The sequence below is a fragment of the Pipistrellus hanaki genome (assembly GCF_964339955.1).
Source record: "Pipistrellus hanaki genome assembly, contig: scaffold_41, whole genome shotgun sequence".
NCBI lineage: Eukaryota > Metazoa > Chordata > Mammalia > Chiroptera > Vespertilionidae > Pipistrellus > Pipistrellus hanaki.
In genome coordinates, this window is record NW_028182292.1 from 280,213 (window position 1) to 337,139 (window position 56,927).

General features: G+C 70.0%; 6 protein-coding genes and 1 long non-coding RNA gene across 11 annotated transcripts in view; 2 read left to right on the plus strand and 5 right to left on the minus strand.

Moving 5' to 3' along the window:
* Positions 1–514: 514 nt before the first annotated feature.
* On the plus strand, positions 515–9,747 carry IQANK1 (IQ motif and ankyrin repeat containing 1). Its single transcript, XM_084907272.1, has 12 exons — positions 515–643; positions 5,691–5,824; positions 5,958–6,122; positions 6,260–6,451; positions 6,571–6,696; positions 7,943–8,082; positions 8,171–8,225; positions 8,333–8,425; positions 8,558–8,666; positions 8,750–8,849; positions 8,923–9,057; positions 9,415–9,747. Exons 1-12 carry the CDS (start codon positions 559–561, stop codon positions 9,716–9,718), a joined length of 1,638 nt encoding a protein of 545 aa, XP_084763398.1. The 5' UTR covers positions 515–558; the 3' UTR covers positions 9,719–9,747.
* On the minus strand, positions 1,009–2,821 carry LOC311616041 (uncharacterized protein). The gene has a single exon (XM_084907258.1). It carries the CDS (start codon positions 2,252–2,254, stop codon positions 1,550–1,552), a length of 705 nt encoding a protein of 234 aa, XP_084763384.1. The 5' UTR covers positions 2,255–2,821; the 3' UTR covers positions 1,009–1,549.
* A 243-nt stretch (positions 9,748–9,990) lies between the features above and the next one.
* Positions 9,991–24,345, minus strand: SCRIB (scribble planar cell polarity protein). Its single transcript, XM_084907216.1, is given in 36 exon segments — positions 9,991–10,357; positions 10,427–10,478; positions 10,646–10,720; positions 10,820–10,857; positions 10,933–11,075; positions 11,162–11,347; positions 11,432–11,721; positions 11,824–11,938; positions 11,940–12,000; positions 12,003–12,138; positions 12,474–12,536; positions 13,616–13,663; positions 13,745–13,852; positions 14,354–14,530; positions 14,609–14,902; positions 14,973–15,083; positions 15,301–15,636; positions 15,720–16,031; positions 16,333–16,410; positions 16,829–16,918; positions 17,244–17,306; positions 17,944–18,333; positions 18,604–18,759; positions 19,172–19,309; positions 19,597–19,727; positions 19,818–19,984; positions 20,595–20,794; positions 21,013–21,131; positions 21,367–21,511; positions 21,839–21,913; positions 21,996–22,059; positions 22,128–22,184; positions 22,353–22,442; positions 22,531–22,609; positions 22,686–22,803; positions 23,844–24,345. Coding segments are annotated over 36 exon segments (5,010 nt in total). The 5' UTR covers positions 24,003–24,345; the 3' UTR covers positions 9,991–10,211.
* A 391-nt stretch (positions 24,346–24,736) lies between these two features.
* On the minus strand, positions 24,737–36,003 carry PUF60 (poly(U) binding splicing factor 60). 5 transcript variants are annotated; one of them, XM_084907241.1, is made up of 12 exons: positions 35,856–36,003; positions 31,938–32,030; positions 29,830–29,925; positions 29,629–29,718; positions 28,797–28,847; positions 26,716–26,877; positions 26,548–26,640; positions 26,197–26,410; positions 25,922–26,112; positions 25,651–25,786; positions 25,231–25,466; positions 24,737–25,141 (listed from the first exon to the last, which is right to left on the minus strand). In XM_084907241.1, the coding sequence occupies exons 1-12, from the start codon at positions 35,877–35,879 to the stop codon at positions 24,842–24,844; spliced, it is 1,686 nt and encodes a 561-aa protein (XP_084763367.1). In that variant the 5' UTR covers positions 35,880–36,003; the 3' UTR covers positions 24,737–24,841. The 5 variants fall into 5 exon arrangements, with proteins under 5 accessions (XP_084763367.1, XP_084763368.1, XP_084763370.1 ...); XM_084907242.1 differs by having other exon boundaries at positions 31,938–32,027; positions 35,856–35,972; XM_084907244.1 differs by lacking the exon at positions 31,938–32,030.
* Positions 36,004–36,041: 38 nt separating this feature from the next.
* LOC311616052 lies at positions 36,042–37,325 on the plus strand. Its single transcript, XR_014793841.1, has 2 exons — positions 36,042–36,353; positions 36,455–37,325. It is a non-coding gene; the product is annotated as an uncharacterized lncRNA (long non-coding RNA).
* Positions 37,326–39,492: 2,167 nt separating this feature from the next.
* On the minus strand, positions 39,493–46,441 carry NRBP2 (nuclear receptor binding protein 2). Its single transcript, XM_084907252.1, has 18 exons — positions 46,020–46,441; positions 45,558–45,680; positions 45,353–45,454; positions 45,142–45,231; positions 44,950–44,990; positions 44,782–44,876; positions 44,667–44,690; positions 44,513–44,596; positions 44,367–44,422; positions 44,159–44,254; positions 42,931–43,063; positions 42,720–42,822; positions 42,590–42,640; positions 42,383–42,518; positions 41,658–41,711; positions 41,505–41,568; positions 41,275–41,330; positions 39,493–41,206 (listed from the first exon to the last, which is right to left on the minus strand). The coding sequence occupies exons 1-18, from the start codon at positions 46,140–46,142 to the stop codon at positions 41,141–41,143; spliced, it is 1,497 nt and encodes a 498-aa protein (XP_084763378.1). The 5' UTR covers positions 46,143–46,441; the 3' UTR covers positions 39,493–41,140.
* A 797-nt stretch (positions 46,442–47,238) lies between these two features.
* Positions 47,239–56,927, minus strand: part of EPPK1 (epiplakin 1) — a 13,762-nt gene continuing 4,073 nt past the window's right edge. Inside the window, 12 exon segments of the mRNA XM_084907130.1 lie at positions 47,239–48,626; positions 48,629–49,027; positions 49,030–49,123; positions 49,125–49,267; positions 49,270–50,710; positions 50,713–50,868; positions 50,874–51,401; positions 51,403–51,608; positions 51,611–51,727; positions 51,730–54,610; positions 54,612–55,244; positions 55,246–56,925. Coding sequence (XP_084763256.1) covers positions 47,773–48,626; positions 48,629–49,027; positions 49,030–49,123; positions 49,125–49,267; positions 49,270–50,710; positions 50,713–50,868; positions 50,874–51,401; positions 51,403–51,608; positions 51,611–51,727; positions 51,730–54,610; positions 54,612–55,244; positions 55,246–56,925 — 9,132 coding nt within the window. The 3' untranslated portion in view covers positions 47,239–47,772.

Sequence of the window (56,927 nt, forward strand, 5' to 3'; positions counted from 1 at the left end):
GTGGGGCACCAGCTGTGGGGGAGGGGAGGAGAGGGGGTGTCCCAGAGAAAGACAGGAACTTTGGGGTCAGCCGAGCAGACTAGGGGAGCACAGGCCCAGGCCAGGGAGAAGCACCGGGGGCGGAGGGGCGGGCTCCGCTGTGTGTGAGACGAAGCTGGGCCTGCTGGCCGCCCAGTGGTTTGGGCAGAGATGGGAACAGGACCCCCACCCTGGGGGTTGTGGTGAGGCCCTGGGACGGACTGGCAGCTCCAGAGGATGGAGCTGGGAGGCAGGGGGCAGGGAGGAGGGGACGAGGGACTGAGCTGTGGCCAGCGACCTTGCTCGGCACCCCCCGAGTGCCGGCACACACACGCCAGTAACCAGGGCAGGCAGGTGGCCGGAGCTGGCCGGTGCGGTGTGGACACCGTGTCCTGTGCTCCCATCAGGCACCTGCCGACTCCCCCAGATGCCCACAGCTACAAGGGCCTGGAGCAGCCGCCTGGAAGGCTCTGCTGTGCTGTGCCGGCTGCCCCCCACGCTGAGCACCCCTCCCTGACCCCCCTGCCCGCCCTCAGGAGGATGAGCAGTGAGAAGCAGGGCCCCAAAGCAGCGTCAGGAAAGAGGCAGCCATCCCCCCGGGGCGCCGAGCCCAGAGCCGCTGCTGGTGAGTGCCTGCACCTCCCAACCTCCAGGGCACCCTCGGACCCTCACTTGTGAGACCCTGTCCTCCGAGTGAGGGGTGGTGGCAGACTGAGGGCTCTGAGCTCCGATGTCACTCCAGGCCCTGGGGTGGGTCAGAGCCCGGGGGCCGTGCTCAGGGGAGGGAGATCGGAAACAGGCTGTAAAACGGAGGTTTGCATCCATGTTGGCAAGTCACAGACTAAGTCTGTGGTCCACTCTGACCCCGGCTCCACCTGCTGCGGCTCTGCAGCTGCCTCTCCATGGCCACGGCCAGGCTGAGTGGAGGCAGCTTGTCCACCTGGCCATGCCCACACACCCCGCTGTCACTCCCCTGCTCTGCGCCTTCTCGGTCGCCACACCTTCCAGGCGGCTGCTCCAGGCCCCTCCAGCCAGGCTGAGGGGCTGTGCTGGCTAAGAGGGGGCACCCCTCCCACGTGGAGCCGGCCTGCTGAAGCCCTGGACCCCGGAGGGCCTGGACCCTGGAGGCCCCGAGGCCCTCGGACCTGGCTGGATGGGGCGCCTGCTCATCAGGCCACGTCGGGGTGGGACCCTTGTTCCCCCAAATAGCCCCAGCGAGTCGGGGCAACCGGTCCTGGAATGAGGATGCTGGGCTCGGGGCCGCTGCTGCTTCCACCATCGAGCCCCAGACGCGCAGTAAACAGATGGCAGGTGCGCCGGAAGCTGCACTGGAGGCGGGACCTGCTAGCTGTCCCCCTCCCCTCAAACCCTGCGCTGGACAGCACCCAGCCAGTGCCTGTGGCCTCCACAGGAACACCCCTGCCTCAGTTTCCCTGAACACGCGGCCTGCCCGGGCACCCGACCCGCCAGCCGTGGGCCTCAGCCTCACTTTGCAGATGTGGACTCGGGTCTGCAGGTGTCCCGCGGCCCGTCAGCCTCCCAGCCCGTGCAAGTGCCTGTGGGTCAGAGGTACCTCAACACCGCCCGCCTGCCCCTCCAGACGGCCAGTGCCACCCCCGCCCCCCGCGTGCCCTCCAGGCCTTACCTGGCCCTGGGTCTGCAGTACCTCAAGGCCCTCGCTCTGGAGCTGCTCCAGGGCCACGGCCAGCTCCAGCCCCTCCATGCGCACCCAGGCCTGCTCCTCCTGCAGCTGCTGCAGCCACAGCTGCTCCTCCCGCCACAGCTGCTCCCGCCACAGCTGCTCCTCCTGCCACAGCTGCATCTGCAGCTGGACCTGCCGCCGGCGGTCGGCCAGCAGCTGCTGCTCCTGGGCCAGGCACAGCTGGACCTCCTGCAGCCTCAGCAGCTCAGCGCCCAGGCTGTGCGTGCGGCCCCCTGGCCGGCCGTCCTCCATGTCCGCCGCGGGGACTGGTACCAGCTCGGACGCCGGAGCTGCGGCCGGCACTGGCCTCTCCGCAGTCTGTGGCCGCTCTGGCCTGGCCGCCTCGGGATGCCCCCGGGCAGCTGGCTGGCTGCCGGTCACGTGCCCGGCAAGGGCCACCCCTGTCTGGTCCAGAGGGCCCGCTGCGTCGGGGGGCGGGGGCTGGGCCTCAGGGCCCTGCTGCCCCGGAGCCTGCTGGGCCCTGCCCGCCCTCCTGGCACGGGCCTTCCGCGCTCGGCTCCGTTTCCCAGACATGGTCCCGATCCGGCGTCAGCTCCCGGGGGCCCTGGCTCATCGGCAGGCGGCCCCAGGTCCTGGGGGCCCCAAGGGTGCCCGGGAGATGACCGTGGGCCCCCGAGGCGGCTGCTCTGTGCCCGCCCTGCCCCTCGGCTGGTCCCACGGCGCCACGGCCCGGCTCCGCCTGTGGGCCTCGCGGGCCGACTCGGGGGCCGGGCCACGCCGGGGAGTTTATGGGGACTCGCGGCCGCGGCTCACGCGAGGCTGACTAAGGCGCTGCTGACAAGGGCGCAGGACTTTACGGGCCGGGGCCTCGCCGGCCGGACGGGGAGGGAGGCTGGGAGAAGCTGGAGGAGGTGACTCCGCAGCCAGACCGAGGCTGGTGCAGGGCGAGTCGAGTCCTGCCCTGGGCGGGCACCCCTACCCCATCCCAGCCCTGGTCTTGGGGCTCAGACTCCAGCCCACAGGGCCGGGCGCTGCGTCCCTGCGTCCCTGCGGCTGGCCATGCACCAGGCCAGGCCCTCACTGGCCACAGACAACCCGACAGGACCAGCAGGGGGACACGGGGCCCGGCCACACTGAGCATGCCCCCGCCCCCGCGCACACACAGACTCCACAGGAGCCGGGCCGGCTGCCTGTGCCCTGCCTTGCCCGGGGAGGATGGACCCTCTGCCGGCCCTGACGCCCTCCAAATGCTGCCCGGTGGCTGGAGGCAGGTCCTGGGCCCGGGAAGGCTCCGCCCTGTGGACTGAGATGAGCGGCAGGAGGCCCCGCCCACTTAGGGTGCAGGGGCTGGAGGCCCTGGTCCTGGTTGGGGTGTGGCTGCCCTGCCACCGACAGGGAGCCCCAGGAGCTCCCAGCCTTTGTTTGGGGGGACGCGGGCCCATGTTCCTGCGTCCCCTGCACTTCCCGTGGGGAGGGGGCCCCCCACGGCTTCCTCCCCAGCTTTCCCCAGCCTGGGGCCGCTGACTCACCCGCACGCCAGGGCAGTCCCAGCCAGCTCTGCCGCACTGGCCCGACTGGTTTGCCTGGCACAGCCCTGCCCACACCCCTCCCCCCCCACCCGCCCGGCCTTTGCCCTGAGACTGGGGGAGACAGACGGCAGCCACCACACCTGGCACAGGGGGCACAGGGAAGACGAAGGCTCTGGAGGGCGGTGGCCCTGGCTGGGGCAGGGCTGAGGGGAGGCGGGCAGCAGGTGCCCCCTGAGCCAGGGCCACTCCTGGCTCCCCAGCGCCCGCTGCAGGGCCAGGGGCAGGGCAGCCCTGGCTGGGGCACTGCTGGCACTGCCGCCCTGCGGCACGGACGCGGCCTGGTCGCTCGTTAAAGCTGCTGCACGGAGGGTGCCCCTAACAAGCAGGCCAGCTGCCCACAGGAGGCCCGTAAACGCCTCCGAGGGGGCGGGGCTGGGCTGGGTCCCCCCCAAAACCAGGAGAGCCCCGGGGGGGGCGGGGGGGCTGGAGGAGGAGCCACAGGGAGAGCCCACCAGCCGCCAGGCCAGTGAGGAGGGGAGGACTCAGCTGGCAGGAAGCAGGCTGTCCGGGCTGATGCCATGTGCTATCTGCGTGTGCACACGTGTGCATACAGGTGTGCATACATGTGAGAAAGCATGTACACGATCATGCCAGATTGTACACGTATGTGATTGTGCCCACGTGTGCACATATGCGAACATGTGTGCACACACGAACATGTGTGTGAATGATTGAATGGGCTCCTGGACGAGCAAGTCCCTCCCAGTAGCAAGTGGGGAGCCCTGTCCTCCCTGCTCCCACTGCCCGGCCCCCGCTCTTCCGTGAGGGCTGGGCAGGTGGCACGGTACCTCCCAGGGGTGCGGCCTCTTGGGGGCCCCCTCCCTTCGCCCCCCAGCGCCCTCCTTCCCCCTGGAACTCGGAACGGGGGAGTCGTGGTGTCTGCTCCAGGTGCTGTCGCCCTCCAGTGGCAGGAGCCAACCTCGGGAGGGCACCAGGGACAGGAGGGCGTGGTCCCGCCTCCGTGACCGCCCAGCCTCTCCGCTTGGCCAGCCCTCTCTCCCCGCAGCCTCCCAGCCTGCAGCCTCCGGAGCTGGAGTCCCCGCCCCCAACCCTCCTCCCGGCTCCAACCAGACTCAGCTGCCAGGCTCTCCAGGGCGTCCTTCAACCCCCAGCGCACCCCTTCCTCCTCTCCCACCTGCGAGGCTGCTCCTCGGGACCCTGGGCCAAGCCCTCCCCAGTGTGTTCTCTGCGCCCCCACCCCATGCCTGACCCCGGCGCCTCTCCGCTGGCCGCCTTCTCGTCTGTTCTCTGCGGAGCCCGGGTCTCGAGTCTTGTGCACAGTTACCCTCTGGATGGTGGCCTGACCCCCAGCAGCACCCGCCACCTTGGCCCCCCAAGGGCCCGATAGGGAGCCTGACCCTGACCCGGGAAAAGTGGACCACAGAGGTCTGTGACGTACTGACTGTGGCTTTATTTTTAAACTCCTCACCCGAGGATGTGCTGCAGAGAGAGAGAGAGAGAGAGAGAGAGAGAGAGAGAGAGAGAGAGAGAGGGCGACGTGAGAGGGAACACCGATTGGTCGCCTTCCCGTATATGTCCCTCGGGGATCGATTCCACAACCCCGGCCTGTGCCCTGACTGGGAATCGAACCTGAGACCTGTCAGTGCACGGGACGATGTTCCAACCAACCAAGCCCTTGCCAAGGCCTGACGGTTGGTTTTCTAGAGGCTCCAATGCCCGACCTTGGCCCTGGCTCCGGGCCGCCAGCCGGGCACAGCAGGGAGAGCCTGCAGCTGGAAGGACCCCCAGAACCGGGAGCCTGGGCTGGAAGCAAGCGCAGGGCACAGGCCGGGGCGGCCCAGAGGCCAGCCCCTCTGCTGCCCCTGCAGGTCCCGCAGCCTGAGGGCGGCCTCCGCTGCTCAGGGGGCGGGCACAGGTGTCCCCCAACCGTTTCAGTCTTTGTGGTAGGCAGTGAGCTCCCCGACTGCGCCCTATGACCCCTGACCTTAAGGTGGGAGCCTGGGTCGTGGGCAACAGGCTGCTCTGTGGGGCCAGTGACTCAGGGGGCCGGGGTGCATCACTTCCTGTGGGTGCAACGGTGCCACCTGCCCACCCCCCACCTCTGCCAGGTCAGCCAGCCTCTGGGAGGATGCCCAGGGCCTTAGGGGTGCAGTCCTGTGGGTCCACAGTGGCTTCCCTGCCAGAGGCCATCTTTTCACCTTTCCCTAGTTTCCTACCAATGTCCTCCCCGGGCAAGGGGCTCAGGGGGCTGGCGGCTCCCTGCTGTCTGGGGTGGGACCGCATGGGCCTTCCAGCCCAGACCTGGGTCTCCCCTTGCTGGCTCTGCCAGTGGCCGGTGGCCGGTGGCCAGGTTGCTCTGGCTGGGCCTGTGGATGTAGAATGTGCCCTTCAGTGAGGTCACAACGTTAGGGTTAGGGCTGTGCTCACACAGCTGGACCCAGGAACTGGTTCCTCACCAGGGCCAACCCGGGAGGACCAGGCGGCCACCGTCATCCAGTGCACCTTCCGGCGGCACCTGGCCAGGAAGGAGCTGGCCCTGCGGCGGCAGAAGCACGAGGAGTACCTGGAGCAGATGGAGAAGCTGCAGAGAGAGGTGGGACCCGGTCCGGGGCGGAGCCGTGGGAGTGGGGCCTGGGGTCAGGTCCTAGGGGTGGGAGCTCAGGGTGCCCGGCTCATGACCTCAGGGCTGGGGGCTATGGCCTCAGGGCATGCCCTCCCTCCCCCAGGCCTTCCTGGCGCTGGTGCAACGCGAGCGGGAGGTGGTGCGGCGCCGGCGGGAGGCGGAGGCAGAGGCGGAGCGGCGGCGGCAGGAGGAGCGGCGGCGCCAGGAGCGCCTGCTGGACGCAGCCTTCGAGGGGAACCTGGCAGAGATCCTGGCCGTCCTGCGGGAGGCGCGCGGGGCGGGGGCGCGCGGGGCGGGGGCGCGCGGGGCGGGGGCGCGCGGGGCGGGGGCGCGCGGGGCGGGGGCGCGCGGGGCGGCGGAGGTGACCCGGGTCGGTCGGAGGTGACCGGAGGGGCCCGGGCGCAGGTGGAGGAGCTGCTGACGCGCGAGGGCGTGGGCCACGACGAGGCGGGGCTGGCGCGGCGGCGGCAGCGGCGGGTGGCCCTGCTGGAGTGCGAGGACTCGGGCGGGAACACGCCGCTGTCCGAGGCGGCCGTGGGCGGGCAGCCCCGGGCCATCCAGCTGCTGGCGGAGCAGGGCGCGAGCCCCAACTGCAAGGTGGGCGCCGAGCCGGGGTGCGGGGTGCGGGTGCGGTGGGGAGCGGGCTGAGGCGGGGGCGGCGGGGCTGCCGGGCGGGGTGCGGGGCGGCCCGGGCTGAGGCGGCCAGCCCTCCGCAGGGCGCCTTCGGGCGGACGCCGCTGTACAGAGCCGCCTTCGGGGGCCACCTGGAGGCGGTGGAGGTGCTCCTGAAGCTGGGAGCCGACCCCCGCGTGTACGCGGACGACGGGAGCACCCCCGCGCAGGTAGGAGCACCCCCCCACCCCCAGCCGGGACGGTGGCCTCGCTTTAAAAGAAAAACACACTTTATTGATTTTTGTAGAGGGGAGGGGAGGGGAGAGGGAGAACCGTCCGTGGGAATCTTTGGTCTGCTGCCTCCTGCACGCCCCGCACGGGATGGAGCCTCCGCCCGCACCGCGGTCACACCTGCCCATCAGGATCCTGGGTGGACCCCCAGCCGCGGGGCAGCCGCGCCCACGTCCTTCATTCCTTTAAGCGGCTCGGACCTGCACGCAGGCCACGGCCCATCCAGGCGTCTGTCTCCCGCCCCAGCGGGAGCCCCGGGATTGAGGGGCCTGCCGGGGTGCCCCCAGGTTGCCTTTCCAGGCTGCTCCCCCTCCACTCCCCCCCCTGGGGCCCTCGGCTCCTCTCTTTCATATCAGGGCGGGGAGGCGAGCAGCAGAGCTTCTGGCTCCACAAGGGAACTCGTCCAGGCGGGCCAAGGGCCCAGGCGGTGAGGAAAAGGGGCCGTGGCCGTGGCCAGGGGCGGGGCCCAAAGGAACTGGCTGGTGCCCGTGGTGGTGGCTGCACAGATCGGCTGGTGCACACACACACATGCGCACACACATGCACACGCACGCACACATACACACACATACATACGTACACGCGCGCACACACACATACATACACACACTCACGGGTGAACCGTTGTAATGGGACAGCGGTCTGGGTGGCAGCCACCTCCCGGCCTGGACACTGTCGGTGGTTGCGTGAGATGCCATCGCTGGGGAGACTTGCTAAGGGCACAGGAACCCTCCTATCGCTGTGACCTCCGACGGCGGGAGCACTGGCTCACGGTCACCAGCTCACCCAGCCGTCCATCAGCGCCACATCCCTGCCCCTCCTGCCATGGCAAACCACCCGTTAACCCAAACCCCCCTCCATCCATACACACACTGACACTGCTGACGGGAGGTTCTGAGGAGGCAGGGACCGTGGTTAGTGCGCGCTCTGCTCTCGGGTCCTACATCCTGGGTGTCACAGGAAAGAGACGCAAAGTTGTTCTGAACCTGCCGGGAGGTTGAGGTTTGAGTCCCGGTCAGGGCACGGGCCAGGGTTGTGGGCTCTCTCATTGCTGTTTCTATCTCCCTCTCTGACATCAATTTTAAAAATATATATTTACTTTATACATAAATAAAATAAAGCGGGCCGTACATGGAACGGCCTCCCAGGCTTCATGTAACCAGCCCTGCCCGGACCCCTCGCCAGGTGGCCTCGCTGGACGCCGTGGCCAGCGTGCTGCAGGCCTGGGACCTGAGCCTCACGGAGGCCATGCTCCACAACATGGAGGCCGAGCGGCAGCGCCGGGCGCAGGAGGCTGAGCAGCACAAGGAGGCGGAGGCTAAGCGGTGCGCCTGAGGGAGGAGCCCGGCCGGCCGTGGCCCCCAGCCCCGCAGATGCTCTGACCCGCCGCTCCCTCCCTCCCTCCCTCCGCAGCCTGAACCTCAAAGTGCAGCAGCTGGCCAAGGAGCAGCAGCGGTGCCACAAGGAGGTGAGGCCCGGGGAGCGGCCGGCGGGCGGCGGAGGAGCCGAGGGGAGGGGAGGGGGAGAGCCGCGGGCTGCGGCTGAGGCCCAGGACAGCCTGCGCCGCCCCCGCAGCTGCACCAGGCCTACTGCGAGCTCAACCGCAGGATCGCCGAGCACGAGAAGTGCGAGCGGAGGCGCGCGGGCAAGGCCGAGCTCACGCTGCAGGTGCGTCCTCCCGCCGGGAGCGTGGGGTCCCGCGGCCCGTCCCCCCCGCCCCCAGCGCGGCCCTCCAGTTTGGGGGACCCGGTGGGGCCGTGGGAGCGGCGCTCAGAGCTCGTGGCCCCGCCCCGCCCCCAGGCCGTCAGAGATGCGGAGACGCAGGTGGACCGGCTGCGGCTGGAGGCCCGGAAGGCGGAGGAGACGCTGGCCCTGGCGAGGCTGGAGCTGCGGGAGCAGACCCAGGAGGGTGGGCGGGCGGGGCTGGAGGCTGGCGAGGCCGGGCCGGGAGGGGCGCCGGGTGGAGATTGGCTGCCCCCTTTGTCCCCGCAGGGGGGGAGGAGGAGGAGGTGCCGGGGCTCAAGTGCCAGGTCACCGAGCTGCACGACGTGCTGATGAAGGACGTGGGCGACCGCATCCGCGCCGACGGCCGGTCAGTGGCCCGGCGTGGGCGAGGGCCGATCCGAGGGCCCGGGCGGCAGCGGTGACCGGGTGGCCGCCCGCAGGTGGCCTCTTGTCATCGACCCCTCAGGCCAGGCGGCCACCTTCCTGCGCTACCGGGACACCAACTACGTGGACACGGTGAACCCCGACCACCTGCAGCCCGAGAGGATCCGGCTGGCGCTCCTGGGGGCGCTCAGGTGAGGCGGCGGGCGCCCCTGCCAGCCCCCCGCCCCCACCGCCCGCCCCGCCCCTCACCGCCCGCCCCGCCCTCACCTCAGCGCCCGCCCCGCCCCTCACTGCCCGCCCCGCCCCTCACTGCTCGCCCCGCCCCTCACCGCCCTCCCCTCAGCGCCCGCCCCGCCCTCACCTCAGCGCCCGGCCCGCCCCCACCGCCCGCCCCTTACCGCCCGCCCCTCCCCTCACCGCCCGCCCCGCCCCTCACCGCCGGCTCCGCCCTCACCACCCGCTCCTCCCCTCACCGCCCACCCCGCCCCCCACCGCCGGCCCCGCCCTCACCGCCGGCTCCGCCCCTCACCGCTCGCCCCGCCCCTCAGGTACGGGAAGCCGCTGGTGTTCGATCTGCGGGAGATGGACCTGTTCCCCGCGGTGCAGCGGCAGCTGGAGGCGGTGCAGCAGGGCCTGGCGCAGGAGCTGCTGAGCCGCAGGCTGCTGGAGCAGGACCGCTACCTGTCGCTGCTGAGGCCCACGGACGGGCCGGAGTACGGCCCCACCCAGTTCCAGGAGGCCCGCCTGGAGCAGTTCCGCCTCTTCTTTGTCACCCAGGTGCGGTGGCCCCCGGCCGAGCAGTTGCAGGCCCTGCTCCCCGTGCAGGTGCAGCTGCCCAGCGAAGGCCCTTAGCAGCGGCACCAATAAAGCAAAGTCCTGGACCTCCGCTGCTGCGTGCGAGCTTGCGTGCGTAGGAGCACCCCTGCGGGAGGGAGCAGAGCGCCGTCTAGACGCCTGGCCAGGGGAAGCCCGGCCTGAGGAAACTGGTTTGCAGGACTTGGGGTGCCCCTGCTGGAGGTGGGAGCAGCAGAGTGGGGAGACCTGGGAGCGCGGTGACCTGCCCAGGGCCCCAGCCTCGGAGGGCAGCGGGTGTGGTGTGGGTGGTGGAGTCAGGCAGCCAGAGGTAAAACGTAGTCAATTTTATTTCCTTAAACCACAAAATAGAGTCTTTGGTTGTACAAACATCACTAGTTACAGTCTTGCCAAGAGGTCCCAGCTGGGAGGGAACGGTTAGTCACGGCCAGAACTCCTGAGGGGTCTCTAAAACCTAACGCCAGGTTAAAAGACTCGGGGCCGGGGCGGTGGTGCTGGCGGCCCCACCCCAAGTCCGGGGAGGGGACGGCCCTTAGGAGGGCACGGGGCCCAGGCCGCGGCGCCCCGGCCGCAGGGGGCGGCGGCTGCTACACAGGGCCCCGTCCTCAGGGCCCACGGCGTCCGGCGAGGGCCTGCCCAGGAGCACCAGGGCCACCTCTCCGTCCTCCTCCTGCAGGCCTGCGGGCAGAGGCGGGCTGTGAGGGGGGCCGGTGGCCTGCACTCCCCCACCCTGGCCCGGCCACTCACCGGGGCTGGGGGACGGCTCCAGGCACCGCAGCTCCTCCGCGAAGTCCGGGGACTGCGGGGGAGAAAGGCAGGGTCAGGCTCTGCCCCACCTTCCGAACCACCCGAGCGCGCCAGCCCGGGTGGGGGCCCCGCACCCCAGGAGCAGGTCTGCCCAGAGAGGGGGCGCTGGAGGGGGACGGGCGGGAGGCCGGTGCCTGGGGCCCGGGCCGGGCCCGGTACCTGCAGATCACAGACAGGCCTGGAGGAGGGCAGGGCGGCGAACACCCTGTAGTCGAACTTCCTCCCAGACAAGGCCTTAGAGGACAGCATGAGGAGAGAGGCAGAGCGAGCTGAGAGAGGGCGGGGGCCGGCCCCTCGCGGCGGGCGGGCGGGGTGGGGCGGGGCGGTCCTCACCAGGCGTCCCGGGGAGCTGCCGGTCAACGGGCCGAGGTCTGGGGGGACAAGAGACGGGTGTCAGGGGAGGTCGGCGCTGCAGGCCAGGCCTGGATCCCCCGGGGCGCACGGACCTTCCAGGGGAGTGGGCGATGGGGTGGGCGCGGGCGAGGGGGCCTCGGCCAGCCGCTCCAGGGGCCCCCGCTTGCTGCGGCCGTCCTGGGACTTGCTGAGGACCATCTGTGCGCGGAGGGCGTCCTGCTCCAGGGACTTCATCCTGCGGGGGCGGAGGCAGGGCTGGGCGGGCGGGAGGCATGGGCGGCGGCGGCAGGGGCAGGGGCAGGGGCAGCGGCGGGGCCTCACCTGGCCGCCCTCCACAGCGCTCGCTTCTCGGCCTCCAGCGCGCGGCGCTCGGCCGGGGACAGGGCCCGCTCGGGCGCCGGCAGCTCCGGGCTCTGCACGCGCAGCCGCTCCTGATGGCGCCGCTCCGCCTTGGCCGTCCGCACCGGGGCGCTGCCTCCCAGGGGCACCGGGGACGCGGGGAGCAGCCTGGGGGGGACAGGAGGGCCAGTGGGCGGCGCCCGGAGGGGGCGGGGCGGGGCGGGGCCAGAGGCGCTGGTTCCGGGGCCTCACCCTGCAGCCGGGGCGCCGGCCCACGGAGGCTCGTCCTCGGGCTCTTCGCTGTCCGGGGCCTCCCCGTCCGCGAGCCCAGCGTCGGCCGCCTCGCGCAGCATCTGCGCCCGCTTCTGCTGCAGCTTCCGGGCTTCCTCCTCCTGCATCTTCCGCAGGTCGTCGGCGCCCACCAGGGACACGCGCTTGGGGGGGCCCTCGGCCTGCGGCGCCCGCACCTCCAGCTCAAAGTACTTCTGCCGCTCGCGGAAGGACAGCTGCTCCGGGGAGGCGGTGCGGCCCGGCGGGCAGGGCTGCGCAGGGAGCGGGTCTGAGCCGGCTTCCTCCTCGGCCTGCACCCCTCCTCCCGGGCGGTATGTGGGCCCGGTGGGAGCACCGCACCGCACCGCACGTACCGGGGCAGCTGGGTCCGGGGGCGGGGGCGGGGCCGGCACCGCGGCGAAGGTCCGGTAGGCTCGTTTCACATCCGAGGGCAGCTCGTCCGGGGAGGGCGGGGAGGGGGGCTGGGGGAAGGCTCTCCTGAGCTGCGAGGGGACAGCTGTCCCGGCCCCAGCCCCCGCCCACCGCCCTCAGCTGCTGACTCTGAGCTCCGACCTCCACCCCCGGCCCGCAGTCAGGGCACTCACAGAGCAGGGATTGCCTCTGCCCCTGGGGGCCGGGGAGCCCCTTGGCCAGACCTGAGCCAGTGGCTGGATCACCCCGGGTTTTGTCTGCAAAGGGCAGGGTCCAGAGGGAGGGACCAGGGGTTCAGGCCAGGGGTGGGGATGGAAGGGAAAGACAGAGATGGAGCCACGGTGGCAGCAGGGCGGGTGCCCAGGTCCCCATGCAGCAGAACCAGGGAGTGGGGCAGGGCCAGGTGCAGGGAGGAGGCCGTGACCACCCAGCCCCACGGCCCCAGGGTCCCCGGAGCTCCCTGCTCCATGCCAGCCAGGTCTGGCCAAGAAGGTGCTGTGGGCTGTGCCCTCCCAGAACAACAGGTGCACCCATAGGTGCTGCCCCGGCCCCACTTCCTGGAGGACAAGCACCCATCCTGGAGGGCCCTCACCTGTTGGTGGCCGGGGGAGTGAGGAGCGTCAGCCATCTTCCCTCCAGCCGCCCCAGGCGGTACCTGGAGGAGCCAGAAGCCGGGTGAGGGTCAGGCAGGGCGGGGGCCCATAAGGGGTTGGGGAGTGGGGTGCCTGCCTGGTGCAGAGGCTGGTGCTCAGCTCCCGGACCCGGCCACAGCCCCAGGGAGCTGCCCAATGGGCCCTGCCAGCGCCAAGGCTTTCCCCCAAAGGGCTGTGTCCTGGAGCCCCCTAGGTGTCCCCCCCTCCGCTGCTGGACAGAGGGCCTGGCCTCGGCGCTGCCCCCGCCCAGGTGTCTGTCAGTGGGCAGTCTGGAGCTTCAGAGAAGTAGGGACACAGACAGACCAAGAGAAAACCGGACCGAGTACGGCTGGGGCCTGTGTGCTGTCCCACAGCTGCCCTCCGGTCAGAGGACACGTCCCACCGCCCCAGGGCCTCCTCTCCAGCTGCTCCTGGCTGAGGCTGGCCCAGGTGAAGCCCCTCGGCCCTCACCTCCCTGCCCTCCGAGGCCCTCGGCCAGCACCGTGGCACCCGCCCGCCCACCACTCACGTCCATTGGGGTCGCAGCACGCTGGTGGACAAGCCTCTGGGCTATTTATACTCGGGAGGAACAGGCCTGGCTGTCCGTCCTGCCCGCGCCCACGCCTGCCCCAGCCAGCTGTCGACTGCCCCCCAGCCCGGCCTCCATAGCTCCCGGCAGCTGCTCCAGCCCGTCCTCTGGTGACGGCTCAGTGCAGTGAGGGGGTTGGACCCCTGCCAGCGGGGTGGCCACCAGCAGGTGAGTGCCCACCAGCCCTGCAGGCCCCGACCCGGTTCTCCCACCTCCACCCGCTCGCTCTGGCGAGGGTCTCCCATGGCTTCAGCCTGGGCCCTGTACAGGAGCCTGTGGCCCCACCCCGCTCGGCCCTTCAGGGTCTCGGGTGACGGCAGGGATGGGACCAGCAAACAGGTTGCCGGGGACTCGGCCCTGGGAGCCAAGGACCCAGCGCTGAGGAGGGGCGGGCGGTGACGTAGGCGAGGCGGGCAGCCTGGAGAGCTGTGGAGGGGTCTGGGACACGCTGCCCACGCCCCCGTGTCCCCGGGGAGGGCCCGCCGAGCTCAGCCGGCCACGGCCAGCACTCACCGCGGCCTCCGGTCCCCACTGCGGCGCCGGGCCCGGCAGCTCCTTCTCCTGGGAGCAGAGCAGACGGCGGTCAGCACCCGCGGCCTCGGGCTGCCCGGCCCCGGGCTGCCGGCCGCAGGCGGCGCTGACCTTGCCGGGGCCGTCGGGGCTCAGCTCCCGGTCGATGGAGGACACGCTCTCCAGGCTGTTGCGGCGGCTGATGCCAGCAAAGGGGTTGGCGATGACGCCCGGGGACACCTAGGGGCGGGCACACGCGTGTGGGCGGTCCCTGGTGACTGGCAGCACTGTTGGCCCCAGGACCCTGCCACGTCCGTGGTGAGAGCGAGCCTGTGTGCTGCCTCAGGCAGTGGAAGCCATCGCGACGGACCTGCAGCGGCTCTAGGAGCAGCAGCTGCGAGGGCGTCACTGAGCCGTCGAGGCGGGCCCAGCGGGCACCGACCCAGCGGGTGCCCAGGGCGAGTCTCCCTCCAGGGACGCCGAGCAGAACCTGGCTGTCCGGGGTGTGGGCCCGGCTGCCCCGGCGCTGCCCTGGGAAAGGCCTCGGCAGCACGCTCTCGCTGCGCCCCGGGAGGGCAGTCCCCGCGAGCGGACGGCGCCCCCCGAGGAGTGCCGCCGGGAGGAGCGGCCAGCCCAGGCCACCTGCCCCGCACGTCAGGGGCAGGCGGCCGAGCCCGTGCCCGGGGCCTGCCTGTGCCCGTGGCTCCACCCACCCCGGCTCCCCGCGGCGCCGGCACTGACCTCGGCGGGGGCGTCGAAGCCGTCGCACACGAGCACGGTGAGCATGTCGCCCGCGCTGCGCAGCAGCTGCACGGCCTCGGCGTGCGTGAGGCCCAGCAGGCTCTGCTGGTTCACCTCCAGCAGCCGCAGCCCCACGCGCAGGCGGCCGTCGCGCCCGGCGGCTCCCGCGGGGCTCACCTGCAGGGACAGCGGCACCTCAGGACGCCGCCTGCCCGCCCGCCCGCCCGCCCGCCCGCGCCGCCGGCCAGGCCGCACCTTGGAGATGAAGATGCCCTCGTCGGTGGGGTCGCAGGGGTTCCCCGCGTGGCCCTTGGCGCCCCCCCGGATGCTGATGCCCAGCTTCTCTCCGGGCGCCTTCTGGACGCAGAGCTCGCGCAGGCCGGGGGGCGGCGGGTCCCTCCGCACCAGCAGCACCAGCTCCGGGCACGGCCGCAGCAGCGCGCCCACCGCCTCCTGGTGCGTGGCCTCCCGCACGTCCTGCCCGTTGACGGCGAGGATGCGGTCCCCGACCCGAAGGCCGCTCCTGGCGGCCAGGCCCCGCGGGAGCACCTGCAGGGGGCAGTGCGGCTCAGCGCCCCGGCCGGGCACCCCGCCCCCGCAGTGCCCGGGGCCCTTCTACCTTCGAGATGAACACGCCAGGCTCCTGGGCACCGAACGGGTGGCTGGAGTGGTCGGAGCCCCCGACAACGCTGAGCCCCAGCGGGCCCCCTGCCCGCGGCAGACAGATCTCCTGGGGACACCAAGGAGGGAGGGGTGGGGCCAGCCCGTCCGACCAGCTGAGGGCTCCCCTCCAGCCCAGGGCCGGGCGCCAGGTGTCGGTGGGGCCCCGGGGAGAGAACGCTGGGCTCGGACAGAGCCTGGGTCCTGGGCTGCGCGCCCGCCTCCCGCCGTGGCTGCTGGGTGGGCAGGTGCGAGGGAGGCGCGGGGCGGGCTGGGGGAGGCCTCACCTCCACGGGGTAGGGTCCCTCCAGGGCAGCGGTGAGCAGGCTGGGGGCCAGCCGCAGAGGCCCAGGGCCCGCGGGGCTGGCAGGGACCACGGTGGCGGGGTCGGCAGCGGGGGGCACAGGGGAGTGAGGCGGGGGGCTGGGCGGAGGGGGGCCCCCCGCCTCCCGCTCCAGCAGCAGGGCGATGGTGGGGGCGGCGGCGGTCAGCAGGGAGACGGCGTGGTCGTGCCTGGCCTCGGTCATGTCCACCCCGTTGATGGAGAGGACGCGGTCGCCGACCTGCAGGGTGCCGGCCCGGTGGGCAGCGCCGCCCTCGGCGATCCGCGAGATGAAGATGCCCTGCGGGGGAGGGGCAGCCGTGCCAGGAGCCCGGGCGCGGGTACCGGCCCCAGGGCCCCCGGGCGCCGCTCAGCGCCGCTCACCGTGTCGCCGGCCCGGTAGGGCGTGGAGCCTTTCCCGCCGGCGATGCTGAAGCCCAGCCCCCGCTCGCTGCGCACCAGGCAGGCCACGTGGCGCTGCCGCGGGGGCCCCGGGCTCTCGGGCGGGGGCGGGCGCGGGCCCCGCCGCTCCCGGGGGCTGGAGTCGTCCCCGGGCCGCAGCGGGGTGAGGGTGACGGCGTTCTCCGGCTCCACCATGCGCTCCCGCCACAGCCGCATCTGCACGGTGGCGCCCGCCCCCCGCAGCGCCTCCACGGCCTGGTGGTGCTCGGCGCTGTGCAGGGCCACGCCGTTCACCTGCGACCGGACGCCGCGTCACGCCGGCCGCGCCCTCGCCAGGCCCTCCCACAGTCCGCTCCGGGGTCCCACCCCGGACGGCACCGGCCCTGCCGACCAACACCCTGACGCCCGCTGGGCTGGTGGCCGGGCCCAGGCAGGGGCTGCCGGGCTGGCATCCAACTCCCAACCTGACCCGCGGGGCGCCGCGGCCCGGCCAGTCCCCAGGGCGGTGCCCCCAGGCCCTGCCTCTCGCCCGGCCCGGCCCGGTGGGTGCCCGGAGCCCCACCCCGAGGGGCCGCCGGGTGGGGCCGAGACTCACCTCCAGGAGCTTGTCGCCCACTCGGACTCCAGCGCGGGCGGCGGGGCCCTCCTCCGACACCCGGGAGATGAAGATGCCCTGGAGGGGGAGCGAGCGCTGAGCCAAGGGCGGCCCCGCCGAGGCCCGCAGCCCGGCTGGCCTGCGAGGAGCAGCGGGCGGCCCACCTCCAGGAAGCTGTGACCCACAGCAGGCCTGGCCGCCGCCTGCAGGCCGTGCTGCCCTCCCTCCGACGGGCCCTCCGACCAGGCCCCAGGCGCCGAGGTCAGCCCTGGTCAGCGGCCAGCACCAGGGAGGGGCCGGAGCAGGTTCGGGGGCAGTGCTGTGGGAGAGCAGGCCGAGCCGATTGGCGAGGCTCCGTGACTCTCACATTGACGTTTCACACACACACTCACACACACACACACCCGGTCTCTGAAGCCAGCGAAGGAGCCGAGGGAGGAGGAGGTCCGGGGCAGGGGGTGCTGGGACGGGGCGAGAGGGGGGCAGAGGCACTCACCTCGTCGTCCCCCTTGTAGGGGGTGGAGCCCTTGCCGCCTGCAATGCTGATGCCCAAGCCGCCCGTCTGCCGCACGATGGTCAGCGTCAGCTGGAGACGGAACAGACCAGGCTCAGGGAGGGCGAGGGCGGCCCGTCCCGAGTGTTGGCGCCGCTGCCGCGGGGTCAGGGCCGAGGCTGGAGAGGCGGGCGTTACTGGGCGGAGCGGCGGCTCGGCCCGGGAGGGGGATGAGGCCCCAGGCCCACAGACGGTGGCTGGCCGTACGTGCCCACACCTGCCGAGACCCCCCGCCCCGTCCCCCTGGGCAGGGGTCAGCGGGCCCCTCAGGGCGGGGCGGGCTCCTCGGGGCTGCCAGGAGGGAGGCGCGTGACCCGCAGCCCGAGGCAGCGCACAGCGGCGAGCAGCCAGTACCGACCTCTTCCTCCTCAATGCGCGCGGGCTCTATCAGCAGGTTATGGGCCTGGTCAAACGACACCCCCTGCAGGACAGGACCAGCGAGGCATGCGTGAGCGCCCGCCACCACCGCCACCGGCCCGGCCCCACGAGCAGCAGAGGAAAGCCCACAAGCTCCGACGCAGCCTGGCCCGCGAAGCCCCTCAGCTCCCACCACGGCACGCACCGCCACGGCACGCACCGCCTCGGCACGCACCGCCACGGCACGCACCGCCTCGGCACGCACCGCCACGGCACGCACCGCCACGGCACGCACCGCCTCGGCACGCACCGCCACGGCACGCACCGCCTCGGCACGCACCGCCACGGCACGCACCGCCTCGGCACGCACCGCCACGGCACGCACCGCCACGGCACGCACCGCCTCGGCATGCTGAGCTCAGGGCAAGAAGGCTGAGGTGTCAGATGCACCCAGAGAGCAGGCAGGACCATGAGCCAGGAGAGCCATGGGGGCCGGGAAGGGCTGGGAAGGCAGAGCAGCCAGGGAGCCGGAGGGGCCTCTGGGCCCAGTCGGAGGGGGTGGTGTCACAGCCCTTGGAGGGGGTCCCTCCGCGGGGCCTGGAGCTGCCGGCGCCTGCTCAGACGGCGCCGCAGGCCCGGGTACTCGGCAACCAACGGACACGGCACCGAGCAGCAGCCGGTCGGTGCGAATGGAGACCCACCTTGACGGAGGGCACCGAGGCCACCGCCTCCTCCTTCTCCTCCTCCTCCTCCTCCTCCTCCTCCGCCGCCGCCGCCTCCTCCTCGGGGTCCTCGGGCCCCTCCTCCTCCTCCTGGGCCCGCGGAGCCCAGGGCGCGTGCGGGCCGTTGTGCCAGCCGCCCAGCCCCGCGGGGCCCTCGCCGTCCGGCCGCATGCCCTGCAGCAGCGCCACGACCGCCTCGGGCTGCGGCAGCCGCGACACCTTGAGCTGCTTCTTGTAGTGCGGCGTGTCCTTGCGGGTGAGCCGCTGCCGCCCGGGCAGGGCCCAGGGCGCCTCCAGGGATCCGTCCTCGCTCTCGCCGCCTTCCCCGGCGGGCAGCAGCTGCGTCTCCTCGGCGAACCGCACCGTGGGCTGCGAGGGGCACGTGTGAGGGCGCCGCCCCCCGGGCTGCCCCTCCTGTGAGCACTCGGGCGGTGGAGGCGGGAGCACGGTCAGGACCAGGGAAAGGTCGGGGGACAGTCCGCGGGGACCTGCCTGGTGACCGTGGAGGGCAGCACCCAGGCAGCTGGGGGAGACCCTCCCGCGCCGCCCCGCCCGCCCCGCCCGCCCCGCCCTGACGGTCCCGCAGGCACCTGCATGGGGGAGCGGCCCCCAGGCAAGCGGCCTCCCGGGCGGCCTCACCTCCTCGTAGGCGTCCTCCTCGGCCTCCTCCGGGGTGGCCGGCGGGCGCGGGCCCTCTGCCTCGGCCGGCAGGCCCTCGGGCTCACCCTGGGAGGCGGGGCTGGTGGGCAGAGGCGCGTCCTCACTCAGGCCGGACCCGGTGCTCAGCCTCTTCTCCTGCCGAGATCGGCGGGTCAGGCGTTGCCTGCCCAGCTCCTGCCCCTGCTCCAGCCCGGCCCCTCAGAGCCTAGGGGGGCCGCAGTGCTGAGTGCAGGGCGGGAGCTGAGCACGCGACCACCTGGGGGCGCCCTACCGGTGGCCCAGAGCACCCCAGCAGTCGTGGGGCCCCGGCCCCTTCACAGCTGATGACGCCTGCGCCCCTGGCGGGCACTCAGGGGCGTGCCACTCAGAGCCAGACCCCTCCCCTGGCCACCACGGACAGGGCCTGAGCCGTCCGCTCCTGCCCCACACGCCTCCACCCTGTCCCCCACCCCCCAGCACCCTGCCCCTGCACCCTCACAGCTCTGCCCTCCCTGGGCCCTCGGAGCCCACCCCCAGGACAGGCCCTCCCGCTCGTGCCCCGTGGCACCTCCTCCGAGGGCGATGGCGAGGGTGAGGGCGAGGGCGGCCGGGGGCCAGGCCTGCAGGCTTCGCCTCGCCGCTCCTCCACGCCCCTCTTCATCACCTTGAGCTCGCTGGGGTGGGGCGTGGCCCGGCGCTGCAGACCCTGCGGGCACGCACAGGCGCGGGGTGAGAGGTGAGGGGCGGGGGGCTGGGGGGCTGGGGGCGCGGGGTGGGGGGCGCGGGGGCGGGGGGCGCGGGGTGGGGGGCGCGGGGCGGGGGGCGGGGGGCTGGGGGGCGCGGGGTGCGGGGGGCGCGGGGCGGGGGGCGCGGGGCCGGGGGCGGGGGGCTGGAGGCGCGGGGCGGGGGGCGGGGGGCGGGGTGCGCGGGGCTGGGGGCGCGGGGCGAGCGCAGGGCCGGTGGGGGCCGCCCCGGGCCAGCCCCCGCACGAACCCGCCTCTCGGCGGAGGCCTCCTCGGCGTCCTCGTCGCCCGCGGGGGCCCCCAGGAACTTGATGACGCTGACGCGGCTGAGGGGGGCGTCGCTCCAGCTCCCGGAGGGGCTGCTCCGCGGCTCGGGGTCCTCTGCGGGGCGGGGCGGGCCGGGGCGTCAGGCTGGCTCAGCGGCCAGGCCCCCCCCCCCCCCCCCCTCCGGCCGCCCCGGCGGGCACCTACCGAGGCTGGGCGGGGGCTGCTGGGGCAGCAGGTAGCAGGTGAGCACCTTCTCGCCGGTCTGGGCGTCGTCCTCCGTCTGGAACCGGAGCATGGGCTGCGCCTGGTTCTCTGCCAGCCACAGGGCCTTGAGGTTGAGGTGGGTGAGCGCGAACGGCAGACTCTGCAGCCTGGGGGCCGCGGCACAGTCAGCGGGGTGTGGTCAGCCCGGGGGTGTGGTCAGCCAGGAGGGCACGGTCAGCGGGGTGTGGTCAGCCCGGGGGTGTGGTCAGCCAGGAGGGCACAGTCAGCGGGGTGTGGTCAGCCCGGGGGTGTGGTCAGCCAGGAGGGCACGGTCAGCGGGGTGTGGTCAGTGGGGGGGAGAGGGAGGCATAGTCTTCAGGGGAGTGGTCAGCCGGGGGAGAGGGGGTCAACCCAGGAGGAGAGTGTGGTTAGCCCTGGGGGATGGGGTCGCGGTCAGCCGGGGGGAGGGGTGCAGTCAGCCTGTGTGGGGGGTACAGTCAGCCTGGGCAGGGGGGACGGTGGTCAGCCCTGAGAGTTGAGGTCGCAGTCAGCCCAGGGGAAGGACGGTCAGCCCGGGGGGGGATTGGGGTTGCGGTCAGCCGGGGGGGGGGCGGTCAGCCCCGGGGGGGATTGGGGTTGCGGTCAGCCGGGGGGGAGGACTGGGGTCACGGTCAGCCGGGGGGGGGGGCGGTCAGCCCGGGGGGGGGGGATTGGGGTTGCGGTCAGCTGGGGGGGCGCGGTCAGCCAGGGGCAGGCAGGGGCAGCAGGGGCTCTCACCGGTTCCCGGCCACGTCCAGCACGTGCAGCTCGGCCGTGTGGGCGAGCTCGGGCGGCAGGACGGCCAGGCGGTTGTCCCTCAGGGACAGGACGCTGAGAGCCGCGCAGCCTCCAATCTCGGGTGGCAGCGCCTCCAGGCGGTTGCGGTCCACATTGAGGTTGGTCAGCTTGGTCAGCTTGCCCAGGGAGTGCGGCAGCGCCTGGCCCGGTGGGGAGAGGGGTCAGAGGTCGGCAGAGGCTGGGTAAGGAGGAGACGCAGCCCCTAGGCCATCGCTCACCGTCCGGCCTCTCCTCCTCCCACCGCCGCCCCTCCAGGCGGACACCGGCCCAGCACAGGGCCCCCACTCGTCTGCCCGCGGCCCGCCCCCGGCCTCCCTGCCTCCTCTGGAACCGCCGGCGGGCGCGGCCGGCCGCCTACCGTCAGCAGGTTCTCGGTGAGGATCAGCTCCGACAGGTTCTCACAGCCCCCGATGGCCTCCGTCACCTCGCTGAGGCGATTCTGGTCCACCTTCAGGATGGACAGCTGCTTCAGCTGGCCTGGGGTCGGGCGGCGTGGCGAGAAGGCCAAGTGGGGTGGGGGCAGGCGCCCACTCAGGGAGACCGCCTGCCCCCCCGCGTCCTCCACGCCTCAGCCCCGGAGACAACCTTCCGCTCTGCGAGGGCCGCCTGCTCAGCGTCACCCCCACTCGGCACCAAGCGCCTTGGGGGCCCCTCACAGCCGCCCCGCCTGCAGCCCGGCTCCCCGAGCCGCCCGGTGCCCGGCGGGACTGACCGATGCCGTCCGGCAGCCGCTGCAGCAGGTTCTGGGACAGCAGCAGGTCCGTGAGCAGCACCAGCCCGCCCAGCTCCGTGGGCAGCGCCTCCAGCCGGTTCTCGGACACGTCCAGGCACACCAGGCGCCGCAGGTTCCCGAGCTCCTGCGGGCAGGGCGGGTCAGGGGCGGCTGGGCCTGGGGGCGGGCGCGTCAGGGGCGGCTGGGCCTGGGGGTGGCGGGTCAGGGGCGGCTGGGCCTGGGGGTGGGCAGGTCAGGGGCGGCTGGGCCTGGGGGTGGCGGGTCAGGGGCGGCTGGGCCTGGGGGCGGGCGGGTCAGGGGCGGCTGGGCCTGGGGGTGGCGGGTCAGGGGCGGCTGGGCCTGGGGGCGGGCGGGTCAGGGGCGGCTGGGCCTGGGGGTGACGGGTCAGGGGCGGCTGGGCCTGGGGGCGGGCAGGTCAGGGGCGGCTGGGCCAGGGGCGCCCCCCACTCACCGGAGGCAGTGCTGACAGCTGGTTGCGGTCCAGCCACAGCTCCCGCAGGTTGGGCAGGGCGCCCAGGGTGTCGGGCTGCGGGAGAGGGCAGGGTGAGCGCAGCTCCCCACAGGCCGGCCGCTGCCCTGCGCCCCCCTCCCGCGCCCGCCCTCCGCACCAGCACTTCCAGGTCGTTGCCGCCCAGATCCAGCTGCTCCAGCTTCACCAGGAAGGACAGGGACCTGTGGGAACAGGCGGCTCTCGTGTCAGGCGCCCGGCAAGCTGCCCCCACGGGGCGCCTGGCACTCACGCGGGCAGGGACTTGAGCAGGTTCTCCCGGAGCTCCAGGGTGACCAGGTTGGCGAGGCTGGAAGAGAGGCGGGCGGGCATGAGGGCGGCGGGCGGGAGGGTGGCGGGTAGGCATGAGGGCGGTGGGCGGGAGGGTGGCGGGTGGGCGGTGGGCGGGAGGAGGGCGGGCAGGCGGGAGGAGGGCGGAGGGCGGCGGGCGGAGCCAGGGCCCGCGAGGGGCACTCACTTGCCCACGTCCCCGGGCAGCGCCTGCAGGGACACGTCGTTGAGGGCCAGGTGGGCCAGGCTGCGCAGCTGGGTGAAGCCCTCCGGGAGCCTGTGCCGGAGGAGAGGGGGCTTCAGAGGAGCAGGCCGGGCGGAGCAGGCCGGGCGGGCCCCCCCCCGCCCCCGGCACGGCCCCGCACCTGGACAAGGGGTTCCCGCTGAAGTCCGCGATCTCCAGGGCCTTGCAGAACTTGATGCTCTCGGGGATCTCGGGGATGTCTGTGACGGGAGCGGGGTCACCACAGACACCCCCAGACCTCCCTGCCCCCCAGGCTCCCCACACCCCGGGCCCCACCGTTCCGGGACACGTCCAGCTCCACCAGCTGCATGAAGTTGGCCACCTCGGGGGGCAGGCGCTGGATCTCGTTGTCACTCAGGCCCAGCTTGCGCAGGTTCAGCAGGCGGAAGAAGGGCTGGGGGCGGGGGCAGGTCAGGGGAGCAGAGGCCCCTCCAGAGCAGATGCAGGCTCCCCAGTCACAGGCCCCCGGCCTCTGCCTGCTCCGGCCCCACAGGAGCCCAGGGTCCTGCCCCTGCCCGTCTGCAGCAGGAAAGTGAGGCAGGAACATGCACACGTACACACACGTGTACACACACACACACACACATGTACACACACATGCACACACACATGCACACACGCTGGGCTCTTCCTGTCACCTCAGACGGGCTCTGCCGCTGTCACCACGCCTCACACTTTCCATCTCGTCTGGCCTCACCACTCCTACCCTGTGTTCCTCTGGCTCCACCTGCCACCTGAGGGACCTCCTGAGTGGCCCCTTGCCCTCCCCCAGGGCTTCCCCCACTGCACTGCAGCCTCCCCAGGCGCAGGCCTGCGGGCGGCCCCCAGGAGGAGTGGAGGCAGCAGGGCCGCCCGCCCGCGGAGCTGCGTGCAGGGGCAGCAGGGAGCCGGGCACCTGGACAAGACCTGCGAGCAGCCCTGGCGGCCACGGCCAGACGGGAGCCACATCCTCTGGCCCGCAGCCCCGGGCCACTCGACTCCAAAAGGAAACCCCTGACCGCTTCCTTCAGCCCCGCGGCCGAGGAGCCTGTGAGAGGAGCGCCAGCCGACCTGGGGGACAGCAGCAGCGGGCGGCGGACAGAGGGCGGGCGCCAGGGACAAGCCCCTCTGGCGGCTGCGGGCCCTCCCCAGGCCGGGGAGGAGGAGGAAGGCAGTCCTGAGCCGGCCCCACCTCCCGCGCCGCCGGCAGGTGAGCGCCTGCAGGGCCGGGCTCACTTTCACCTTCGCCCGCATCTGCCCCGCTTTCCCTGCGGCTTTCCCTGCGGCCTCGGCGCGGTGACCATCCCGCCCCCAGCGGGCACCTGACGACGGACCGCCGCCACCTGGTGCCGGCGCCGCGGGGCGCGGAGGGCGCGGCGGCGGGTGGGGCTCCGGCCGGCGAGAACCGGCAGGGCCGGCTGCAGGGCCCCGCCCGGCCGGCGGCCTGCGGCTCACCTTGGGCAGCTCGCGCAGCTGGTTGGCGTCGAGCAGCAGCTCCTCGAGGCTGCGGCTGTAGCGGTAGATCTCCTCGGGCACGGCCTGCAGCGAGCAGTGCCGCTTGTCCACCGACTCCACGTGCCGGTTGCAGCGCCAGAGCGGGATGCACTTGAGCATGGTGCGGGCGGCGCGGGAGGCGCGGGCGCGGGCAGCGGCGGGGGGCGGGGCGGGCCCGCATGAGCGCCCGGCGGCGCGGACGGCGGGAGGGGCGGGGGCGGCCGGGCTGGACGGCGCTGGGCCCGGCCCGCGCCCGGAACGCTCGCAACGCTCGGTCCCCCGGGGGGCGCGGCTCGGCTGGCGCTCACTCTCTCAGAAGACGGCGAAGGTGGCGGCGGCCCCGCATCCCGCCCGGCCCCCACCCGCTCGCCCGCCGCTGTGCCGCAGCCGGAACCACCGCCGCTACTCGCCGGACTGCCCCGCCGACAACCGCCGGCCGCCGCGCAGCCCGCCGGGAAGCCGAGGCCCGCCCATCGCCGCCTGGACTGCAAACCCCACAAGGCCGTGCGGCGCCGGCGCCTCCGAGGACCCGTAGCGAGTTCGCGCACAGCCCGCTGGGAAGCCCCGCTCCCGACCTGGGCGTGAGGCACGATGGGAACTGAAGTCCGCGGTGGCTAGAGGTGTGCGGGCCCTGGACTTCCTCCCACCTTGCCTAGACCTTCCGGTGTTTGTTCCCTCCGTGGAGTTGGCCCCCTGATCACTGATTCAGCCCGGCACCCTCTTCCCATACCGGCCCTCTGAGCTCAGTGACCGCCCCCCTCCTGCCTGCTCTCACTTATAGGGCAGCCCGGCCAGCTCCCCCCACCCCCCCAGGCATCCGCAGTCCCCCAGCCAAGAAGCACTGGACCACCATGGCCTTTGGCCAGCAGCATCTGCACTTTATGCGCGCGGGCGGGCCGAGACACTACAAAACCCAGGGGAAAAAGGAGCAAGTGCAAGTCCAGGGAATGGGGCCAAGGTCACGCGGAGAGGTCACTGTTATCAAATCGCTCCTGGTCATACACTTCAGCCACCACCTTGCGGCCGGCAAACCAGCGCCCATTGAGGGCCTGGATGGCCTTGTGAGTCTCGGAGGCCATGGAGAACTCCACAAAGATCTTTACGATGATCTCCGCGTCCTCCTCCTCGCCCTGCTTCTCCTGGTAGATGATGACACGGTTGACGGCGCCGAACTTGCCGCACTCCTCCGTCACCTCCCCCTCCAGGTCGTCGTCAATGTCCTTGGGGTCCACCATATTGCGCAGAACCATCACCGTGGACTGTGGGGGGATGACAGCTGAGCGCTGCTGAACCACAGCACCGCCCCCCCACCTCACCCCCCACCCGGCCTGGCCCCACCCGGCCCCACCTCCTGCTTGCGGAGCAGCTTCTGCATGACCATGTGGCGGGCGCTGCTGCCCGAGATGCTCATGTGCTCCTGCTCACTCAGCATCTCCGGCCGCTCAGACTCGGTGAACAGCTCCTCCTCCTCCTTCTCCTTCTTGGGCTCCAGGAGGCCCAGCGTCGGAGGGCTGGCAAGGATGGGGTTCACCACTCCCACAGAGGGGATGGTGACCGGAATGGGAGGCCGGGCTGGGGTCACACCTGCAGCAAACACACCAAGTCCAGCCATCACTCCCCACCTCCCTCCTTCAGGAGGGAGCACAGCGCCACACACCATGGCTGGCCTGCCTGGGGTTTGCAGGCCCCTAAGCTGAGGGCAGCTGGGGGAGTGAGCCCAGAGGAGAGGGGCAGGGGAAGGAGGGAGCCTTGACCCACTCCGGCTCACCTGTGATGACTCCTGGGGCCTGGGCAGCCATGACAGCCTGAGGTAAAGCCCCCAAGGGTTGGGCCAGAGTCAGTGCAGGGGACACCAGTCCAGGTGTGGCCAGGGTACCCAACACTGCTGCTCCGGCCACTGCTTCCTGCAACCACAAAGGCCACCACACTGAGTCCCAAGTCTGGCTGCCTCCACTCTACACCACCCCGAGAGCCAGTCAGTCCCCTAAGCACTGGGGCCTACTGCCCAGGACAGAACCCACACAACTACTAGCCCTCACCTGAGCCGTGATCTTGGCTGTGGCTGCAGCTGCAGCCACAGCAGCAGCTGGCGGGAGGCCTCCAGGGGTAGCAGGTGTGAGCAGGGGCATAGGGGGTGTGACAGCCTTGCCCACCCGCAAATACTGGCCACCCAGGTCAAAGAGGTTCATGGAAGACACGGCATCTTGAGACGACTGGGCCTTCTCGTACTCTGCAGGGCAGGAGCAGCAATGAGGGTCGGCCACAGAGCGGGGTGGGCCCAGCCCAGGCCCTGCCTCAGCCTCTCCAATCTCACCAATGAAGCCATAGCCCTTGTGCTTGCCGGTCGTAGGGTCCCGGGCCAGCGTGCAAGATTTGATCTTGCCAAAGGCCTCAAACACGCTCTTGATGTCGTCATCGGACAGGTCCTGATGCACAGAAGCCACGTAGATTCGGTTGAAGGCACGTGCCTCTTCTGCCAGCTGGTCAATGATGGGCTGGGCCTGCCCTATGTTGCTGGGCCTGCCCACCTGGGGGAGAGGCAGGGGACCAAGAGCCGCTCATCAGCCATTGGCCACTTGAGGCCTTTGGAGGGTGACTGCATCTCCTGGGTGACTGGACAGAGCATATCTCCCATCAGCCCAGGGCCCGCCTCCCTGGCACCCACCTTGATGTTCCTGCCGCCCAGCATCACTGAGTTCATCTGCTCCAAGGCCAGCTGCGCAGCCTCTGGGACCTCGTACTCCACAAAGGCAAAGCCCTGGACGCAGGGATGTAGCGTTAGGCCTGGAGAGCCCGGGGTGGGGGGTGGGGGGCAGAGCAGAGCAAATCTCACCTTGTGCTTCATGGTGACCGAGTCCCAGGACATGTCAATGCTCTTGATGGGCCCAAAGGGGGCAAAGGCCTGGCGAATGGTGTCCTCCCCCAGCTCGTAGTAGATGGAGCCCACGTAGACCCGGCACATGATGGCCAGTGCCCGCTGCCGCTGAGCTGCCATCTGGAGCAGGACACAAGGGGAGAGAGTGCCACTGGCTTGTGACGGGGTGGCAGGAGGCTAGGCAGCCCACGCCCCTCCGGGCCCACCCACTCAGCACCACTGTGGTGAGGGCTCCCCACGCTGCAGCGCGGTGCAGGCTCAGCCCTGCGGACAGGGTGGGGAGGGTCCGCAGAACCCTGCCCCAGGAAGGAAGACCAGGCCGAGGCAGGACACGGACACACCCGGGCCCGCCCAGGTCCTGGGCAGACTGGCAGCAAAGCTGACAGGTGGTTGGGAGGCAGGGCTGTGGCCCTCCCGTCCAGCCCACCCTCCAGCCTAGAGACCAGGAAACCTGGGCTGGACTGGGAGATCCTCCTGGGTCCTGACCAAGTGTTCCAACAGAAAAGGGAGGGGAGCCATCCAAGCTGGAAGGACCCACTGGTGTGGAGGCAAGAGGGGACCCAAGGCAGGGTGCCCAGAAGACCCCAGGGACGGTCAGGAGCCCAGACTGGGGACTCCCTGCAGAGTGAATAGCTACTTGTGCAGGGCCAGCTCAGGCAGGGGCTCAGGGATTACAAGACCCCCGTGCCTCACAAAAGAGCTGCCTGGAGCCCCCCACGCACCCAGAGGACGTGGCCCCAGGAACATCAGGAGGTGACAGGTCCGGCAGGCCCAGGGCAGACCCTGCCTCGCATTGGGGTGAGTTTGGCCATGGTGTTTGTAACTTCCCATACCCCCAGGGAAGGGCTCCCATTCCTGCCACCTCAGACACCACGTGCCTGGCAGAGGGGTGCCTAGAGCCGCCGAGAGGAGCTGGGCCCCGGGGAAGAGACCCCAGCCCAGGGCAGGCAGAGATGGTGGGGCCCGGGCTCTAGCTTCTCCGCCAACAGGGTGCCCCTCACCCTCACAAAGTCCCCACAGCCAGAGGCCCATTTCCTCTTTAGATTCCAGCTTAGTAAAGCCGGGCATGCCCTCCCTCCAGGGGGGACCTAAAAAAGGCCCTCAGCTCCCCCCAAACTGGGCACCTCCTCAAACTGGGCTCCTGACACAGCCTCAGGCTCCCTGTGGAGACCAAGGACCCCAGAGGTGGACCATGGCCCTCTCACTAGGCACCTGAGACATGAAACCACCTGTCCCTCCTCAGAGTCCCCCAAGACAGAAGCATGTCCCTCTCCAGTGGGAGGTCCCAAGCCGGTGGGCGAAGACCCTCTCCCTGACGTTCCCACAGACAGACGCTTCCCGGAGGACACTGGGTCTGTCTGGCCCCTGTGACAGCGGCATGCCCAGGAACGGCCCCCAGAGAAAGGGCCATGTTCCCACAGGGGTCCCTGGCCTCCTCAGCCGCTCTGGGGGACGGAGGGGTGTCTCCTTCCCACACTCCTCTGCCGTGGCAGCCAAGGCCAGGCTACCACCTCCTCCCTGGCTCCAGGCCCTCTACCCCTTGCTCACAGCCAGGCCCAAGGCCCAAGTTCTCGCCCTTCCCTCTCTTGCTGGCTCGGGTTCCCCCAGCCCCCACCTTGTCCATCCATCCTCCCTCCAGGGTCTGATGGGGCCACGAGTTACGACCCTTCTCTTCTCAGGGCCTGACCCCAACCCAAGAGCCAAGACAGCCTGGAGACTGGCGGAGCTGGAGGCCTGGGCGGTGCACTGTATGTGGAGGCGGCACGGGTACAGGTGGGCCAGGCGTGGGCACCTACCCTCCTGGCCGGCTGCCCTCCGCAGTTACCTGACCCTCAGAGCAGATGGAGGCCTCCCCGGGGCGGTCCCAGGTGGGTGCCCGCCCACAACACTGGCCCCGCCACGCCTGGCGCTCTGTCGCGCTCGTCCGAGCTGGCGGGCAGGGCCGGCTCGGGGAGCAAGGTCCCCAGCACGCGGCTGCACTGCCCCCCTCTAGCCTGACTAAGGACATGAGCCCGGAAGAAGTGAGCATTTCTATTGACCGATTGCAAAGGTGAGAGAGGATCTCCAAAGCCCATTGTCACTGCTGCCATCTGAAAGACAGTAAAGACAGAGTTCAGTCTGTTGGAGCCGAGCAGTCTCCCGCTCTTGTCACACCTCACGCAGACAGCGGCAAGGCCCGGAGTCCCCGCCCTGCCGAGAGGCCCGCCTGCCTTCCCACTTGGCCGGCCACTGGCGGCTGCCGGCACCTGCCCAGGGGGGCCTCAGGGCCCCAGGTGCCCTGCCCCACAGCCTGGCCGGCCGGCCGGGGCACAAGGGAGAGGGGGGCGAGAGGAAGGGACCAGCCAGGCATCGCCTGGCCGCGTGACTGTCTGGGGCTGGCGGGGCGGGGCTCAAGGCCCAGGCAGCTGTCGGCCTCGCCTGGCCATCGCAGCTTCCAGCCACAGGCCTAAAGCAGGCCTACGGAGGTGCCCCAGCCTGTCCTCGTTCCCGGCCCGGCCCGTGGGGTCTGGACTCGCTGCAGGGGCGGGAGCCTGACCTTTCTTATCCAAGGCCCTGGGGCAGGGAGGAACGCCCCTACGTGCTGCACCGACAGCTGTGCAGCGGGGGGCACGGGTGCGGGGCAACCTGAGCGACAGTCTGAAGTCCGAGGAGAGGAGCTGGCTCGGGGAGCGGGCAGAGCTACAGAGAAGGGGCGGGAGGGGCCATGGGTGCTCCAAGGCGGATAAGGTGGTTACTCAATGCTGGGGAGGAACCCAGGCGTCCCAGAAGGAGTCCTTGAGAAACCGAGACCACACACCTGGCGGGGAGCCACCGGCGCAGGAGGAAAAGGAGGAAGAGGGGTGGGAGGTGGGAGGGGGGGCGGCGGCTCACCTGCAGGTTGGTGAGCTGCTGCTGCTGGTGCGCGATGGTCTGCTTCACCAGCACACTCTTGATGCTCTGCTCCATGGCGTACTTCTTGGCCTGGGAGAGAAAGCGGTGAAGAGCACTGGGGGGCCCGGCCTGCGGGGAAACGGGCCTTCTTCTACCCCAAGGGGCTCCGTGCCCACCCAGCCCCGGGAGGCACACTCTCACCTTCTGGAGGGCCTCCTGCTGCTCGGGCGTCAGAGGAGGCAGTCCCAGCTTTGTGGCTGTGCTCTGCCCGTTCTCCATCTTGATGGAGTCTGTCCCCTAGTGGGGGAGCAGGGAAGTGTCAGCACCAAGCTCAAGGCCTCCCTCACGTGGACCCAGGAGCCCGCTCCAGGAGCACACAGGTCCTAGCACACTCGCCTGCAGTCCCCCCGGACCATGTCAGGACGTATGCCGAGGCAGCAGGTACCTTGGGGGCCCTGGACCAACCTGGAGCAACCGCAGAGCCCAGCCCACAATGGCCTTCTCGGCAGCCACCAAGACAGTGGCAAGTGGCAGGAGGGGCAGCCTTGTGGCCAGCCTGACTCCAGAACCTCCGTCCCGTGCCGGCCCCCGCTGTCCTCCAGGACGGGGGGGGGGGGGGGGGGGGGGCTGGATGGTCCAGGGCTCCTCACTCCCCAGATGGCCATCCCAGCCCCCTGCTGGGGAGGAGTCCAGGGACCGCTGCAGCAGCGTGTGTGTGGGAAGGCCCCACCTGGTGCAGCGCTCCAACCCCACCCTGCACGCGGCCCAGAGGGCCTGGAGAGGCTGTCCCAGCGCCCGGCCCAGAGGAGCTCCCGCCCTTTGCCAAACTCCTCCTGGCTGAGGCCAGCCCCTGGGAGAGGCAGGCACAGACCACCGGGGAGGGACAGAGGACCAGACACCCTCCGGCACCCGGCAGAGGAGCCCAGGGTCCAGGAGAGGCTCTGGGAGGTAGGCAGAGCCTGTGCAGGCCAGAGCAGATGCTACTAGGATTATGTTTACATTCCTCTGTCAAAACTCATTTCTAGACTGCATGAGAGGGAAGAACACAGCCGTGTAAGCAGAAGTATAGCCACCAGACCAAGCAGAGTGTGGGCGGCGGGCGTCTGAGCACCCCCGCCTGCCCGCCAGCTCAGGGGCTGGCTCCTCCAGGGAGTGCTGGAGCCATGGGCATGCAGCCTCGGGAGGGACAGCAGAGAAGAGAGGCAGGTCCCAGCACAGGAGTGGCGATCAAGGACAGAGGAACAGAGGAGTCAGGAAGGGGCTGGCTGACCCAAACCCCAGAACCAGCATCCTGACCAGCAGCACAGGTGAAAGGGCAGGAGGCCCCTCCCCTGGCAACCAGCTGGCCCCCACCCAGGCCTCCTTAGTGGGAGAGAGGCCCCACAGCCAGGGCTGCATGCTAGAGCAGGCTGTCACCATGGTCATCGATGCCAGCCCCCATTCAGCCCCTTAGGAACTTTCAATCTCCTCTTTGTCTCGGTAAACAAAAGGCCCTTCTCTCACGACCAATGGCTGCTGCACAGCCAGCCAGGGCCGGTGAGGGCTGGCTGGAGGATCGCTCTGGCCGCCTGGCCCCCCTGCCCATCAGCTGCAGCCCCATAACTTCCCAGGACCCAGGCCACATTCCTCAGCCCTTCCCCAAAGGGGGGTACGAAACAACCCAGAGGAGGGCCCAGCCCAGCGGTCACCGGCTCCGGCTCCGTTGCTGAGGCCCCGCTGGAACCCCGGGAGGCAGGCGCTGCCATGGCGAAGCACCAAGAACTCTACCACCCACCGCCCACTCCACTTCCCACAGCCCCCGCCAAGGGCCAGGCGCCGGAGCAGGACACATCTGCCCACACCCACCAAGACCAGTCTGCCTAGACCCGTGCTTTGGCTTGCATGGAGTTCTGCTTTGCTATTTTATTTAAATTAGATCAGAAATGGAAGTCTGTACTCTTCGCTGCTACCTGCATGCTGGACAGCCATCAGCCCTCTGCACACCAGCGGCTCAGAGCGTGCAGAGCTGAGGTGCAGCCCGACCTGACATCACATCTGCCTAGTGTGCAGACATGCACAGCTACGGCCTGCCACAGAAGCGGGTGATGCTCAGGGCAGAGACAGGGACAGGAAGCTAGAGCCCGGTCTGAGGCTGGGGGTCAGGGGGCAGGACAGGTGCCTCTGCCCAGGAGAAGAGTGCCTGGGCTCCTCCCGCCCCGCCCTGGCCACTTCTCTTGGGGCCCAGGGACGCGCAGGCAGGCGGGCGGGCAGGCGGGCGGGCGGGCGGGCAGGCAGGCGGGCCTGAGGGCGAGGATGCTTAAGGTCAGTACCTGTGGCGGTTTCCATTTGTCTCCCGCTGCCACCACTGCCGCCGCCGCCGCTGCCGCCGGCTCGGACCCCCCTCCTTGCTGGCCATTGACCTGCTGCAGGCAGGAAGGAGATGTTGTAACGGACAGTCACAAGACCCATCCACCCAGGCCCTCTCGCCTTCCCCAGCTAAGGGCTGAGCTCCCCCGGCCAGCCAGGGAGGCTGGGCAGGGGCACAGGAAGGGGCCAGCACTGGGTTGGCCCTGAACGTTTCTGACACTCCTCCTCTCCGCCCTGCCCATTCCTCGGCTGTCCAGGGCCCTGCCACAAACCACAGCAGAATCTGGGGCAGCCCCAGCTGGCAGCAAGTCCCCAGGAGAGGAGGGTAGAGGGGCAGAGCCAAGGGAAGGCAGCTCTACCCTCCGGCCACGAAGCTCAGGTCTTCGATCAGTTCCTCTCCTGCCAGCAGGACAAGGGCACGCTGCACAACGCCTGGGCCGGCCACAGCTCAGCTTCCGTCCCAACACCTTCCATCCCAACACCTGAGGCTCTGCCTCAGCCCAGGGCCCAGGCCCTCCTGAGCCACCTCTGAGGTGTCTTCTGAACGCAGGGCCCAGCAGGGGCCTGCACGCACAAGAGCTCCCCTTGCAGTAAACGTCCAGGGTCTACCCATCTCAGGCTAATGAGGGCAGCTGAGATCTTGGTCACAGCTCTAACCCACACCCATGGCCAAGGAACCCTGCCACAAAGAGCGATGGAAGAGCGCCCCCCGGGCTAGCAGGGTGGTGGGACAAAGACAAGCAAGGCTGAACACAGGCGACGTAGAGGAGCGGGGGCCTTGGTGAAGGGCCGAGGCTGCTCCCCGTCTGGGGCTGCTCCCCCTCTGGGGCTGCACAGCGGGAACCAAGAGCAGAAGGCACTCCCCCCGCGCCAGGATGAGGCCTCAGACACCTAGGAACACAGGATGGCACGGCATGCCCACGCCGGGAGCCCTGTGCACAGACCATACCACAGCCGGGATGACTCCGGCCCCAAAGGAGGGACAGCAACACCGGCCAGGCTGCATGGGAGGCACGGCCAGTGGCACTGAAGCTGTGGCTCACCAGCCCTGCCCCTCGCCTGCAGCCACTCTGAACCCAGCACCACTGCTGGATGAAATAGTGTGCATGGCAGCTGGGCCTCACCCACACCCCGACAGCCCCCAGCACACCCAGAGCAGAGGCTGCCCTCAAGGCCCACAGCAAGCGCTCACTTCAGCCCCGAGACCCGCCGGCAGGGCCAGTGGAGGGTGCACCATGGACAGCTTCCTGCTCTCCCCGTCCCTGTGAGGCCGGCACAGGGCCCAGGACAGGGTGAAGGCAGGAGTCTGGGAAGAGCCTTCTGGGCGGCTGTGCTAACTGAACTCAAAACATCTGAACTAACTAGAACACTGCGGAACAACAGCTGTGACTGGGAAGCGAATCTAAAAGCAAAAGTAAAAACAAGACAGCACTCTGACTAGTGAAAACACTTTGTGATCACAAACAAGCAGGTCCTGGTGACGACACTGCCACGCACAATGAGTGAATCATTTCACATCATGTAGCTGTGCCTAGGCCTCGCGGGGTAGCTCAGTTGGTTAGTGTCGTCTGTTATGCTAAGGTTGTGGGTTCGAGCCCAATCTGGGCATATACAAAAAACAACCAAGGAATATATAAAGAAGTGGAACAACAAATGGATGTTTCTCTTTCTATCCCTTTCCCTCTTTAAAGACAATTAAAAAACAACAAAAAATTGCCCTGGCTGGCTGGCTCAGTGGTTAGAGCATCAGCCTGTGGCCTGAGGGGCAACAAGTTCAATTCCCAGTCAAGGGCACATCCCTGGGCTGCAGGTTCAATCCTGGGCTCTAGTTGAGGCTTGAGCTCAAGGCAACCAATCGATGTGTCTCTCTCATGTCTATGTTTCTCTCTCTCCCTCTCTCTCTAGAAGTCAAAGGGAAAAAATATCCTCAGGTGATTTTAAAAACAGAACAAACTTGAAAGTTATTAAATAAATGCCCAGGGGTCTGGGATTAGCAGACACAGACCTGAGGCCACCCTCTGGGTCCGCACGGCTCCTCAGGCTGTCCTCTGGCCACCCAGTCCGAGGGCTCTGTGGTCACAGCCCATCCCGACAGCAGCGCCTGGAGCGGAGGCCCTCGGAAGGCAGTGCAGCCCAGGTGATGGGACCCAACCCCAGCCCTGCCCCGGTCAGCAGCCCGAGGGAAACAGGATGAGTCCACCAGGAAACCCCGAGTGAAGTAGTTACTTGACGTTCCCTGGCCTCAGGCTCTGAGTTCAGGCCTGTCTCCTGGGGCTGGTGGGAGTTAGCCTGTGTGCATGCGTGTGCGTGTGTGTGCACATGTGGAGTACCTAAGAGGGTCCCTGTCCATGAAGTCGTGTCAAAGCTCAGACAGCACTGCTGCCTTCCCCCTGCCCAGTCCTCGCCAATGCCAAACTGGGCACTGAACACCCACAGAAGCAGACAGGGGGCATGCCCACAGCCCCGGGGCAGGGCTGCTCCGGGAGACCCGGCCCAGACGGGGAGGATGTGAGGCAGCTTTTTGCTCACGCCCACCTCGGCGATGATGCCACAGCTGAGCTAAGCCCATCACACCGCAGTCCCCGTGAGCACAGGGTGCTGCCGGCTCCTGCCTCTGGGGTCCCCCAGGCCGGGGCTTGGTAGTTACCTTCTCTGCAGATGGTCGGGGGCACACACATCCCGCCTCCACCCACACCTTCCCAGGAGTCTGGGGCCTTGTCTCAGCCTCCCTGTCCGTCATCACTCAACTCTGCTGCTAGGATGGCCCCCAGGCCTGACCCTCACCTCTTCTCTCACTCCCCTTCACCAAGGTCACCTGCTCCTGTGGCTCCAGCAGGCAGCAGGCAGGGCGGAGGACAGGGGGCTAGCTGCGGTCCCACACTCTGCCCCAGGAGAGGCAGCCTCAGCACGTGCACCACATAACCCTCAGATGTCTCCCCGACCAGCTCAGCCTGCAGCCACCTGCACGAGATGCCTTCTCAAATGGGCCCACTGCATCGGTTTGGATGGGGGTGGGGACAGGTAAGCGAAGCATCTGTCTGCTTCGCCAGACAGCAGTGCCCAGCGAAGGTTCAGGAGGGGATCGGGGACTTCAGCCGATGGGGACGGGGAGGGACGAGGGACACGCCCCGGGGGATGAGTGTGAGCAGGGTTCCCGCCTGCGCTAATCGCTCCGTGGCCTAGAGGAGGGGGAGCCCTGAGCGGAGCGGGAGGGTCCTCCTGCCGGGCGCCCACACCACCCGAGCATGGCTCCCCTGGGCACCGGTGTAAGGCATGCGGGTGGGAACTGATCTCGGGGACCCGCTATGCCCCCAAGTCCTCGCGCAGCGCTTGGGGCAAAGTCACTACGAGAGAACACGTCCTTCCCTTCCCAAGTGGGGCCCACTCCCCGCAGGGCATCAGCGGAGAGCAGGTCCAGCTCCGGATGCGGGGCGCCCAGGCCACCCTCCCCGCCGCGCGCCCGGCATCCTCTGGACACGGCGGGAGGTGGGACGCCACCTCTCCCAGGCACCCCGCCCCCTAATCGGGGCCGCGGGCGCACCCCGGAGGCAGAGGGGGACCCCAGCCGCCTAACTCCGCCCGAGGCTGCGGCTCGCCGGGGCCTGACGGGCGCCCCGCGAAGGGGCCGGGCTCGGTGCGCAGCACGGCCCCCGAGACGCGCCCCAGTCTGGGTCCCGCGCGGCCCTCCGGCCGGAAGCAGCAGCCCGCGGGCCGGAAGCTGCGGACGCGGCTCAGCCCCCGCCTCGCGCCCGCTCCGCCCCCGCCTCACGCGGCCTGAGGCCGCGAGGGCCCACGAGCGACCACCGCGTCCCCGGGGGACCCTGCCCTGGCGGACGGCCCGCCAGCTGGGCGAAACCCCGCGTCGCCGGGAGCTTACTTACGAGAGCTAAGGCCGCCGTCGCCATCTTGCGCCCGTCGCGGCCGCTGCGCGCGCCGCCCGCTCCAGCTCCCTGCGCGGTCTCGCGCGATGTAGGGGTTGGTGGAGGCCTTCGAGGAAAGACGGAACTATCGCGATAACAGGTCCTCACGCCAGTGACGTGGAAGGAGAAAGGCTCGCGCTTCCGGGGCGGGCGGAGCCTATGGAAGGGGCGGGCCCGGGGCGGGCGCTGGCGTCGCGGGCGCGCGCGCGGCGGGCAAGGGCCGCCTCCTCTGTCCGCGGAGCCCCGATGCTCCCTGCCCGGTCTCCTTTACGGAAACACCTGGTGCCTTCCGCCCGCTCGCACCCAAGACCGGGCCGGACGCCGGGCTCCCGCCGGGGCTGCAGGAGTTCGCCCAAACCGACGACAGTGGTAACGAAATCGCCCTGTTCCGCAGTCAAGTTGTGAGATGCTTCGTTGCATCCTAACGTCTGGGAAGTCAGCGCGCGCCATCCAGTGGAGGTGCGTCCGCATGTAATGGGCGACGTTTGCTCTTTCCTAGTGACGCATAAGCCAGGGTGCATCGTTTTATTTAAAAAAAATAAATTTTTGTTGATTTTTAGGGAGGAAAAGAGACAGAAACATCAATGATGAGAGAGAATTACTGATCGGCTGCCTCCTGCACGCCCCCCCACTGGGGATGGAGGCTGCAGCCAGGCCTGTGCCCTGACCGGGAATCGAACCATGTCCTCCTGAGTCACAGGTCGCTGCTCAACCCCTGAGCCAGGCCGGCCCGCTCAGAATGCATCTTAAAGCGATGGCATGTTGTAAGCTCAGTGATGTGCAGCCCAGCCCCCCCACCCCCCACCCCCCACCCCAGGGCGTGCACCCCCATTCCTTAGTCCCTGTGCCGATTGTTAAAGGCCCAAGGCGCCCCTCTCTGGCGTGCAGCTGCAGGGCCTTTTGCCCCTTGCAGCTCCCAGTACCAAGACTCCAACCCGGAGGAAGCCACGTCTGTGAGACCAGCAACTCCAGCCTCCCTGACACAGCAGCTTCCTCCCCAACTAGGCAGGTCCCTTCCCAGCCCTGGGAGAGTTCAGTGTGAAACAGCTAAACATGACGGAATAGGTCCCTCATCTTCCTCCCCGCGGGGTCGGATTCCTCGGAGGCAGGAGCCCTTGAGGACAGGCACGTGGGACCCCGCGGAGCTGGAGGTGGTTTGGTGGTGCCAGGGGGTCACGTGTGACAGTGCAGGTGGTGAAGGAGGAGGCCCAGGCCCAGCCCTCGGCAGCAAGATTGACAGCCGGGTGTGTGTGTGTGTGTGTGTGTGTGTGTTCAGGGGAGTGACCTGGCTACTTGCGTGGTCTCAGCTCCCCAGGCAGCGAGCCCCACAGCTAAGAATGCCTCACCCCAGGGTCACCAACACCTGAGGGAGAGGAAGGAGACAAAGGAGAAGGGACTCAGAAGGAACAGAGACAATAAAGCAAGAAGAAGGAGAAAAGCTAAGATTACACCCTCAGAGATACTGGAGAGGGTGTTGCATCCAAAAGCAGGGAGAGGCTATAAAGAAAGGATGTTCACCGAGGGAGAAAGGCGCCGACAAAGGAAACGTGCGAGGAGAGCGAGCAATCTGACGGCTGGGGTGGGAGATAAAGCCAGCCCGGCCTGGGCACCAGGAGGTCACGGTTCGGTTCCAGGTCAGGGCACACGCCCCAGTTGTGGGCTCCATCCCCAGTGTGGGGCGAGCAGGAGGCAGCGGTCCATGGTTCTCTGCCATCATTGGTGTTTCTCTCTCTCTTCCCCCCCGCCTCTGAAATCAATAGAAATATGTTTAAAAGAAAGAAAGGTAAAGCTGAAATCTTCCAGAATGTATAACAACAAACTAAGCAGCTGGAAGACAGAAAATGCAGTCATTACCATGCTGGTCAGTACTGTCCAGAGCTTACACCAGGCCAGGCACCTCAGGCCTCCATCACGGGGGGTGGGGGGCTGGAGGGGGTCGGGGAGCCATAGGCACCCGCACTCTGATGGCAGCTCCCCTGTGCAACGGTGTCATGCAGCCTCCAGAGGGCTGGTGGCCGTGCAGTTCTCCCGGCTCACCTCACCTCGCGTGACCTGGCGGCAGCCTGGAGTGGGCGCCGTTAGCCTGTGCTCAGAGGAGGCGGCGGGGGAAGCACAGACCAACGTCCGGAGCAGGAAGCGGCGGAACAGCCCCTGGACCCCTGACCACCACCTCTCGCGCCTCTCAAAAGACAAGCCCACCATCCAAGTGGCAAGAGTTCCAGAAACTAGGGAGAGGGGAGAAATGAACAAACATGTAAACAATCTCTCTGGAATCGCAAGGCTGGGATCTGTGGACCCTAGAAGGAAGAAGGCAACATCCAGACATGTCGCTGAGAATTCCCAAAGCGCTGGGACTAAGGGAAGATGGAGAGAGGAGAGAGAGAATGAGCACAGGGTCAGCATTCAGGAAGGCACCGAGTTCGTGGGGCCAGAACATACCATGTTTCCCTGAAAATAAGACATCCTCCGAAAATAAGACCTACTTACAGGTTTCCTTCTGAGTGAAATATAAGGCATGCCCCCGAAAACAAGGCCCCCCTAGGCTAAACATGAGAGATTTGGTCCACTGATTCTGAAAGAAATGGGGTCACAAGAAATGCACCAGGAAATTCAGGAATTGGATTGGTATGATGATGTTTCAGAAGATGATGACGTGATTGTCACTGAATCAATGAGTACATTCTTGATACTGTAGGATTCACAGTTTGTCTGGTTTGTGTTGACAACTACCGTACTACCGTACCGTATACAGGTAATAAATTTCCTTTATTTTCATTTAACAATAAATGTGTACCGTATTCTTCATGGAAAAATAAGACATCCCAAGAAAATAAGACTTAGCGCATCTTTGGGAGCAAAAATTAATATAAGACACTGTCTTATTTTCGGGGAAACCGACCCCTTCCGTGTCTTGGGAAGAACGGCTCTCAGCCTCGCCCAGCTGTTGTGCTGGCCACACTGACGAGCCGTTGTGAGTCCAGGAAGAACAGCCAGGCAAAGGCCCTCCACTTCCCGGGCACCCGCTCAGGAGACCAGGATGTTCTCCCTCTAACAGGGCAAACAGACAGGGTCCGAGACAGCCTGGGATCCAGAGGCCGGCTGGTGCCAGGAGCCCTGGAGGGAGCCCGCCCTGCTGGCAACTGCGCCGGCTCGCCCGCCCGCCCGCCCAAGGACGGGCAGCGTGGGCAGCGTGGGCAGGCCGGGCTCCAGGGGGAGGTGAGACCCAGGAGGCTCTTAGGCACGGGGTCCCCCAAAGCGAGGGGAGGCCCGCCCCGCTGCAGGAGGCTGTGAGGGTGCGTTGAGACATGCACGGAGACCGGGCACACAAGCCGAGGGGAGGCAATTATTAACTCCAGGGAACAGGAGGTTGTGCAAGAAGGCAAATAGGACCCGGACACCGCCTTCCCTGCCAAGACCTGCGGCGAGGAAGCCGTGAGAATGCGCTTCACCAGGGCGGCACTGGGTCAGGGATCGAGGCCAGTGCCCCCCCCCCCCCCCAGGGGACAGCTATTGTAAACACACACACAGAAGCAGTGCAAGGGCCTGTGGTGTGCGGGACGTGGGTCTAAGAGCGAACTGGAAAGGATCAGGGCGGAGACCACGTTCGTTGTCTGTTTATTGTTGGCCTAAAAAACCATTGCACTTTCTAAAATAAGATGCATAGAACTTCGATAAACGTTAACGTGAAACCTCGGCACAGGCTCCATTAAACGAGGGGGTTTAATCGCTGGCACAACCGGTTCCTCGTTTGACACCAGGCCGTTTAAGAGGATGTGAATCAGACGGCTAGCATCAGGGTTCCCGCCGAGGAGTGTGAATTAATCTAGGTCCGTAATTCTAGGGTGAAAGGTGTGAGAATCCACGTAATCTCAGAGAGAGGGACACGCTGATAGCGTGAGAGCCTTGGTTGGTTTTGTCTTGGGCTTTGGTTCGGGCAATGTGGTCGGAGGAACAATGGCTCTCCCCCGAACCCCGAACCCCGGACCCCGCGGATGCGCGCCCCCCCCCCCCCGCCACGGCAGAAGGACCCGGAGGTGGGGAGACCACCCTGGACGATCGGCAGGAAGCCTGGGCCCGCTGTCGCCAGCCTTGAAGGTGGAGGCTGGGGCCACGAGCCCGGCGGGTACAGCCTCTGGAAGCTGAGAACGGCCTGCAGTTTGCAGCCAGCCCAACGCGGGGGCCTGGCCCGGCCGCTGCTAGGACACCAATTCCTGCCCAGCGCCCAGCGCCCCGCCATGCCTGGCCCCACAAGCCAAACCCCAACCTGAGGGGAGAGGAACCGGGTTCTCCCCTGGACCTCCGGGAAGACGTGGGCTGGCCGGCGAGGCCGGGCCAGACGCCCGACAGACAGGAGCGTAACAGCCGGGCTGGGCTGCGGCCGCGGCGGCCGGTGATTCTGTAGCAGCGACAGGCACCTGGCCGGTGGGCGCTTCCCCGGTTTGGCATTTGAAATCTTAAAAGGAACCCTGAATGCGCTACGTGTACGCATGCAGTTCACACGTCGGAGGGCTTACATCTGAAAACGGGGGGTGGCTCAGGAGAGGTCAGTCCAGGGCAATGGGGGGGGGTCGTGGGCAGGGCGGGTGGGGAGGTGGGGGGTGAGTTTGGAGGAGGCACGTGAGGAGCAGGGAGGAGTCTGGCTGACCCCTCCAGGCCAGGGCAGTGGGAGAGGAAAGAGCCCTTTGGGGGCTGCAGGGGCCAGAGTGTCAGCTGAGGGGGCTGTGGGCACAGCCTCAGAGCCGTGCAAACTCAGAGGGTTCTGGAGCATCTGTGCTGGACGCGGGATGGGGCGGAGAACCACGTGGTGTGGGAACTGGGTGTCTCTCCGGCTGCTTCTCAGCACCCCTCGCCCTGCACCCCGCCGGGTGCTGCAGGTGCTGGGCGCTGAGTGGAGGTGGGAGCTCCTCTGTGGGCCTGTGTGTGGCGCCCCCACCACTGTGACCCCCTGAAGGGCACCCTTGCCACTGACCCACAGCTTGGAGGGGGGGTGAGACTCCCGGGCAGCAAATGGGGGACACGGGAAGGAATGGGGAGCGGGTGGGGTGAGAGAATCCTGGTTCTAGGAATGGGCGTGGCCTCATCACGATCCCCCACCCCACTGGTGAGCTCCCCCTCGCCCTCACCCCATCCCCACGCCCAGGGTCTCTCGGCAGCTGCTGGCGGAGCAGGGCCCTCGAGCAGGCCTCCGTCCTGAGCCCTGGCACAGGCCGGGCAGCCCTGGCTCAGGCCCTGGCGCCCCGAGCCCGTCACTGGGCTCCGCGGTACTTGAGGAAGGTGCTCTCCAGGAAGGCGGCCAGCTTGGTCCGGTCGTCCTGCAGGTGGGAGGTCGGCGTAGGTACCCGCCCCCCCCTCCCCTCCCCGCCTGGCCGAGCGGTTGTACCTCGTGCAGGAAGCCATAGTGCACCAGCTCCGCGGCGAGGTCCTGGGCGCTGTCCGCTGTGCAGGGCGCGGCGGGACGAGGAGACGAGGCGTAAGGTCAGGAGCTCAGGGAAAGCCAGGCCGGGGCTGTGGCTGCTCACAGCGGGGCGGGGGCGGGGGTTGGGGGTGGGGAGTGGAGCAGGGGCGGGGTTGGGGGGCGGTCTCGGCCAGCACGGGCGCACGTCCACTCACTTGGGAGCAGGTCGTAGGTGAGCTGCCGGTGCAGCCGGTCCTCCAGCACGAGCAGCAGCGTGAGCTGGGGGGCGGGAGGCAAGGTCTGGCTCTGGGTGGGCTCTGCCCCCCTCTCCCCCTGGCCCAGCCCGGCCCCGCCCCCGCCCCGCTCACATGCCAGCGGGCCTTGTCCTCGCTCCTCTCCAGGTTGCACTGCATCTGGATCACCTGCGGGCGCGGGGCCCAAGGTCACCCACGAAGGCTCACACTCAGCACCTGCGAGGCACCTCACGGGCCCAGGGGGAGAGCCGGGAGGGGCTGGCGGACGGAGCGGGCACCGACAGGTGCAGGGGCAGCTGAGCAGAGGGTGGGGAGGCAGAGGCCGAGCGCAGGGCCCAGGCCCCGCCGAGGGCCCCACGGTCTGTGGGCAGCCTGGCTGTTGGGACATGATTCTGGCTGCGGTGTGGAGGGGAGCCAAGAGGAAGGAGGCAGCGGGGAGGGGGGGCTGAGGGGGCGTCCAGGCAGGGAATGGAGGTGCCCGGAGCAGGGCAGTGACCGTGGACACACCCACAAGGGCAAAGCCAGGGCCTCCGGACCCAGGGGGTATTGGGCATGGAAACAGGAGGGGCCGGGAAAGCACGATGGGGGGTGCTGGCAGAGGGGGTTACACCAGGACACGGACTCGGGGAGTCGGCCAGCCAAGGGGGTGGCATCAGAGGGGTGAGGGCAGCGGAGCAGGGGGCGACTCCTAGGCTCAGGCAGCAAGGGGCGGAGAGGGGTGTCGGTAGGGGCAAGGAGGCTCCGGGCGAGGGGGTACCCCAGCTTCTCTCAGCCCCCCAGCTGCACAGAGGGGCCGGCAGCGTGGGGAGGGGCTGGCGGTGCCCGGCAGGCGGGCCCACCTTTCTGGTCTCCGAGTCGAAGGGCTCTGGTGTGGGGGTCTTGGCCTTCTGGGCCTCCTCCGGGGGCGGGGCCAGCACGCGGGGCAGCCCCAGGGGCCGGGCGGCAGCGAAGTTCATCAGGGGGTAGATCCCGTTTCTGGGGACGCAGCGGGTGAGGGGGGGCTCAGGCCCGGCAGCCGCCTGCTCCCCGCTCCCGCCAGCTCTCACCTGACGTCCTCCAGGAACTTGTCCAGCTCCATGCAGGAGACCTCGGAGTACCTGCCCGGGAGAGGCACATGAGGCGCCGGCCGGCCAGCCGGCCTCGCCGGGGGCAGGACCGAGTGGGGGCGGCGCTCACCGCCACTGCACCGGGGGCCGGCCTGGCCGGCAGATCTCCGCCAGCACCGCGTGCATGTCCATCGACTTGGTCTTCTCCTCCACCATGTTCTCAGGCATGAGGTCTGCAGGCCGAGGAGCACTCAGGGTGAGGCTTGGGCCTCGGTCCAGCAGGCCCTCCTCATCCCAGCCCCAGGCCCTGACCGCCGCCCGCCCCCCCCACCCGCCCTCACACTGGTGCTGGATGAAGCAGTGAGCGGCCAGCAGCTTCAGCGAGTGCACCTCAAAGAGCACACGGTGGAAGAGGAGGTTGTGGGCAGAGGGCCTGTGGGCGGGGTCCCGGGCCAGGCAGGAGAGGATGAACTCCTGGGGGCAGGGAGAGAAGAGGGCTCGGTTCATGGGGTTTCTCTGCTCTGCCCCCCCTCCCCCCAGTGTGAGAGGAGGGGACCCTGGGTCCCTAGACCGCAAGGTCCAGCGCCAGGCGCCTGCATGATGTGCGCAGGGAGCGGCTCCTGCTAGCAGCCAGGCCCTGAGCCTGCACACAGGACAGCCAGGCCCCTCCGGGCCTCTCAATCCTCACAAAAACTTTGTGCGGGGTGCGGTGGGGGGCCGGGAGCACGGCTATCCCCATTCACATCACACACACACACACACACACACACACACACACACCCCGCAGGTCACGTGGCCTTGCATGAACCCACCCGCCATGGCCAGCCCGCCTTCTGGAGATGACCTTGACCGGTCCCCGCCCCGCCTTGCACTGCCTGCCTCTCTTGTCTGTCCAGGCTCCACCTCCCCACCAGCCCCATCCAGGCCCCATCACTTCCCTCTCCATCGCCAGAGGCCTGTGCTGAAGCCAGAGATTTCCCAGACGCTGGTGGAGAGGCTGTGGGGGAAGCTCCCTCCCGAGCTCCATCTGCCACCCGCGGCCCACCCCGCGGCCCAAGGGAAGGCAAGAGGCAGACCAGGCGCCAACACTGTTCTCCTCACTCTGGAGCCTCTCTGCGCCTGTTTCTTTATCTATAAAACGGGCATCACAACCGTGCTCACCCACTCCGTCAGGTTTCCCTGACCTTACCATGTGCCCTTAAAAAAATAAAAAGAGCCCAGCCCGGTCCGGCCCTCGTGGCTCAGTGGCTGAGCCCTGGACCTATGAACCAGGAGGTCACAGTTCAAGGTTCAATTCCGGGTCAGGGCACGTGCTGGGTTGTGGGCTTGACCCCCAATGGGGGGCACGCTGGAAGCAGCTGGTCTGTGATTCTCTCTGTGGACGTTTCTATCTCTCTCTCCCTTCCTTTCTGAAATCAATAAAGACATATTTTTAAAAAGAAAAGAAAAAAAGATATGCCCTCAGCTCGTTCAGGCCTGGAACTCCACACCAGGCAGGGAAGGCCCCCGGGGGGTGGCCGTGGGGCAGCACTGACCCTACACCCCCAAACCAGGCCCCAGGCTGCTCACCCGCATGTTGGGGTCGCTCAGCGAGTGCCGGGCCCGTGCGATGGCCTCCTCAGTGACACGCGTGTCCCCGTTGGCCTGGATCTCCAGCACTGCCATCTGCGGGCAGGGCCGGTCAGCGAGCAGGGCCTGGGACAGGGCCGGTCAGTGGGCAGGGCCCGGGACAGGGCGGGTCAGTGGGCAGGGCCGGGGCGGGGGCGCCCGGCGGTACCTCCAGCGCGCACATCCCGAAGGAGAAGATGTCCACGGCGGTGCGGTCGGCCACCTCTGCGGGGGACGGGGGACAGGCGTCAGGCGGGCGGGGTGGGGCGGCGGGGCGGCAGGGCGGCAGGGCGGTGGGGCGGGAGCGGGACCCACCTCCGTACTCGGGCGGGAAGAAGTGCAGGTTCCGCAGCTCCTCCCGCTCCGCGCGGATGGGGCTCCGCAGGTCGTCGGGCAGCGCTAGGGGGGGCGCGGAGGTGAGCGGGCCGACCCTCCCCGCGGCCCTCCATCCCCGGGGGCCCCCACGCACCGTTGGAGAAGATGCGGTGCCAGACTGCGGGGCGGAGAAAGAGCGGTCAGCGGGCTGGGCGTCCCGGCCCGGCCCGGCCCCGGCCCCGCCACCCGCCCGCCGCCCCCGCCCGCACCGGAGCCGATCTTGATGAGGCCGTTGTGCTGGATGAAGATCGTGTCGCTCGTCAGGTTCCCGTGGATGATGGGGGGGCTGCAGGCGTGCAGGAAGCTGCGGGCGGGAGGCGGTCAGGGGCGGAGGGAGGTCAGGGGCGCGGGGCGGCGGGGCGGGCAGCGGGCCTCACCTGAGCGCCGACAGGATCTGCGTGCACCAGCGCTTCCAGGCCTGGCGGCGGGGCGCGTCCGTGGGTCGGAAGGGCGGGGAGAGGCGGCTGGGCCTGGGCGCCCCCACCGCGCCCCCTGCCCGGCCCCGCCCGTTCCCGCCCCGCCCCCCGCCCCCCGCCCCCCGCCGCCCCGCCCCCGCCCCGCCCCCATACCCGCGCGTTCATGGCCTTGTGGTTCTTCTTGGTCTTCTTGAGGAACTGCTTGAGGCTGCCCGAGGACACGTACTCCGTGATGAAGACCACCTGCGGCCCGCACGTTGGTATCGGCCCCGCCAGCTGCGGGCGCCTGGGCGGTGCCCCTGCCGCCGCCTGCCCCGCCGGCTCCTCCCGCTCCGCCCGCTCCGCCCGCTCCCGCCCCGCTCACCCTGGCGCGGGCCTCGCAGGCGTCCAGCCAGTACTTGTGCAGCTTCACGATGTTGGGGTGGTCCACCAGCACCAGCTGCTCGAACATGGTCTGGATCTTCTCCTGGGCGCGGGGGGCGGTCACGGGGCGGCCACCAGGCGGGGGCGCGGGGGGCGGACACGGGGTGGGCACCAGGCCGGGGTGCAGGGGGCGCCATGGGCCTCACCTCGTGGGCAGAGAAGGCCTTCCTGTCGCTGAAGCGCAGCTCGTTCCACACCACCTCCACGCCCTCCTCCGTGTCCATGGCCAGGAAGGTGCTCTGGACGCCGGGCATGTTCCCCTGGTTCACCTCGGGGGGTGGGAGGAAGAGGGGGGACAAGGGGGGTCGCTCACAGCCTCCCAGGCCCGGCGAGGGCAGGACGGGCCGCTCTGGGGCGGGGTGGCGGGCTGAGCGGTTGGAGCAGGTTGCAGGCGCTGAGCATGTCCCCGGGGGGGGGGGGGGGGGGGGGGGGGCTGGCGCCTGGTCCCCGGGGCCGGGGAGGTGGCTCTGCGGGCTGGCCCTTGGGGAATGTGGGTTCCGCCCCGGGGCTCGGGGCCAGGCCAAAGGGGTGCAGGAACCGGGTCGCTCCCTCGAGGCTGCGGAGAGGTTTCGGGTCTCCTGTCCCCCCCACCTCCCCGAGGTGCCCACCTGCTCGCGCCGCTTCTGCCAGCGGCCGCACGGGCTTTCTTCCAGGATGTCGCTCTCGTCCTCGCTCTCCTCCTCCCGCTCCCGCTCCCGGCCCCGCCTGGGCGCAGGCTCGGGAGCCGCCATGGCTCGGTGGGCCCAGGAAGCCGCCCGCCCGGCGATCCTCCGCCGCGCCCGCCGCCAGGCCCCACGCGCGGAGCCGAGTTCGGAGTGGCGCCGCCGCTGCTCGGAGCCACGGCCCAGGCTCTGGGACCGGAGCGGCGCGGGCGCGCGACCCGGAGGGCGGAGCCCGCCCGCCGGCAGGAGCCGCCTCCTCGGACCGGATCCCGAGTGGAGCTCCCCGCGGAGGGCTGAGCCCGCGCAGCGCGACAGGCCCGCCTGTCCGCGGCCACAGCCCCGCCCCGGCGAGCCCCCGCCTGGAGCCACGCCCGGCCACAGGCCCCGCCCGCAGGAGGCCGCGCCCGGCCCGGCCCGTCCTTCCCGGTGAAGGCGCCGGCCCCGCAGCCCCGACCCTTGAGCCCCGCCCACGAGAAGCCCCGCCCCACATTGGGTCCGTCCCACAAGGCCCCGCCCACAAACGACAAGGCCCCGCCCCGGCGTACGCCTCACCGATCTGTGTTTACGACCCTTCCCCGCGGCCCGGTCCGGCCTGAAGCCCACCCTTAAGGCCCGGTCTCCACCCACCCGGTCAACCGGTCCACCGCGGGCTCAGCCCCGCCCCGCGATCCCGCCCGGCGCCAAGCCCCGCCCCCAGGAGGTCACGGCCCGCCCATCGTGGCCAATGCCCCGCCCCCGGGCCGCCTCACTGCTCAGGCCCGCCCCTACCAGGCCACACCCACCGCGTCAAGGCCCCGCCCCGGACACGCCCACCGTATACCACGCCCCCAGGTCCCTCCCAGCGTCCCCGGGCGCTGCAGCCGGCGGGCAGGGCTGACCGGGCTACGGGTCCACCCAGCCCCAGCTCTTGGAGCCTCGCTTTCTCCCCTTTCCCCCTGCACTCCTGGCACAGACAGCCCGGAACCCGGTGGTGTCTGGGCTTCCCCTAGGGTGGCCCCGGAGCAGGGCGGGGAGGGGGGTCTGGGGGGACCCGGGACTTGGGCACTCCCTGGCCGGGCAGTGGGCGAGGCCCCGCAGGTGGACCGCCAGGTGGGAGTGAGTGAGGCGGCGAAACAGGAACAGGATGGGGGTGAATTATTAGCACACACAAGGCACACCGACTTCATAATGGAAAGATAAATGCTTTTAATAACAATCAGAAAACACAAAGCGATGCTGACACCTCAGGGCGGCAGGCTGAGGATCCAGGAAGAAGAAAAGAGTCCTTTGTTCCCAGCCAGGCAGAGCCTGTGGGGTGGCCACCTGCCAATATTCAGAGAAATGCAAACAGAACCACCAGGGAGAACACCGATCCGTGGGGGTGAGCATGGCTGGGAACAGGCCTCTCTCAGCCCAAAGGAAAAATACAGAGAACCCCAGGGCACTGGGAAGTAAACAATGTTAACAGAGGACTTAACACTGCGCTGCCCAGACACTGCGGCTCAAGGACCAGGGGTGCCCGCGCCATCCCAGCAGGGGGCTCCCTGGAGGCAGCCCACCGATGTTTCTCTCACTGTCCCTCTCCTCTCTCTATCAAATAAAATATATACAGATTTTATCACTAAGTGAAACCTCATTAAAGAACATTTTAAAATCTTGAAAAATAGAGCAGGATATTTTTGAGAGTTAACATTCCACCACAAAGAGAGTCCATTCAGTCTTAAGACAGAGAGAGAAACAGCAGGCCCGTTTCAGGGTCCCGAGTAGCCTTCTGCAGCAGCTGCATATAGGTGAGGTTCTCGTGCGTGTTGGGGTCGAAGAAGCCCTTGGTGTCGTCGCCGGGGTCGGCCAGCACGCGGCTCATGGCCTCGTCGAAGTAGCCGCGCTGGTAGGCCACGTCCACGGGCACGCGGTGGCTGTGCACGGGGTCGATGATGCCGCCCGTGGCGATCTGGGCCTCCAGCAGGCGGATGCCGTGGTCCCGCACAATCAGCTCCTTCTGCATGGCCTGGAAGAGGGAGATCTGCTCCCCGGTGTAGGGGTCGGTGTAGCCGGTGACCGCCCGCTCGGCCGACAGCAGCTTGTCCCGGATCTCGCCGCCCACCAGGCCCGCGGCCACGGCCTCGTCCACGGACAGCCGCCGGTTGTCCACGGGGTCGATGAGGAAGCCGGTGGCGGCCTGGGCCTCCAGCAGCACCAGGGCGGTGCCCGGCCGCAGGTGGCCCTTCCACATGGCCTGGTAGACGCTCATCTTCTCCCGCCGCCCAGGCTCGCCCCTGGCGGGCACCAGCACGCCCGCGATGCAGCTGGTGCCCTCCAGGTAGCGCCTGACCGAGTCCATCTGCATCACCTCCTGGGTGCTGCGGGTGCCCTGGGCCAGGCCCTGCAGCGTCTCGGGGTCCAGGACCCGCGACACGCCCAGCTCGGACGCGGTCACCTGGCGCCTCAGGCCCGGGAAGGACAGCTTGCTGAGCCGCTCCTCGGTCTCCGTGACCACCTGGGTGAGGATGGCCACCAGGCCCGGCAGGGCCAGGCTGCCGGCCGCGTGCTGGGCCAGCAGCTCCTCGCGGCGGCCTGGCTCAGGTAGGAGGAGGTGAGGACGTCCCACACGGACACCGGCTGCCCCCGGAACCGCCCGGCCTGCACCTCCATGGTGGCCGCCCGCAGGGCCTGCTCCTGGAGGTGCCTGGCGGCCTGGGGGTCGGCGTGCGGGTGCTCAGGGCTCGGGGGCCCCTCGGCCTCCTCGATGATGGTGGTCAGCCGGCGGGTCAGCGCGGGCAGGCCCAGCCGCCCCGCGCGGAACTGGGCCAGCAGCTGCTCCCTGCTGCTGGCGCTCACGTAGTCCGACTCCAGCACGTCCCACACGGGCACGGCCGGGCCCCGCAGCCGGCCGACCTTCACCTCCATGGTGGCCGCACTCAGCGCCCGCTGGGGGTCGGCCGGGGCCGGGGGCGGGCCTCCTCCTGGGCGCCGGCCAGCAGCGCGGCGAGCCTGGCCCCCAGCTCCTGTGCGGTCAGCGTGCCCGCCCGGAACCCGGCCAGCAGGTCCTGCCGCTGGCTCTCGGACACCTCCCCGGTAGAAGAGCAGCTCCCACACCGAGGCGTCCCGGCCCTGGGCGCCGCCCGCGCCCGCGCCCGCGCTTGGGGGCAGCGCCACGCGCACGTCCTGCAGGGCGCGGCGCAGCTCCTCGCTGAGCTGGCGCACCGCGGAGCCCGGCCGGCCAGCTGCAGCATGTACAGCCCGGTCTCGGGGTCGCGCACACAGCGGCGCAGCAGCTGCAGGTACGTGAGGTTCTCGTGCGTGTTGGGGTCGAAGAAGCCCTTGGTGTCGTCGCCGGGGTCGGCCAGCACGCGGCTCATGGCCTCGTCGAAGTAGCCGCGCTGGTAGGCCACGTCCACGGGCACGCGGTGGCTGTGCACGGGGTCGATGATGCCGCCCGTGGCGATCTGGGCCTCCAGCAGGCGGATGCCGTGGTCCCGCACGATCAGCTCCTTCTGCATGGCCTGGAAGAGGGAGATCTGCTCCCCGGTGTAGGGGTCGGTGTAGCCGGTGACCGCCCGCTCGGCCGACAGCAGCTTGTCCCGGATCTCGCCGCCCACCAGGCCCGCGGCCACGGCCTCGTCCACGGACAGCCGCCGGTTGTCCACGGGGTCGATGAGGAAGCCGGTGGCGGCCTGGGCCTCCAGCAGCACCAGGGCGGTGCCCGGCCGCAGGTGGCCCTTCCACATGGCCTGGTAGACGCTCATCTTCTCCCGCCGCCCGGGCTCGCCCCTGGCGGGCACCAGCACGCCCGCGATGCAGCTGGTGCCCTCCAGGTAGCGCCTGACCGAGTCCATCTGCATCACCTCCTGGGTGCTGCGGGTGCCCTGGGCCAGGCCCTGCAGCGTCTCGGGGTCCAGGACCCGCGACACGCCCAGCTCGGACGCGGTCACCTGGCGCCTCAGGCCCGGGAAGGACAGCTTGCTGAGCCGCTCCTCGGTCTCCGTGACCACCTGGGTGAGGATGGCCACCAGGCCCGGCAGGGCCAGGCTGCCGGCCGCGTGCTGGGCCAGCAGCTCCTCGCGGCGGGCCTGGCTCAGGTAGGAGGAGGTGAGGACGTCCCACACGGACACCGGCTGCCCCCGGAACCGCCCGGCCTGCACCTCCATGGTGGCCGCCCGCAGGGCCTGCTCCTGGAGGCGCCTGGCGGCCTGGGGGTCGGCGTGCGGGTGCTCAGGGCTCGGGGGCCCCTCGGCCTCCTCGATGATGGTGGTCAGCCGGCGGGTCAGCGCGGGCAGGCCCAGCCGCCCCGCGCGGAACTGGGCCAGCAGCTGCTCCCTGCTGCTGGCGCTCACGTAGTCCGACTCCAGCACGTCCCACACGGGCACGGCCGGGCCCCGCAGCCGGCCGACCTTCACCTCCATGGTGGCCGCGCTCAGCGCCCGCCGGGGGTCGGCCGGGGCCGGGGGCGGGCCCTCCTCCTGGGCGCCGGCCAGCAGCGCGGCGAGCCTGGCCCCCAGCTCCTGTGCGGTCAGCGTGCCCGCCCGGAACCCGGCCAGCAGGTCCTGCCGCTGGCTCTCGGACACCTCCCGGTAGAAGAGCAGCTCCCACACCGAGGCGTCCCGGCCCTGGGCGCCGCCTGCGCCCGCGCCCGCGCCCGCGCCCGCGCTTGGGGGCAGCGCACGCGCACGTCCTGCAGGGCGCGGCGCAGCTCCTCGCTGAGCTGGCGCACCGCGGAGCCCGGGCCGGCCAGCTGCAGCAGGAACAGCCCGGTCTCGGGGTCGCGCACACAGCGGCGCAGCAGCTGCAGGTACGTGAGGTTCTCGTGCGTGTTGGGTCGAAGAAGCCCTTGGTGTCGTCGCCGGGGTCGGCCAGCACGCGGCTCATGGCCTCGTCGAAGTAGCCGCGCTGGTAGGCCACGTCCACGGGCACGCGGTGGCTGTGCACGGGGTCGATGATGCCGCCCGTGGCGATCTGGGCCTCCAGCAGGCGGATGCCGTGGTCCCGCACGATCAGCTCCTTCTGCATGGCCTGGAAGAGGGAGATCTGCTCCCCGGTGTAGGGGTCGGTGTAGCCGGTGACCGCCCGCTCGGCCGACAGCAGCTTGTCCCGGATCTCGCCGCCCACCAGGCCCGCGGCCACGGCCTCGTCCACGGACAGCCGCCGGTTGTCCACGGGGTCGATGAGGAAGCCGGTGGCGGCCTGGGCCTCCAGCAGCACCAGGGCGGTGCCCGGCCGCAGGTGGCCCTTCCACATGGCCTGGTAGACGCTCATCTTCTCCCGCCGCCCGGGCTCGGCCCTGGCGGGCACCAGCACGCCCGCGATGCAGCTGGTGCCCTCCAGGTAGCGCCTCACGCCGGCGTCCCGGCCCCACGTCCTCCACGCTGCTGCGCCCCGCCTCCAGCTGCTGCAGCGTCTCCCGGGTGATGATGGCCGCCTGGAAGAGCTCGTTGGCGGTGATGTGCCTCCGGATGCCCCGGAACCACAGCTGCCTGGCGCTGCGCTCCTTCTCCTCGATCAGCGCGGAGACGGCCTGCACCACCGTGCCCAGCGCCCGGGCCGTGTCGCGCTTGTAGTTCCCACCAGCTCCAGCTTCTCCTCCTCCGTCACGTACTCCGAATTGAGCAGCTCCCACACGGACGGCCGCCGCCCCCGGAACCTGCCCACCGGGACCTCCACCCGCTCGCCCTCCAGGCCTTCCTCGTGGCCTCGTCCACGTGGGCGGCGTCCTGGCCGTCGCTGGCCACGGGGAACAGGGCCCAGCCCGGCCCCTCCTCCCGGCGGCTCCGCCTCTGCAGCTCCTGGTACGTCACCTTCTCCTGGGTGTGGGGGTCCACGAACCGCTTGTTCATGAGCTTCTGGTCGGACACCAGGGCGTAGGTGTCCCGGCGCAGGCAGCCGCGCTCGTAGGCCGTGGCCAGCGGCAGCCGCAGGTGGTGCCGCGGGTCGACCACCCCGCCCGTGGCCACCTGCACTTCCAGCCACCGGAGGGCGTCCTCCCGCCTGGCCAGCTTCCTGTCCGCGGCCTGGGACAGCGGGACCGTGTCACCCGTGGCGGGGTCCACGTAGCCTCTGGCGGCCTTCTCGGCGTCCAGGAGCCTTTCCCGGAGCTCCTCGCCCACCAGGCCGGCGGCCACGGCCTCGTCCACCGAGAGCCTCCGGTGGCTGCGCGGGTCCAGCAGGAAGCCCGTGGCCGCCTGGGCCTCCAGCAGCTGAGCCGCGAACCCTGCAGGCACGAGGCCCCGCGCGCTGGCCTCGTAGAGGCTCAGCACCTCCTGCGTGGAGGGGACGGTCACGCCGGCGATGCAGCCGCTGCCCTCCAGGGCCGCCCGCACGTGTGGCAGCGCCAGGAGGGCCTGGGCCCCTGGCTGCGCGTCCAGCGTCTCCCTGTCGATGACGCCGGCGTTGAACAGCTCTGCGGCGGTCACCTCCCCGCCGATCCCGGGCTGCCGGACCGCCCGGTGCCGCTCCTCGGTCTCCTCCACGGTGGCCGTGACCACGCCCAGCACCTGCTGCAGGTCAAGGGCCCCCGAGCGCCACTGCTGGGCCAGCTCCCGCCGCCGCGCCTCCGAGAAGTACTGGGACGACAGCAGGTCCCAGAGCGAGACGCTCCGCCCGGCGAACCGGCCGACCCGCATGGCCACGGTCTGCGCCCGCAGAGCCCGCCTGGTGGCCTCGTCCACGTAGGCGTAGGCCTCTCCCTTCTTGACGATCTGCAGCAGGAACAGCCCGGTCTCGGGGTCGCGCACACAGCGCTCCAGCAGCTGCAGATACGTGAGGTTCTCGTGCGTGTTGGGGTCGAAGAAGCCCTTGGTGTCGTCGCCGGGGTCGGCCAGCACGCGGTTCATCTCCTCGTCGAAGTAGCCGCGCTGGTAGGCCACGTCCACGGGCACGCGGTGGCTGTGCACGGGGTCGATGATGCCGCCTGTGGCGATCTGGGCCTCCAGCAGGCGGATGCCATGGTCCCGCACGATCAGCTCCTTCTGCATGGCCTGGAAGAGGGAGATCTGCTCCCCGGTGTAGGGGTCGGTGTAGCCGGTGACCGCCCGCTCGGCCGACAGCAGCTTCTGGTAGGTCTCCTTGCCGAACATGCCCGCGGCAAAGGCCTCCTCCACCGTCAGCTTCCGGTTCTCCGTGGGGTCGATGAGGAAGCCGGTGGCGGCCTGGGCCTCCAGCAGCACCAGGGCGGTGCCCGGCCGCAGGAGCCCGCGGCCCAGCGCCTCCGAGATGCTCATGCGCTCCTGGGTGGCCTGGACCAGCACCCCGGCGATGAAGTTGCCGCCCTCCAGGAAGGGCCGCACGCTGTCCATGGCGGCCACCTCCTGCGCCGTCCGGGTGCCCTGGCTCAGCGCGTCCAGCGTCTCCCGGTCGATCACCTGGGACCGGAACAGGTCGCCGGCCGACACCTGCTTGCGCAGCCCCCGGAAGACGGCCTGCGCGGGCCGGGCCTCGGCCGCCTCCACCAGCGCGGTGAGCGCCTGCACCACCTGCCGCAGCGCCGTGGCCCGGCCGGACTGGCAGAGCGCCGCCAGCTCCCGCCGCTTCTCGGCGCCCACGTACTCCGAGTGCAGCAGGTCCCAGAGCGACACGGTCAGCCCCTTGAACCGCCCGGCCCCGACGGGCACTTTCATGGCCCGCAGGGCCACGGCCGTGTGCTTGTCCACCTCCAGGGCCACGTCCTGGGGCAGGGGCAGCAGCCGCAGGCCCGTGTCCGCGTCCAGCTGGCAGCGCTCCCTCAGCTCCTGGTAGGTCACCCGGTCCCGCCGGCTGGGGTCATAGAAGAACCGGCTGTCCTCGTCCGGCCCGGTCAGCGCCCGGAGCGTCGGCTCGTCCAGGAGGCCCAGCCGGCAGGCCGCCGCCGGGGGGAGGCGCACCCCGTGGGCGGGGTCCACGGCGCCCCCCGTGGCCAGTTGGGCCTGCAGGAGGGGCAGGCCCTCCTTCCGGGGCACGAGCCCCTTCTCCATGGCCTGCCACAGCGAGAGGGGGTCGGCCGAGAAGGGGTCGGAGTAGCCGGCCGCGGCCCGCTCCGCCTGCCGCAGCTGCTCGCTCAGCGCCCCGCTCACCAGCCCGGCCTTGACCGCGGCCTCCACGGACAGCCGCTGGCTGGTCAGGGGGTCCACGAGGGAGCCGCACGCGGCCTGGGCCTCCAGCAGGCTCTGCCCCAGGCCGGGGGGCAGCAGGCCGTCCTGCATGGCCTGGGCGATGCTGGCCTTGGTCCCCGAGGGCTGCAGCAGCACGCCGGCCACGCCCCCCGTCCCCCACAGGCAGGCCTTCACCGCGGGCTCCTCGGCCACCTCGGCGGGCGACCGCGTGCCCTGGGTCAGCGCCGCCAGGGTCTCCTGGGTGATGATGCCCGCGTCCAGCAGCCAGACCGCGGGGACCTCGCCCCGGGGGCCAGGCATGCTGACCCGGGCCTGCGCGCGGAGCTGGGCCGCCTGCACCCAGTCGCGCACGGCCGCCTGCAGCTGCGGCACCGAGGTCTCGCCCGCCTGCACGCCCTCCAGGAACGCCCGCCGCTGCTCCTCCGTGAAGTGGGAGGAGGCCAGCAGCTCCCAGAGCGACGCCCCGTCCTTGGCGCCCGGCGGTGGCCTGCAGGGTCTCCCGCAGCTGCTGGTCGGAGGGGCCGGCGGGCACGCCCTCCTGCAGGGGCAGCAGGTAGAGGCCGGACACCTCGTCCTTCCGGCACTGCCCCAGGAGCCGGGCGTAGCTGGTGCGGCCGGGGCCGTCGGGCGCGGGGAAGGTCTCCGCGGAGCCGGTCAGGGCCGCCTCCGTCTCCTGGTCGATGCAGCCGCGCTCGGCGGCCACGGGCGGGGGCAGGTGGAAGTGGCCGGCGGGGTCGATGACGCCTCCCGTGGCCAGCTGGGCCTCCAGCAGGCGGGCGGCGTGCTCCTCCCGGACGAGGCCCTTCTTCGCGGCCTGGAACAGGGACACCCGCTCCCCGGAGAAGGGGTCCCGGAAGCCGGTCAGGGCGCCCTCGGCCCGCCGCAGCCGGGCGTACAGCTCCGGCCCGACCAGCCCCCGGCGCACGGCCTCCTCCACGGACACAGCCTCCCGGCCGTCGGGCCCGGTCAGGGCTCCGGTGGCCGCCTGAGCCTCCAGCAGGGCCAGGGCCACGCCGGGCCGCAGCAGCCGCTGCTGCATGGCCTGGTAGAGGCTGAGCCTGCGGTTGGAGGCGGGCAGCAGCACGCCGCCCACGGCGCCCGAGCCACGCAGGCAGGGCGCGCACGCTGTCCAGGCCGAGCAGGGCCTCGGGGCTGAGCGTCCCGGCCGCCAGCTGGTCCAGGAGCTCCTGGTCGATGACCCGGGCCTCCAGGAGCTGGAAGGCGGTGGCCCGGCCCCACAGGGCGGGCAGCGTGACGTCCACGCACCTGGCCGCCGCCCTCTGCAGCCGCTCGGCCGCCTGCTCCAGGGAGACCTCGCGCCGCCGGACGCCGAGCAGCAGCCGCCGCCGCTGCGCCTCGCCCACGCACTCGGAGTTGAGCAGCTCCCACGCGGACACCCGCCGGCCCCGGAACCGCCCGTACCGCCCGGGCAGCAGCAGGTTCTGGAAGGCCCGCCGGGTGGCCGCGTCGGCCAGCGGGGGCTGGGCGCTGCTGAGCGGCAGCAGGAACAGCCCGGTCTCGGGGTCGCGCACACAGCGCTCCAGCAGCTGCAGGTACGTGAGGTTCTCGTGCGTGTTGGGGTCGAAGAAGCCCTTGGTGTCGTCGCCGGGGTCGGCCAGCACGTGGTTCATGGCCTCGTCGAAGTAGCCGCGCTGGTAGGCCACGTCCACGGGCACGCGGTGGCTGTGCACGGGGTCGATGATGCCGCCCGTGGCGATCTGGGCCTCCAGCAGGCGGATGCCGTGGTCGCGCACAATCAGCTCCTTCTGCATGGCCTGGAAGAGCGAGATCTGCTCCCCGGTGTAGGGGTCGGTGTAGCCGGTGACCGCCCGCTCCGCCGACAGCAGCTTGGCGAACACGCCGGGCCCGATGACGCCGGCCCTCAGCGCCTCCTCCACCGAGTACCTCTTGTTCTCCTTGGGGTCGATGATGAAGCCGGTGGCCGCCTGGGCCTCCAGCAGGATGAGGGCCGTGCCCGGCCGGAGCAGCCCCTTCCTCTGCGCCTCCTCGATGCTGAGCCGCTCCTGGGAGCCGGGCAGCAGCAGGCCGGCGATGCAGCCCGTGCCCTGCAGGTACCGCTGCACCGAGTCCAGGCTGCCCACGTGCTGGGCCGTGGTCTGCCCGCGCTCCAGCTGCTCGAACACCTCGGGCCCGATGATCTCCGCCTGCAGCAGCTCCCCCGGGCTCACGGGCACCCGCAGCCCCGAGAAGGTGGTCTTGGCGGCGGCCGCGGCCTGCTCCAGGGCGGCCCTCAGCGCCGCGGCCAGCTCCTCCGCCGACAGGGCCCCCGCCCGGTACTGCTGGGCCAGCGCCGCCCTCTGCCCGGCGGGCACGGCCTCGGAGAAGAGCAGCTCCCACAGGGACACGGGCCGGCCCCAGAAGGCGCCCGCGGACACGGTGGTGGTGGCCGCGCGCAGGGCCTCCCGGGTGCTGTGCTCAATGAAGGGGGGGCCCCGCGGCTCCGCCCCCGGGGCCTCCCCGGGGAGGGGCAGGAAGGCCAGCCCGGTCTCGGGGTCGGTGACGCAGCGGGCCAGCAGCTGCCCGTAGCCGAGGCTCTCCTGCGTGCCGGGGTCCAAGAAGCCGGCGGCCCCCGAGAGCCGCCGCCGCGTCTCCTCGTCCAGGCAGCCGAAGCGCAGGGCGGCCTCCAGGGGCAGCCGCAGCCTGCGGGCCGGGCACACCAGCCCGCCCGTGGCCAGCTGCGCGTCCAGCAGCCGCAGCGCCAGGGCCTCGTCCACCAGCCCCTTCCTCATGGCCTGGAAGAGGGGGAGGCGGGCGCCGCCGAAGGGGTCGGGGA

Coding starts and splice junctions, on each gene's coding strand:
- PUF60 (XM_084907241.1), bottom strand. CDS start 35,879: ATGGCGACGGCGGCCTTAGCTCTC. Junction 29,926..31,937: donor ACAAATGGAAACCGCCACAG/GTACTGACCTTA, acceptor CTCCCCCACTAG/GGGACAGACTCCATCAAGAT. Junction 25,787..25,921: donor CAGCCAAGATCACGGCTCAG/GTGAGGGCTAGT, acceptor TTGTGGTTGCAG/GAAGCAGTGGCCGGAGCAGC.
- LOC311616041 (XM_084907258.1), bottom strand. CDS start 2,254: ATGTCTGGGAAACGGAGCCGAGCGCGGAAGGCCCGTGCCAGGAGGGCG.
- NRBP2 (XM_084907252.1), bottom strand. CDS start 46,142: ATGGCGGCTCCCGAGCCTGCGCCCAGGCGGGGCCGGGAGCGGGAGCGG. Junction 43,064..44,158: donor TGAGCGACCCCAACATGCGG/GTGAGCAGCCTG, acceptor CCCTGCCCCCAG/GAGTTCATCCTCTCCTGCCT. Junction 42,519..42,589: donor AAGTTCCTGGAGGACGTCAG/GTGAGAGCTGGC, acceptor CTGCGTCCCCAG/AAACGGGATCTACCCCCTGA.
- IQANK1 (XM_084907272.1), top strand. CDS start 559: ATGAGCAGTGAGAAGCAGGGCCCCAAAGCAGCGTCAGGAAAGAGGCAG. Junction 6,452..6,570: donor GCGCGAGCCCCAACTGCAAG/GTGGGCGCCGAG, acceptor AGCCCTCCGCAG/GGCGCCTTCGGGCGGACGCC. Junction 8,226..8,332: donor AGCAGCGGTGCCACAAGGAG/GTGAGGCCCGGG, acceptor CCGCCCCCGCAG/CTGCACCAGGCCTACTGCGA.